The sequence below is a fragment of the Triticum aestivum genome, chromosome 6D, assembly GCF_018294505.1.
Source record: "Triticum aestivum cultivar Chinese Spring chromosome 6D, IWGSC CS RefSeq v2.1, whole genome shotgun sequence".
Lineage (NCBI taxonomy): Eukaryota > Viridiplantae > Streptophyta > Magnoliopsida > Poales > Poaceae > Triticum > Triticum aestivum.
Genome location: NC_057811.1, coordinates 145640740 through 145712828, shown reverse-complemented (window position 1 = coordinate 145712828; position 72089 = coordinate 145640740). Strand labels below are relative to the sequence as shown.

At 47.0% G+C, this 72089-nt stretch overlaps 2 protein-coding genes and 1 long non-coding RNA gene across 5 annotated transcripts; 1 reads left to right on the top strand and 2 right to left on the bottom strand.

The window, feature by feature from the left end:
- Positions 1-36986: 36986 nt before the first annotated feature.
- LOC123144178 (uncharacterized) lies at positions 36987-39511 on the bottom strand. The gene is made up of 2 exons (XR_006471323.1): positions 38481-39511; positions 36987-38372 (listed from the first exon to the last, which is right to left on the bottom strand). It is a non-coding gene; the product is annotated as an uncharacterized lncRNA (long non-coding RNA).
- A 621-nt stretch (positions 39512-40132) lies between these two features.
- Positions 40133-41896, top strand: LOC123144176 (uncharacterized). Its single transcript, XM_044563223.1, has 2 exons — positions 40133-40316; positions 40480-41896. The coding sequence occupies exon 2, from the start codon at positions 40638-40640 to the stop codon at positions 41577-41579; it is 942 nt and encodes a 313-aa protein (XP_044419158.1). The 5' UTR covers positions 40133-40316; positions 40480-40637; the 3' UTR covers positions 41580-41896.
- Positions 41897-41995: 99 nt separating this feature from the next.
- On the bottom strand, positions 41996-46653 carry LOC123144177 (50S ribosomal protein L7/L12). Of its 3 annotated transcripts, XM_044563224.1 has the most exons (3): positions 46594-46653; positions 46028-46183; positions 41996-42907 (listed from the first exon to the last, which is right to left on the bottom strand). In XM_044563224.1, the coding sequence occupies exons 1-3, from the start codon at positions 46651-46653 to the stop codon at positions 42260-42262; spliced, it is 864 nt and encodes a 287-aa protein (XP_044419159.1). In that variant the 3' UTR covers positions 41996-42259. The 3 variants fall into 3 exon arrangements, with proteins under 3 accessions (XP_044419159.1, XP_044419160.1, XP_044419161.1); XM_044563225.1 differs by lacking the exons at positions 46028-46183; positions 46594-46653 and adding an exon at positions 43864-44026; XM_044563226.1 differs by lacking the exons at positions 46028-46183; positions 46594-46653 and adding an exon at positions 43864-44026 and having other exon boundaries at positions 41996-42902.
- Between the last annotated feature and the right edge of the window lie 25436 nt (positions 46654-72089).

Sequence of the window (72089 nt, the reverse complement as noted above, 5' to 3'; positions counted from 1 at the left end):
AACGGATGCACGGTTTGCAAATGGCAAGCAAAACAAGAATGATACGAATCTGCGATTAACAGCACGATAGCACTTAAAATGCAACAAGTAACAATGCTACAGCACTCCAACATAGCAACAAAGCATATGGCAGTAATCTACAGGAGATGCTTGACAAAAGATGAACACTGAGCTACGGCTAGATCACAACATAACAGGCTCAAACAAGCATGGCAAAAGTGCAAAAGATAACAGGTTAACAGACAGTGAAATTACTAGACATGCCTGAAACAGCATCAGGTAGCCATGTTTAGAGCACGAAAACAATATGCTACAGGAACTTAACATGGCAAAACAAGGCATGGCAGTATTATACTAAATGCATATGACAAAAATTCCTTACTGACCATAAGCCAAAAAGGACCAGAAGATATGATGGCAACCATGTAAACGTAGCAAATTTCGTTAACAGGTTTCAGACTTGGCAAAAAAACAGAGCATGGCAGAAACAATAATATGAGGGCATCTTGGTGAGCTTGATGCACTCACCACAAAGCACTGCATTACAAAAAAAAAGCATACCTACAGCAATATGGCAAGTTTATGAAGCTATCCATGGCAAGAACAAAAGCATAGCATGTATGGATCAACTACAACAAGCTTGGCAAAATTGAATAACACGTAAACAATCTGCCAGAAATAATTTATAGCAAACGTAGAGCAAGATTGAGTCATGCTATGGCACTCCATAATTGCAAACAAGAGCAGGAATGGATCAATTACAACAATATCTACAAAACATCATTATTGAACATCTCCAAAATATGCATGGATCTCTCTGTAGCATCAAGTTTACATGGCAACATAATAACAGCAGACAAAGACTTGGAGAAATTACTACGTCTCTGAAATCAGAAACATTACGGGGCCTAGTTTGCATGCTTGTGCTAGTCACCACAGAGATCAAAAAAATACATGGCATACACCACCGGAAAGATGGCATGGCATACAACAAAACACATCTAGAGCTCATGCCCAGAAGATGCACAGATTAAATGATACAAAAATAACAAATCCTCAAGTTCTGCTAAGTACCAGCAGACAACAGCAACTAGCACTCTTGCACCAGAGATTTGGGCATCAAGATGGACTCTAATGAACATGGTGCAATTGAACAAAATGTAGAGCATCACGAGACGAACATTTTGATAAATTACACGCGTGAAACGGAGCTATATGCAGAGAGTTACGATGCAATGAACATGGCAATATACTGTAAAAAATCATATGACTTGGAAAGATTTCGGGGTCTCGGGGTCAACCTAGGTTTAACTGGATCGAGATCCCGCTCGGCTCGAGCTCGGGCTCGCCGTGAACGGCGCCGGAGACGGCAGCGGGGACGAGGAGGAGTCGGCGACGAGGGGAAGGAGCTCGCCGGGGAGGCGGGGGCGTCCGGCGAAGGGGCGACGGCGGCGAGCTGCGGCGAGGGCGGCGGGCACGAAGGGCGGCGGCGGCGCGGCGACGGCGAGGCGGCGGCGGCGCGGGAGAGGACAGGCGGCGGGCGTCGGCGCGGGATCTGGCCCGGGGCGGCCCAGGCGGGCTCCCCGTGGGCGTGCGGGCCGGCACGGTACGGGCGGCGGCGGGCGCCACGTGGCGGACGCGGGGTGGCTGCGGCTTCGTCCGGCGGCGGCTGGACGCGTCCAGCCGCGGAGAGGGAGCGGGGCTAGGGTTGGACTGCGAACGTAATTCGAGGGGGATGCAAATATATAGGTAGAGGGAGCTAGGAGGCTCCAAATTGAGCACGGTTTTCGCCCACACGATCGTGATCGAACGACCTACAGCATGGAAGTGACTTAGAGGAGTTTTGGGCTGGTTTTGAGGGGGTTTTTCTGCACACACAAATGGACTTTGCGGTTGCCCGGTTAACCGTTGGAGTACCAAACGACCTCCAAATGGAACGAAACTTGACCGGTGGTCTACCGGTGGTATACCAAGGCCACTTGACAAGCCTCGGTCCATTCTGAGAACGTTTGACACCCGCTCACGAAAGAAAACAAGAGGGGTGCGCCGGAGGAGGTGGGAGCGCCGGATTGCAAAACGGACAACGGGGAAAATGCTCGGATGCATGAGACGAACACGTATGCAAATGCGATGCACATGACGACATGATATGAATGCATGACATGGACAAAATGCAAAACGAAAGACAAAACCCGACCACGAAGGGAATATCATAACACATAGCCGAAAATGGCAAGAGTTGGAGTTACAAATATGGAAAGTTACATGCCGGGTGTTACACTTATCTACCGAAAAAGGCTACAAACAATCCCCTATACTTGTAGGTTATCACCGACCCCACCAGGCCCTGGGCGCATCTACACCTTCCTACTGACCCCGACTCCTCCTCCATCTTCCGAGCATCTACTTCTTGGGACGTTGGTGATGGCTAGACTTGCCGCTTCTGGTCGGATCCCTGGATCGATGGCCAGGCCATCTCCGATATCGCCCCTACTCTTCTTCCCCTGGTGCCCCATCGACGGCGCAAGCGCTCGGTGGTGGAAGGGCTTCAAGACCGTAGCTGGATTGTTGATCTGCATGGCGCCCTGACGCCAGGTGCGATGCTCGAGTACGTCCAGCTCTGGAGGCGTCTTCTTCACCTCACCCTTTCCAGCTCCCCCGACCGCCTGCTATGGCGTTGGACCGCAGACGCGATGTACTCCGCCAGATCATGCTACCGGGCCATATTTACTGGATCCATGACTGCCCCCTTCTGGCGCCTGACCTAGAGATGTTGGGCTCCTCTTCGGGTCAAGATGTTCACCTGGCTGGCCGACCTCGACCGTTGCTGGACTGCCGCCAGATTGGCCCGTCACGGTCTTCCACACAACGACTGTTGCGCTCTCTACAACCAGGCTGAAGAGACCACGCAGCATATTATCGTCGGCTGCCCCTTCTCTAGGTAGATCTGGCATGACGTGCTAGCCTAGGTGCGCGCCACCGTCCCCCCTCCTTCCGGCACCGAGGACTTCCTCTAGTGGTGCACCTCGATGATCACGAGCTCCCCGATGGGCCGTCGTAAGGGTCTGGGCACTTTGGCAACCCTGACGGCCTGGTCCATCTGGAAGCAGCGCAACGGATGCATTTTCGATGGTGATTCGCCCTCCATCTCACGGCTTTTAGCGTCTATCCAGGACAAAGCCCGCTCATGGGCCAGGGCAGGTGCGCACGGACCAAATTCGTTGCTAGCATAGGATCCTAACCTTGTACCCGGGCTTAGCAGCCCGTCACCACTGCTCTGCAGCTCTTTGTGTTGTCTTTTGTGCACAAGGCATTTAGTTGGCACCCCGCCCCCCTCATGTTCTCTTCCTACCTATCAATGAAAAGATACGCACTCTAGCATATTCGTGAAAAAAAAAGATACTTGTTTTGGGATGGATGGAGTAGTATACAATGACCTAATAGCAACATAAATGGCCCATCTTGATTAGTAGATTGCCAACTTCTTCATCTGATGATAGGAATGATGTGAATTGGGCTTTAATGAGTTCTAATATGCAGCGCCAACATAACTGGTTAAACAAGATTACATGAACATGAACATAGTGAACAAATTTTAATTTTATTCTACGGATTTTGATATACACTTATCTATTTTTCAATTCGGCAGCGCTCAAATCTTTTTGCAAACAATCACATCTTCCTACATCATATGTACGTTACTTGAGATAGCCTTTCGTCCCGCTTTATAAATAAAGTCACCATCATGTTCATACAACAAGTTCAAGTGCAGCAAAATAAAATAGTCTTTTTTTGTGCGGAGCAAATAAAATAGTCTGCTTGGCCATCAGCACAAAAACGCCCAAAGAAAACATAAAATAAAAAAGAAAAAAGACCACCAAGTGGCCTTAGTCTGAGGAGGCCTGCGACGAGGCAAGTCGGTGATTCGATCTCGGTGTCTAGACAGGGGGTGCCAGTGCTGCAAAAATACAAGAAATTTGAAGATGGAGTCAAAGGCCCATCTAAGAAAGACCTGCTCCAACACCATCTTATTGTGTGTCACCCACAAAATCCAAACTAGCACCACAAACACAAGCCAGAAGAGGCGTCTCCTTCACCCGGTCTGGTTGGTACGGCTTTGAAGGAATCCGACCAGGTCCAGGGCCTCCCAGTGAGGCCCCAGAGTCTCACGAACAAAACTCCAAAGAACACTAGGCACCGGGCAAGTGAAGAGGATGTGGGTTCCCGTCTTCAGGACACCACAAAGAGGGTCCAACCCATTCCTAGGGCCGTGTCTCTTGATCACCTCCATCCCAAATGGGAGGCGACCCCGCAACAATTTCGAAGCACATATTTTGATCTTCAAGGGCAAGGGTGCTTTTCAGAGTAGAGAGGTCCAGACAATAGACGGTCGTTGGTACAGGGAATGATATGCTGAGTCAACAAAAAAGACTCCTGAAGGGGCCAGACACCAGGATACGGTGTCCGGATAATCCGTGGTCACAATCGGGGGGCCATCTCACAAGTGGCCCACTCAACGGTCTCCACCGGCCTAAATGTCTGTCGGAATAGGATGTTCCAATGGCAATTGTGGGCAGCCGTGAAGACCAACACCATTAGATCCAAGCATATGTCAAAAAATAAATAATTGGAAACCTTGTATATAACGAGGCTCTGTCCACCCATGGACTAAGCTAGAGTAGGGCCCCCCACCGTTGCCATTGGAGACAGACAACCCTAGGCAGATCTCACGATTGATCTGTTGGATGGACCTCCAAAACTGGGACCCCTTCCTTACGTGCACGCGCAATGTATAGTGGCTGACCCTGCAAGTACTTTGCTTGAATAAGCTGCAACCATAAGCCTCCTTCCCCTCGAAGGATCCTCCATACCCAGTGCAACATAAGGGCCATGTTCATTTGACGTGACACTAGAATGCCTATTCCTCCCATGTCCTTTGGCATGCAGATATCAACCCACTTTACCATATGGTATTTTTGTTGGGCCATCTCATGCCAGAAGAATCTAGAGGGGTCATTATCAAACGAGCTATGCACCCTTCCAGTAGGATATACAATCCCATCAGATACATGGGGAGACTACAGAGGTTGAAATCGATAAGGATGGTCTTACTCCCTTTGGATGTAAAATGACTTATGCACTAGACGCAACCCGCCCCATAAGCGGGTTGAACTCCCCCAACGAAACCCTCGAGTCAGACAGCCGCATCCCTAAGCATGCAATGGGGAAGGGCAACAACCTACAATTCAGGTTGGTTGCTATCCACTGCCGCTCGGCCTCAGAGTGCCCTAAAACCACCACCTCGCTCTTGTCGAAGTTGATCTTAAGACCAGACATGGACACAAAGCAGTGAAGGGGGAATTTTATATGGATGATGTCAAGATCCAAGCCATCCACCATAGTGATAGTATCATCTGCATACTGAAGATGTGTGACACCACCCCGGGAATAAGATGCGCAACCACCCTGGAGATGTGATCGGCCAACCTAGCTTTGTCCAGAATGGCCGCAAGGGCGTCGATCGCGAGGTGGACGAGAAGAGGGGAAATATGATCCCCTTTCTCACCCCATGCAAAGAGCTAAAGAAGGGGCATATGACGCCCCCAAAATTAATCGTGCACTAAACAACATGCACGATCAAGATTAGTGACTCACGGTATAATATCACAACACAACTCTATGACTCAAATATAAACAATGAAACTATAAATTACAAGCCATGGTCGTAAGACCCGATATTATATCAAGAGTTAGGTCTGACTACAGACAATTACAAAGGTGCTTTAAGAAGGCAAAAACAAACAACGACTCTAGATTGAAAAGGTGCATGCCTCCCGCCTGGGACCTCCGAACTACTCCTCGATCTCGAACTCCATGCAGTAGTCAAGCTCGGAATCTGTCGTGGAATTGTCACGGCAGATGTCCTCGTGCAAGGACTTAGTCGTGGAGCCATCGCCGCTAGGAAGCTTAAAGGGGTTTAAACGGGACAAGGAACACGAGGGTTATACTGGTTCGGCCCCTTACGGTGAAGGTAAAAGCCTACGTCCAGTTGAGGTGGTATTACTTAGGGTTTCGATGACCAGGGAGCTTAATCGCTATGCCCGGCTCTCGATCTGTTGTCTCTCGTCCTGAACCGCCGCCGGATCGTCCCTTTATATAGAGAGGTTGACGCCCCGCGGCTCTCAGAGTCCCGGCCGGCTTATAATAGTATCCGGCTCGGACTCTTAACTACTCTTGCCTTACATTACAAGTCTTGCCATAACGGCAGGTTATCACTACGGGCCTTAAGCCGCCTCCGGGTCTTAAGCCCATTATTGATCCGCCATCCTCAAGCTTGGTATTGGGCTTCACGTGATGATCATTATGACGTAACCCGGCCCCTCCTGGGCGGGTGACTCTAATGGTTATATCCTCAACATTAGGCCCCAGATTGATTTGAACCGGTTCATGTCAATCTTCAATCCCCTTGAAAGAAAATCTTCCGGCTTCTGCTTGTGCGAAAGTTATAACCCGCCGTGACATCATCTTCTGGATTCTTGGTAACCCGCCGTGACGTCATCTTCCGTTAAATTCATTTTTTATTCTGTCATATCCCAACGAATCTTATCCTTAATGACCATCCTAAAAATCGAGGCGTTTCTGTGGTGAGATAATCACGTCTTGGCCTCCTCGTTTCTCGCACCCATTTATCAGTCACCCTTATAAATAGGCCCGGCCCGTAAGCCTTCATTCACTCCTCTCTTCCATCGTCTTCCTCCTCTGACGCCCGAGAGCTCGAGCTCCGCCGCCACCGCCGCGCCCCCTGGTCTTCCTCAACCTTGGCCGCTGCATCACCCTGAACTGGTCCAGAGAATCGGCGGCGACCTCCGCATCTCATCAGCGCCAGTAAGTCCTTGCACCTCCCTACAGCAGATCCGCATTAGGGTTCCGTCGTTCTTCCCCTGTTCTTCGCCGTTCATCTCAAGTTCTTCACAGTTCCGCCACCGAGGTTCCCTTTGATCTAAAAATGGTATAGACCCCCTGCGGTAGTAGTTTCTCACTCATTTTTATGCTGGTGGATCCCCTTTGTCCGCAAAAAGACCTCGTTCTGAGCTTACGAACTTCTCTGTATCAGCTTTCTAGGTGTAGAAATTTTTCCTTTCTAGACAATCGTTTGATCCAAACTAATTACCGCGATCTGTGAAACTTGTTTGTGCCACACTTAGTCAAAAATTGCATCTGTTAGCTATGGCGGCTCATATCTCCGGCTTAAAAGAGGCCATGCGTTGTGAAATTTTCGGCTTATGCATGATAGAGCTTTAATCCACTTGAATTACTTATGATATCCATAGCGGCTTAAATAACCCGACACACTTAGCCATATATCATTAGGCCCCTTCATAAGTCGCCATCTTGAATACTGAATCGAAATCTTCCTCCGGCTTATATTTGAACCGGACATTTTCTTTTGTCATAGGCTTTCGTCTTTCACCATGCCGCCCAAAGCTCCCAAGGCTCCCATTACGTGCAACTGGATGAAATCCAATGTTACTGACGATACTTTAGATGATTTCGTGAAGACGGGTTACCTGCCTAAGAAGGAGGTTATGTCTTATCGTGCCCCTGACCCGTTCGAAGAAAGACCTCAACCAAGAGATGGAGAGGTTGTGATATTTGCTGATCACATGAGCCGGGGTTTTGCACCTCCCGGCTCAAAATTCTTTAGAGACGTTCTGAACTTCTTCGATCTGCGACCTCAAGACATTGGACCCAATTCCGTGTCGAACATTTGTAACTTTCAAGTGTTCTGTGAAGTATATCTTGGAGAAGAGCCCAGCCTACTGCTCTTTAGGGAGCTATTTTATCTGAACCGCCAGAATGAGTGCGCCAACGGGCCTAGCTTGGAACTTGGTGGAATTTCAATCCAACGACGGAGAGATTGCCTCTTTCCTTATGCTGAACCGCCAAGCCACCCAAAGGACTGGAACCAGACATGGTTCTACTGCCAGGACACTTCTCCGGCTGATGAGAACCCTCTGCCCGGCTTTCGTGCCCTGCGTCTGGAGCCAAATCACCCCCTGCCAGACAAACTATCTCAAGCTGAGCGTCAACCAATAATCCCCACCATCAACAAGATTAAGGCTCTTCTGGGAAATGGCCTTAACGGCGTTGATCTGGTCCGGGTCTGGATTTCTTGGCGGGTGATTCCCTTGAGCCGCCGCCCCGGCTTAATGTGTGATTACACGGGCCGGAAGGATGACCCTCTGCGGCACAGCCCCAACGACCTACCTGAGGACGTTGTTGACGACATGACCAAGTCCCTCTTGAACGAGAGCTTAGCAGACTGCGGGAGGACCGGCTTAAGCCCCTTCTGCCAAGCTAACCCGGCTTCGGCGGTAAGCTACCGATCTGAACACTTTACTTTCCATTTTAACAATTTTCGTTTTAACTTCAAGGAAACCTTTGTTGCATTTTTCAGGCTAATGACAAGTTCTGGAAGGTCAAGTATGACCATGAGGCTGCTAAAAAAGCCAGGAAGGTTAAAAAGGCCGCCAGGAGAGCCGCTCCCTGCAAGAAGGGGAGTAAGCCTAGCGCCTCAGAGCTGCTCCAGTTGGATGATAGCTCTGAGTCAGAGGTAGCCCTTGATTCTTTAGGCTCCTCTTTTGTTCTTCGTCTGTTTTTAACCACCTTATTGACACTGATTAACAGCAGGATGATACCGGAGCGAGTAACCCGGTGATTGAAGAGGTAACTATACTTTCCTCCGACCCGGAGCCCTTGCCAAGGCTGAAAGTCCGAAGATTAACCCGGAAAGTAAGATTTTCACATCCTTTAGCTTATCAAGATCCTCAATTTCTTTTGAAGCAACAGATTCATGAGACCCGGAGGCAAACCCGGGCCAGCAAGGATGCAGACCGCTCCTCCGGCTTACCCGAACCATCAAGAAAGCGCCGGACCGAGGTTATCTCCAACTTATATCCTTTTCATCCTTTGGCGGGAATCACTCGCCAACCACTCAATTCTTCTGATTCAAACTATCAGGAAACTTCACCTTCCTCCGGTGACTCCATGCAATCTAACTTGCCGGCTTTCAAGACCGCACCCGGGTAATGATGATCATCTCATTTTGTGCTTATCTTATTTATGTTTTTTGTACTAACCTTTTGACTTTCAGTGCCCAAGCCAAGCTCAGCAAGAGGGCAAAGAAAAATAAACGAGTTGAAGAGCCGGACTTAACTGAACCCAACGCCTCTGCCTCTGAGCCGCCATCTGCACCAGCTCCGGAAACCGCCGCTTCAACGGAAGAACAAACCATGGCGGGTTCTGACAACCCGGAGATTCCCAGCTCAGCTCAACCGGCCGATGACCCGGATGTGGTGATTACCCGGACTGAATATGTTGAGCCGGGAAGACCCACTGTGCTGGCCAGATGCACTGCCAAAGAAGAACTACTGGAGCGCCGCAGGGCCAGACTGGAGATCACTGACTATGCTAACTTGAGCATTGGAGACATTGTTTCTGTTTACATTGGTCAAGTGCACAACAGCAGGGACCTGGAGATTGACATGGTAAAGCAGATACAGCAAAAATCTGAGGTAGAACTCTCTTGCTTACTCCATAGTCATCCTTACCATGCTAGCCCCCAAGTCTATTACTTATGATAGAATACGTTGTAGACTTAACTTCCAGCTTACCTTCATGAGCCGGCAATTATAAATAGAATCTTTCAGCATACATTAGCCCCCAAGTGCCAAGTGTCTTTGCTTGCAAAGTGCTTGGGACTTTAATGTTGCATGATAATCACTCACACTGTAACCCGGAAGGCTGCCTGCAAGAAACTTGAATCTGAAATCTCTGAGCTGAAGAACCGCCTGAAGACTCAGGAAACTGAGACCCGGAAGGCCAATGCCAAATTTGAGTTCAGTGTTGCTGCACAAGAAAAACTGAAGAAGAAATTTGAAACAGAAAGAAAGACTTGGGCCGAGGAGAAAACTGCCTTGCTCAGCTGGGCCGAACAAGCGGAAGCTGCTCTGACTGAGAGAACCGCCGAACTCTCCGGCTTAAAACGCCATGTGTCACAGATGGTCTCCGCAATCTTCGGTAAGTCATTCTGCAAGCTTTTAACAAGTTTACATTCTTTATGTCTTATAAGTCCCACCATTGCCATCAGCTCACCTGACTTTGTTATATAGGACCCAGAAGCTCCAACCTTAATCAGAATGTTCTGACTAAGTTGAAGGCTGTTTACACCTTGGTGGAGCAACTCTACACTGGGTCACAGCGTGCTTTAGCCGTTGTGGCTCTGTCCAATGAGGTTCCGACTCACCTGGCGGACGTACTCAGGCGGCTTGCCGTTCTTCCTCAGCGCTTCCAAGAGCTAAGACGGGCCTCTGCAAGAGCCGAAGCTATAGCTTCTCTGAGCCGGGCCAAGGCTTTTCTCCCGGAGCTAGACCCGGCCGACATTGCTCTTGGATACCCCAGCCTAAAGGAAGACGGGACCCCCTTCGACCAGAAAGACTTCGCCGCCTGTGTGAAAAGCATGCGCCCGGTGGCTACCATGATTGGGAATGACATAGATCTTACCAAGTATCAGCCGGGCTATGACGCGGAGAATCAGAGGATCCCAACTCCACGCTATGAAGCCGTCAGCCTGATCCCGCCGACTCGTAAGCACACCTTCGCCCCAGAAGTTGACCCGGCCGGGTTAATTGATGATGAGGCTCAATTTGAAGCTTTGAGCAGCATTGACTGGAAATCATCAACCTTCCAGGTCATGGGAACAGCCGGAGGAGCGGAGAGGGATGAGCCGGAAGCTTCGACCCAACAAGCACCTTGATTTTTTAGGCGGCTCATGGTTACACCTTAAAAACAATGCCTCACCTTTTGGACTCGGGGAGTCTTGTAATAGAGTAGGACAAACACTTAATTTTGTCGTGCCATCGTGCACGTGTTGAATGCTTAACTCCATTGAAGCTGCTTCTTTATATTCCTCCGGGTTATGTTCGACCATCTACTTTCCTTAAGCTAAAGAGCTATCTTTAATCATCCTGCATAGAAAACAAATCACAAGTCTCTGGGCGGCTTACCGCACTGAGAGTCATATACTTTAGGTATAACCCGGAATATGAACCAAAGTCATCAAAGACTAGCCCTCAATTATATCCTCGATGTAACCATAATAGCATACTTACAGGCCTTCAAGTATACTTCCGGTTTATGTAACCCAAATAATGAGGTTGAGAACTCAACTCCGGTTCACCAGCATTGATAATGCTTATTGTGTGCTATCAACATTTTTAATCAAAGTTAAGCCGGCGGAGCAAGAACCGCCCTTGCACACTGTTGATATGAACAAAACAACTTGTTGCAAACCAAAAGATCAAAACTTAAGGGCTTCTGATTCAAATACGACCAGAGAACCGTCCCAAAGGGGTTAAGCTAAGATTCGAATGCGATCATATAGCCCCCAGTGGTGTTGGCGTTGCCGATCAAGAGGGTACCGACAGCTATGTTCTCTTTGGTTCGAATACGACCTATGTGTGAACAGGAAGCCCCCAAATGACCTTGAGAGTTGTTTAACGACGCTGATTCGAATACAATCCACGTCGGTTCCCAAAGGGGGTTGAGCTATGATTCAAATATGATCAAGAAAAAACTCCCCAATGAGCTCGGCAATTTGCCAATCAAGTGGGTATCGACAGCTATGTTCTCTTTGGTTCGAATACGACCTATGTTTGAACAGGAAGCCCCCAAATGATCATATTGTTAACGGCTAGATTCGAATACGCTCGTAAGACGGATCCACCTCCAAGTGACCATGTAATGTTGTAATGGAAATAACACGTTTACCTTTGGAGGAGAAAAGGACAGAGGTCCTGCTTTATTATTTATCATAATATATACATGGCTATAGAAATATGTACATTATGAGAGCCGGTGGCTCAAGTGTAATAAGGCCGGAGCTGAGCTATGTTCCACGGCCGACGGGTCTCTTCCTCCGACTTACGTGAATCTTTGTGCTCCCGAACATCGATAAGGTAGTATGACCCGTTGTGCAAGTTCTTGCTGACCACAAAGGGCCCTTCCCAAGGTGGGGATAACTTGTGTGCATCTGTTTGATCTTGGATGAGCCGGAGCACCAGATCACCTTCCTGGAAAACCCTGGACTTAACCCGGCGGCTGTGATAGCGGCGCAGGTCTTGTTGGTAAATCACCGAGCGAGCTGCTGCCACATCACGCTGTTCATCCAACAAATCAAGAGCATCTTGGCGCGCCCGCTCATTATCCGCCTCAATATAAGCCGCCACTCGAGGCGAGTCATGACGGATGTCGCTAGGGAGGACTGCTTCCGCTCCATAAACCATGAAGAAAGGCGTGTAACCCGTAGATCTGTTAGGAGTAGTATTTATGCTCCATAACACGGAGGGTAACTCGTCCACCCAACAGCCCGGCGTCCGTTGCAAAGGGACCAAAAGCCGGGGCTTGATGCCCTTCAAAATCTCCTGATTAGCTCTCTCAGCTTGACCATTGGATTGAGGGTGAGCCACTGATGAAACATCAAGTCGAATATGCTCTCGTTGACAAAACTCCTCCATGGCGCCCTTAGACAGATTGGTACCATTGTCAGTTATAATGTTGTGTGGGAAACCAAAGCAAAATATCACCCTTTTCATGAACTGAACCGCTGTGGCCGCGTCACACTTGCTAACTGGCTCTGCCTCAACCCACTTTGTGAACTTGTGAACTGCCACCAAGAGGTGGGTCTTCTTATCCTTGGACCTTTTAAAAGGCCCAACCATATCAAGCCCCCAGACCGCAAATGGCCAAGTAATTGGAATCATCCTCAGCTCCTGAGCCGGCACATGAGCCCGTCGCGAGAACCTCTGACAACCGTCACATTTACTGACCAAGTCCTCCGCATTAGCATGAGCCGTCAGCCAATAAAAACCATGACGAAAAGCCTTGGCCACAAGGGATTTTGAGCCGGCATGATGGCCACAATCCCCCTCGTGAATCTCACGCAAAATTTCTTGACCTTCCTCAGGGGAAACACAACGCTGGAAAGTTCCAGTGACACTGCGACGATGCAGCTCGCCATTGATAATTATCATTGACTTAGACTGCCGGGTTATTTGTCTGGCCAAAGTTTCATCCTCACGCAATTCTCCCCGGGTCATGTAAGCCAAGTATGGTACTGTCCAGTCTGGGGTAATGTGGAGAGCCGCCACCAACTGTGCCTCCGGGTCAGGGACAGCCAAGTCTTCCTCTGTAGGCAACTTAACTGAAGGGTAATGCAAGATGTCCAAGAAAGTATTAGGTGGCACCGGCTTTCGCTGAGAGCCCAGCCGGCTTAACGCATCAGCCGTCTCGTTCTTCCTGTGATCGATGTGTTCTACTTGGTAACCCTGAAAGTGTCCAGCAATGGCATCAACTTCGCGGCGATAAGCCGCCATGAGAGGGTCCTTGGAATCCCACTTGTCCGACACTTGTCGAGCCACTAAATCTGAGTCGCCAAAACATCTTACCCGGCTCAAGCTCATCTCCTTAGCCATCCGAATACCATGGAGCAAGGCCTCGTACTCAGCCGCATTGTTAGGACAGGGAAACATCAACCATAGCACATAACAAAACTTGTCACCTCGAGGGGAAGTTAATACAATTCCAGCCCCCGAGCCCTCCAATTGCCTAGACCCGTCGAAGTGAATAGTCCAGTATGTATTATCCGGTTTCTCTTCAGGCACCTGCAGCTCTGTCCAATCGTTGATGAAATCCACCAATGCTTGAGATTTGACAGCAGTGTGTGGCACATATTTCAGACCATGAGGCCCAAGCTCTATAGCCCACTTAGCCACTCTTCCTGTGGCTTCTCTGTTTTGGATGATATCGCCTAGAGGAGCAGAACTAACCACAGTGATAGGGTGACCCTGGAAATAATGCTTAAGCTTCTGGCTTGCCATGAACACCCCGTAAACAAGCTTCTGCCAATGTGGATACCGTTGTTAGGACTCAATGAGCACTTCACTGACGTAATAAACCGGCCGCTGAACCGGATACTCCTTACCCTCCTCCTTGCGCTCCACCACCACAGCCACACTGACGGCTCGTGTGTTAGCGGCTACATACAGTAATAAGGGCTCCTTGTCAACCGGAGCAGCAAGAACTGGGGGCTCAGCCAACTGTCTCTTCAAATCCTCAAAAGCAGCATTAGCAGCATCATTCCAGACAAAGTCATCTGTTTTCTTCATCAGCTGGTACAGTGGCATGGCCTTTTCACCCAAACGACTTATAAACCGGCTCAAAGCAGCGATGCGGCCCGCCAGACGCTGGACGTCGTTTATGCACGCCGGCTTAGCCAGAGAGGTGATTGCCTTGATCTTTTCCGGGTTAGCTTCAATGCCCCTGTGAGAAACCAGAAAACCCAAGAGTTTGCCTGCGGGAACACCAAAAACACACTTGGCCGGGTTAAGCATCATCTTGTAAACCCGGAGATTATCAAAGGTTTCTCTAAGATTATCTACCAGGGTCTCCTTCTCCCTGGATTTAACTACGATATCATCCACATAGGCATGAACATTGCGCCCAATCTGATTGTGAAGACAGTTCTGCACACAACGCTGATAAGTCGCCTGTGCACTCTTGAGTCCAAAAGGCATAGACAGATAACAGAAGGCTCCAAAGGGAGTGATGAACGCCGTCTTCTCCTGGTCCTTAACTGCCATTTTAATCTGATGGTATCCAGAATAAGCATCCAAAAAACTTAAGCGCTCACAACCCGCCGTAGCATCAATGATTTGATCAATACGGGGGAGAGCAAAAGGATCAGCCGGACACGCCTTGTTTAAGTCAGTGTAGTCCACACACATCCGCCAGGTACCGTTCTTCTTGAGCACGAGTACCAGGTTAGCTAACCATTCTGGATGAAAAACTTCAACAATAAACCCGGCCGCCAAGAGCCGGGCCACCTCCTCACCAATGGCTTTCCGCCTCTCCTCATTAAACCGCCAAAGGAATTGCCTGGCCGGCTTAAATTTCGGATCAATATTGAGAGTGTGCTCAGCGAGTTCTCTAGGTACACCTGGCATGTCAGAAGGTTTCCATGCAAAAATGTCCCTGTTCTCATGGATGAACTCGATGAGCGCGCCTTCCTATTTCGGATCCAGATTGGCACTGATGCTAAACTGCTGAGATGGGTCACCTGGAATGAAGTCAACAAGTTTAGTCTCATCAGCTGACTTAAATTTCATTGCCGGCTCATGCTCCGTGGTCGGCTTTTTCAAAGACGTCATATCTGTCGGGTCAACATTGTCCTTGTAAAACTTTAACTCCTCCGCTGCACAAACAGATTCCGCATAAGCCGCGTCACCTTCCTCACACTCCAAGGCTATCTTTCGGCTGCCATGAACCGTAATGGTCCCATTGTGACCCGGCATCTTGAGTTGCAAATACACGTAACACGGCCGTGCCAGGAACTTGGCGTAAGCCGGCCGCCCAAATAAAGCATGATACGGACTTCTTATCTTAACCACCTCAAAGGTTAATTTTTCCGCCCTGTAGTTGTACTCATCTCCAAAAGCCACTTCCAGCTCGATCTTACCAACTGGATATGCCGACTTACCAGGCACCACACCATGGAAAACAGTATTGGACTGGCTGAGGTTCTTATCAATCAACCCCATACGATGGAAGGTCTCATAATAGAGGATGTTGATGTTGCTGCCTCCGTCCATGAGCACTTTAGTGAATTTATATCCCCCCATCTGTGGAGCCACCACCAGGGCTAGGTGACCCGGATTATCAACCCGGGGAGGGTGATCTTCCCTACTCCACACAATAGGTTGCTCAGACCATCTTAAATAGCGTGGAACCACCGGCTCAACAGCATTCACAGCCCTCTTATGAAGCTTCTGATCTCGCTTGCACAGACTGGTGGTAAACACATGATACTGTCCACCATTGAGCTGCTTTGGATTGGTCTGGTATCCCCCCTGCGGCTGCTGCTGATGACCCTGGCCGGACTGCTGATTAAAGCCCCCTTGAACATTCTAAGAATTGGAATTTGAACCGCCGCCCGGGCCATGAAAGCCGCCAGCGCCTGAGCCGCCGCCCGGGCCACCGTTTCCATTGAAAGCATTGGAATTTTTAAAGGCCTTCATCATCGCGCAGTCCTTCCACAGATGAGTGGCCGGCTTTTCCCTAGAGCCATGCCTTGGACAAGGCTCATTCAACAACTGCTCAAGCGTCGGGCCTGACCCGCCGGCGCGGGGAGGTGGTCTCCCCTTGCGCCGGTGGTTGTTACCCTGTGAACTGGCATTGGCCACAAACTCCATACTGCCATCAGCCTTACGCTTGTTACCTCCCTGGTTCGCCGGGTTATGCTGGGGGCCCTTGCCATTGCCATTCCGTTTTCCCTTCCCTGTCCTTTCATCATCCGACGCGGGATCCTTGGTACTATCAGAGTCGGCGTACTTAACCAGAGCCGCCATCAGCGTACCCATATCATTGCAATCGCGCTTGAGCCGCCCGAGCTTCATCTTCAGGGGCGCGAAGCAACAATTCTGCTCTAACATTAAGACTGCAGAGCCGGCATCCATCTTATCAGATGAATGTATTATCTCTTTGACCCGGCGAACCCAATGGGTTGTAGATTCACCCTCCTGCTGCTTACAGTTAGTCAAATCCACAATTGACATAGACTGCCTACAGGTGTCTTTGAAGTTTTGGATGAACCGGGCTTTTAGTTCAACCCAAGACCCAATAGAGTTTGGTGGCAGTCCCTTCAACCAAGTGCGGGCAGTTCCATCCAACATCATGGTGAAGTACTTGGCCATTGCTGCTTCACTGACCTCCAGCAACTCCATGGCCATCTCGTAACTCTCGATCCAGGCTCCGGGTTGTAAATCAGCCGTGTAATTAGGCACCTTCATAGGCCCTTTGAAATCCTTAGGCAGACGTTCATTGCAGAGAGCCGGCACCAGACAAGGGACACCTCCGGTCCTTGTAGGTATACCCGCATCAATAGAAGCCGTCGGATAAGCCGGGGGTGGCTGGTAAGCCGTCAACTGAGGCGCCTGCTCTGCCTCTTGACGTGCTCTGTCTTGGTCTACCGCGTGAAAGGCTCCGTTATTAGCCGGGCTGTGGCCAGGAGGCAAGTCATGGCATCGGACGTTGCTTGAGCCGGTCGCTGAGACCATGTGTCTGCTATAACTCGGGCTCCGGCCTGCACGAGGGGTTGAATGAATCCTGTCCCGGCTATAAGAATATGCCTCCTGCTACGCCAGAGCCGTCTGAAGGAGTTCTCTAACCCGGCAGGTTTCAACCGCCGTTGGAGAGTCGCCATCGATTGGGAGAGCCGCCAGTCGCGCCGCCGCGGCGACCATGTTTTCCAACGGGTTGGCATAATGACCCGGTGGTATTGGCACGTACTGAGGCGGGGTAGCGTTCACCCGAGGAGGCCCCATTACTTGGGGCTGAATTGGCATTCCAGCCCCGAGCGCCGTGATCTCTGGCGGGTTACTGGGCCCTGCCCTAGGCGTGTTGAAGAGGTTTCGAGGGTCGTAAACCAGAGGGAGTCGAGATCGGGCCTTTTGATGCCTCCTTCTCATGACCTCATTGGATGCGTTCTGATCCATCGTGAGCCGGAAAGACTGCGCCTGAATCAGCTGAGTCTGGGCGTCGAGAGCCGCCCTCTCCGCAGCCATCCTGATCCCTTCCGCCGCCAAAACCTCCTTGGCTTTCGCTAGATCCAACTTTAACTGAGCCACCTCCGCGTCATGCTGAGCTTGATCCGCTGGGGCGACCGTAGCGGTTAACAGGGTCGTTATCTTGTCTGTGAGATCCATCAGCACCTGAGCCGGCGAGGGCACAGGGCTTCCTGCCCCGGCGGTGGGGTTTTGAACAGGCTGTGCGCCAGCCATGAAGATTCCAACCCGGCTCGGCGGCTCAAAGGGGTCCGGAATGCTGTCGCCATCGGAACAACCCCTGAGCCTGCCATCTTGAAGTTGGTATAACGAATCGGTCTCCTCTGTGGATGACTCGCCATCAGAGCGAGCGGTCATCTCATCACCAGATCCAGATCCTTCAGAGAGCCCTCCATGGACGCATCCCACGAAGACACGCTTCAAGGCAGGCAAAGTCCGGGCGGGTCGTGCACGTTGAGCCATCTCGATGAGATCGGCGCAGAGGTCCGGCTTAGGGCCCGGCTCACCAATCTTGCCAATAAAGACGTGAATTCCGCCGAAGGGGACCCGGTACCCGTACTCAATTGAGCCGACGTCGGGGCCCCAGTTTGCGTCGTCGATGTAGAGCTTGCCGCGACGACTCTTGGTCATCCGGCCCACAGCGTATCCCTTGAGCCCTTCGAAGCTGCCCTTCAAGAACTCAAATCCACCGTGCGCTGGCCCCATGGTGGGCGCCAACTGTCGTGGAATTGTCACGGCAGATGTCCTCGCGCAAGGACTTAGTCGTGGAGCCATCGCCGCTAGGAAGCTTAAAGGGGTTTAAACGGGACAAGGAACACGAGGGTTATACTGGTTCGGCCCCTTACGGTGAAGGTAAAAGCCTACGTCTAGTTGAGGTGGTATTACTTAGGGTTTCGATGACCAAGGAGCTTAATCGCTATGCCCGGCTCTCAATCTGTTGTCTCTCGTCCTGAACCGCCGCCGGGTCGTCCCTTTATATAGAGAGGTTGACGCCCCGCGGCTCTCAGAGTCCCGACCGGCTTATAATAGTATCCGGCTCGGACTCTTAACTACTCTTGCCTTACATTACAAGTCTTGCCATAACGGCGGGTTATCACTACGGGCCTTAAGCCGCCTCCGGGTCTTAAGCCCATTATTGATCCGCCATCCTCAAGCTTGGTATTGGGCTTCACGTGATGATCATTATGATGTAACCTGGCCCCTCCTGGGCGGGTGACTCTAATGGTTATATCCTCAACAGAATCCTTTGGCCCCTGGGCTCCATCACCTAATCACAACAACCAGGTAGAATAAAAGGGGGCAAAGCAACGGTGAGTACTCATCTGAAGTACTCACAAGACTTACATCAAAACTATGCTAAGTATGCATCGGTATCAAAGAAGGGGGTTATCTCGATGGACTATACTGCAGAAATGCCAACTAGAGGGAGAAGTTCTATGCAACACAAGGGCCGCTATCTTGCAGCAATATATGAGAGGAGAGAAGATCATCTTGCAGCAAGGGGAGAAGTATAAGTGCATACGATATCAACTTGCAATTAACACATCAATACAATACCATGAGATCCTTCCTCGACTCCCTACAAGAAAAGATCTATGTGCATTCCATATTTATTGAACAATGTATTTCATCAAGTGTCTGGTTCAAGTTGTATAAGATCGGGATACTCTCATATATCCAAGCGTCCTATTACCATGGACACGGCTATTTGAATAGTTTAAGTTCCCTGTAGGGTGCACCACATTACCCGATACGCTGAATTACCTCTGGTCGAACACAATTTTTTGAGTAATGCCCGACCTCGGGCAATCGACACGTTGTAGTCCTACCTAGACTCCGCATAGAGGTATCCGCTGGTCTACATCCTAAGCGAGAAGGGGTTATTCGTCCGCTTACCCCTAAGCACTCTGGGTCGTTGCGAGGGTGACCGGGACCAAACAGAACTCTTCCAGGATCAGCTTGCTCGACCACGCTGCAATGCTGGACTGGACGTCAGACAGAGCATTCGGAAGAAATCATACGACACCAAGGGTCCCATATACCATTATCCCGTGCGGCGGTTAGTGCGTTTAGGCCAGCGGCCAACTCAGATCAAATACCTAATCTCGTTAATCGTGTTATTATGAAATATCCGCAAACACGGATCAGGGACCAGGCCTACCTTTCTCCTAGGTGGTCTTAACATGCCCTGTCGTTCTGCCACAGTAATCTCTCGCGGGTACCCTTGGAGCTGACCCGTCTTTATCATTTTAATAGTCACGTTTTAGGTCCATACTATCAAGGTGAAACATGGGGGAATCACCCTTGATAGGTTTACCTTGATATACTGCACAACAGAGTCATCACCTAGAGTGAAATATGAGGAATCACCCTCAGTAGATCACACTAGATGTGCTACACTACATAGTCGTCATCGAGAATGAAATACAAGGAATCACCCTCGGTAGATCACACTGGATACGGCTCGATAGAGTTGTACAATTGACAGGGCCTTTAGGGGTGTTCTGGTCTCGGTACAATGATCCATCATCTCGGATAACCCGGATAGTACAACATGGATACACGAACAAGGATGTAGAGGGCCATTGATGGGATGATAGCAAACTATACTAAGCATATAGGATATCAGGATGGTATCAACAACAGGTTATCAAAAACAGGCTATGCATCAGAATAGGAGCTATTGGAACAACAATAGTAGCAAAACCTAATGCAAGAATAAGAGAGAAAGAATGGACGATATCTGGATGATCAAGGGAGTTTTGCTTGCCTGGAAGCTCTGCCGAGAGGGACGGGTCGTCGTCGACGTAGTCGTACTCGGGGATAGCGGCAGTCTTGGGGTCTACCAAAGAATAGAGGAGAGGGGAAACAGATAAATAGCAGGCATACAAATGCAACACAATGCATGACATGACAAAATGTGGTGTTTGATGCGACCTAATGCAATACTAAGCATTTTAAAAGAAGAGGGGTGTCGATCCAGGGGCAAAATGGCGATGTTCATTATGTTAGAGGGGTGTGGCACGTATGTGGATGGCGTAGTCAGATTCGTTATATTTTTCTGATTATTTTTCATATATAAATTATTTTCATCTGACTTACGGTTTATTTTCTATTAATTTTCAAAGTGTCAATGATTTTCGGAAATTGCTGAATTTAATTTAATTCAAAATTACATTAAATATAATTGCTATGGGTACACAGAAAGTGTACCAAGATGTGTGTATATGTAGCTGCCAGTGGGGTTGGGTTGACCACAGTAAACAGTACAGTCAGCAGCCAATAGAGTTGACGTTGACTAGTCAAAACTACCAAGTGGGGCCCCATGTCATGGACCTAGCTATTTTTAATACAATTTAGCATTTTAATTTAACAGTGGGCCCCACGTGTCATTTGCACATTAGACAAACTAAACGATTAATCTAACCTAAACTAATCCTATTGTTAACTAAACAGGCCGGGCCCATTGGTCATAGGCACAAGCCGGGCCTTGGTTGTTCACCCAGCGCCGTGGGAGGCTCGAACAGGGGCAGCGAGCGCGCGGGGGTGGCGCACTGGAGCAGCGATGGGCCCGGCCAGTGCGGGCGACGGCGGGCGAGCAGCAGCAGGTGGCGACGAGACCACGCGCGGACGGGTGCGGGCGGCTGCGGTGCGACGCCGCGGGCCTGTGCGGCACAGCAGGTGACACACGCATGTCCTACCTCTACTAGTAGAACGCCCGTGCGTTGCTATGGGCTATAGTGCATGTAAATAAATAAAATAAATGATTAAGGTCGTCTTTAAGGTCGAAATTCATTTCTTCATTATATGTGCGGTCATGTTTGGACATCATTCGGGCGGCCCACGGGCTCCTAAAATCCAACCGTCTGGACAGTCCAGACTCCTCAAAATCCAGCCCATATGTGTGTGTGTGTGGTGGTGGTGGTGGTGGTGATGTGGTTGTTTGTACTATCCACCATGTTATCTTCAACCCACGGTCCCAACAAAAAAACCTCACCCCACAACACACCCTTCCTTTTTCTCCACGACACACCCTTCTCTTTTTGTCGGACCTTTCGCTTTCTGCCCAGTTTCCGCCATAGCAGGACATTTCTCACTGGATTCCTCTCCTTTTGTAACGCCCACGATGCGGCTATATCTCCCACGTGTTGAGGCACGACTTAGAGGCATAATCGCATTGTGGTATTGTCGCAAGAAGGGTTATCTTCACACAATCCCATGTAATGAACAAGAATGGGATAACGAGAGTTGGCTTACAATCGCCACTTCACACAATACATAAATATAATTCATACATCATCCAAAATCCACACATAGACCGACTACGATCAAGTCCAAATGAAAATAAGATAACCCCAAATGCTAGATCCCCGATCGTCCCAACTGGGCTCCACTACTGATCATCAGGAAAAGAAACATAGTAACGACCACGTTCCTCATCGAACTCCCACTTGAGCTCGGTTGCGTCATCTGCACTGGCATCGTCGGCACCTGCAACTGTTTTGCTAGAATCTGTGAGTCACGAGGACTCAGCAATCTCACACCCGCGAGATCAAGACTATTTAAGCTTATAGGAAAGGATGGTGTAATGAGGTGGAACTGCAGCAGGCACTAAGCATATATGGTGGCTAACATATGCAAATGAGAGCGAGAAGAGAAGCAGCGGAACGGTCGTCAACTAGTAATGACCAAGAAGTGATCCTGAACTCCTACTTACGTCAAACATAACCCAGAAACCGTGTTCACTTCCCGGACTCCGCCGAAAAGAGACCATCACGGCTACACACGTGGTTGATGTATTTTAATTAAATCAAGTGACAAGTTCTCTACAACCGGACATTAACAAATCCCATCTGCCTCATAACCGCGGGCACGGCTTTCGAAAGATAATACCCTGCAGGGGTGTCCCAACTTAGCCCATTATAAGCTCTCACGGTCAACGAAGGATAAACCTTCTCCCGGAAAGACCCGATCAGTCTCGGAATCCCGGTTTACAAGACATTTCGTCAATGGTAAAACAAGACCAGCAAAGCCACCCGAATGTGCCGACAAATCCCGATAGGAGCTGCACATATCTCGTTCTCAGGGCACACTGGATAAGCAAAGCGTACAGGTACCAACATAACCCAAGTTGCCAAGGGACCGTCCCGCACGATGCTCTAGTTTGGACCAGCACTCAGAAGAACACTGGCCCGGGGGTTTAAATAAAGATGACCCTCGGGCTCGCGAAAACCCAAGGGAAAAAGGCTTAGGTGGCAAATGGTAAAACCAAGGTTGGGCCTTGCTGGAGGAGTTTTATTCAAGGCGAACTGTCAAGGAGGTCCCATAAATCACCCAACCGCGTAAGGAACGCAAACTCAAGGAACATAATACCGGTATGACGGAAACTAGGGCGGCAAGAGTGGAACAAAACACCAGGCATAAGGCCGAGCCTTCCACCCTTTACCAAATATATATAGATGCATTAATTAAATAAGAGATATTGTGATATCCAAAATATCCATGTTCCAACATGGAACCAACTTCAACTTCACCTGCAACTAGCAACGCTATAAGAAGGGTTGAGCAAAAGCGATAACTTAGCCAAACAACGGTTTGCTAGGAAAGGATGGTTAGAGGCTTGACATGGCAAATATGGGAGGCATGATATAGCAAGTGGTAGGTAGCGCAGCATGGCAAAAGAACGAACAACTAGTAAAGCAAAGATAGAAATGATTTCGAGGGTATGGTCATCTTGCCTGCAAGGTTCTCAGAGTTGTCGAAAGCTTGATCCTAGTAAGCGTACTCAACAGGTTCCTTGTTCACGAACTCGTCTCCCGGCTCTACCCAAAACAAGAACATAAGCAACGGAACCACAATCAATCACGGGAAATGCACAAGCAACATGATGCAAAACATGTATGATATGCGAGATGTGGTATGCGATGCATATGCGTGCTCCGGAAGAAAAATGATGAACAAGGTAGTAACTTGGGAAACCAAGTATTCCACTGGAAAGATGAGATGATTTCGGTCGAAATCGATATAAAGATCACCGGAAACGGATGCACGGTTTGCAAATGGCAAGCAAAACAAGAATGACACGATTCTGCGATTAACAGCATGATAGCACTTAGAATGCAACAAGTAACTATGCTACAGCACTCCAACATAGCAACAAAGCATATGGCAGTAATCTACAGAAGATGCTTGAAAAAAGATGAACACTGAGCTATGGATAGATCACAACATAACAGGTTCAAACAAGCATGGCAAAAATGCAAAAGATATCAGGTTCACAGACTTCGTGAAATTACTGGATATGGCAGAAACAGCATCAGGTAGCAAAGTTCAGAGCAAGCAAAACACACGCTACAGGAACTTAACATAGCAAAACAAGGCATGGCATGAATCTACTAAAAGCAAATAACAAAAGTCCCTTACTGACCATGAGCCAAAAAGGATCAGAAGATAAGATGGCAACCATGTAAACATAGCAAGTTTCGTTAACAGGTTCCAGACTTGGCAGAAAACAGAGCATGGCAGAAACAGTATTATGAAGGCATCTTTGTGAGCTTTATTCACTCAACACAAAATAATGCATGACAAAAAAATCATACCTACAGAAAGATGGAATGTTTATGAAGCTAACCATGGCAAGAGAAAGTTCATAGCATGTATGAATCAACTATAACAACCTTGGCAAAATTGAATATCATGTTAACAATCTGCCAGAAATATTTTATAGCAAACGTAGAGCAAGTTTAAGACATGCTATGGTACTCCATAATTGCAAACAGAGGCATGGATGGATAGATCACAACTATATGTACAAAACATCCTTACTGAACATAACCAAAAGGAGCACGGATCTCTCTATAACCACATGGATACATAGCAACAAAATAACAGCAGTCACAGACTTGGCAAAATTAATGTCCCTGAAATCAGAAACATCACGAAGCCTAGTTTGCATGCTTGTGCTAGTCACCACAGAGATCACAAAACTACATGGCATACATATATGTAAAGATGGCATGGCATACATCAAAACACATGTAGAGCTCATGCCCATAAGATGCACACATCAATAGCAACAAAAATAACAAATCCTCAAGTTCTGATAAGTAACAGCAGTTAACAGCATATAGCACTCTTGCACCAGAGATTTGGGCATCAAGATGGACTCAAATGAACATGGCACAATGTAACAAATTGAAGAGCATCTCGAGACGAACATTTTGATATATTACACGCACGAAACGGAACTATATGCAGAGAGTTATGATGCGATGAACAGGAGCATATGTAGTAAAAATCTCGGGACTTGGAAGATTTCGGGGGAGAGGGGAAAGTCAACCTTCGGGAGATCTGGATCGGGCTCGCCGGAGCTTGCGGGGCAGGGGGGCGGAGCTCGGGCGGAGGGAGAGGGAGGAGGCCAGCCGGAGGTCGGAGGAGGCGGCGGAGACAGGCGGCGGCGCGGGGCCCGGCGCCGACGCCGGCGGACGCGGGCGGCCGCGGGGTTGCCGAGGTCGGCGGCGACCGGCAAACGGCGGCGGGGTCGGCGGCCTTGGCGCGGGGCATGGAGGAGGAAGGAGGAGGCGGTGGCGCGGGGCCCGGGGCGGGCCGGATCTGGGCCCCGGGCGGCGGCGGCGATGTGGGCACGGATCGGGTGACGTGGCAGCTTCCTATTGGTCGGGGCGGCGGCCGGACATGTCCGTCGGCGAGGAAGAAGCGTCCGGCGGCGCGGAGGGGAAATGAACTAGGGTTTGATCCGAAAATTCGGAGGGGGAGGTGTTTATATAGGCATAGGGAGTTAGGAGAGTCCAAATGAAGCACGGTTTTCGCCCACACGATCGTGATCGGACGACCGAGAGCATGTAGGAGACTTAGAGGGGTTTTGGGCTGTTTGGAGGGGGGTTTTGCTGCAACACACAAAAGGACTTTGCGGTTACCCGGTTAACCGTTGGAGCACCAAACGACCTCCAAATGGAACGAAACTTAACAGGTGGTCTACTGGTGTTATACCAAGGCCACTTGGCAAGACTCGGTCCATTCCGAGAACGTTCAACACCCGCTCACGAAAAGAAAACAAGAGGGGTGCGCCGGAGAAGTAATAACCCGGCGAACCAGGGAAGTAATAAACGTAAGGCTGATGGCAGTATGGAATTTGTGGCCAACACCAATGCGCAAGGTAACAACCACCGACGTAAGGGGAGACCACCTCCCCGATCCGCCGGATCAGGCCCGACGCTTGAGCAATTGTTGAATGAGCCCTGTCCAAGGCACGGTTCTAGGGAGAAGCCAGCCACTCATCTATGGAAAGACTGTGCAATCATGAAAGCTTTCAAAAATCCCAACACTTTCAATGGCAACAATGGGCAGGGCGGCGGCTCAGGCGGCGGCGGCTTTCATGGCCCGGGCAGCGGTTCAAATTCCAATTTTCAGAATTTTCAAGGTAATCAAGGGGGGTTCAACCAGCAATCTGGCCAGGGTAATCAGCAGCAGCAGGGGGGTATCAGACCAATCCAAAGCAGCTCAACAGTGGACATTATCATGTGTTTACTACCAGTTTGTGCAAGCGAGACCAGAAGCTTCATAAAAGGGTTGTGAACGCTATTGAGCCGGCGGTTCCACGTTACTTGCGATGGTCTGAGCAACCTATTGTATGGAGTAGGGAGGATCACCCTCCCCGGGTTGATAATCCGGGTCACCTGGCTTTGGTGGTGGCTCCTCAGGTTGGTGGGTATAAATTCACTAAGGTGCTCATGGATGGGGGCAGCAGCATCAACATCCTCTATTATGAGACCTTCCGTCGTATGGGATTAACCGATAAAAACCTCAGCCAGTCCAATACTGTTTTCCACGGCGTGGTGCCTGGTAAGTCGGCGTATCCAGTTGGTAAGATCGAGCTGGAAGTAGCCTTTGGAGATGAGTACAACTCCAGGGCGGAAAAACTGACTTTTGAGGTGGTCAAGATCAGAAGCCCGTACCATGCTCTATTTGGGCGGCCGGCTTACGCCAAGTTCATGGCACGGCCGTGTTATGTATATTTGCAGCTCAAGATGCCGAGTCACAACGGGACCATTGCGGTTCATGACAGCCGAAAAGTAGCTTTCGAGTGCGAGGAAGGTGACGCTGCTTACGCTGAATCTGTTTGTGCGACAGAGGAGTTGAAGTTTTATAAGGATAATGTTGACCCGGCAGATATGACGTCTCTGAAAAAGCCAACCACGGAGCATGAGCCGGTAATGAAGTTTAAGTCGGCCGATGAGACTAAGCTTGTTGACTTTGTTCCAGGTGACTCATCTAAGCAGTTCAGCATCAGCGCCAATCTAGATCCTAAATAGGAAGGCGCGCTCATCGAGTTCATCCGTGAGAACCGGGACATCTTTGCATGGAAACCTTCTGACATGCCGGGTGTACCAAGAGAGCTCGCTGAGCACACTCTTAATATTGATTCAAAATTTAAGCCAGTCAGGCAATTCCTCCGGCGGTTTAATGAGGAGAGGCGGAAGGCCATTGGTGAGGAAGTAGCTCGGCTCTTGGCGGCCGGGTTCATTGTGGAAGTCTTTCATCCAGAATGGTTAGCTAACCCGGTGCTCGTACTCAAAAAGAACGGCACCTGGCGTATGTGTGTGGATTATACGGATTTAAACAAGGCTTGTCTGGCTGATCCTTTTGCTCTCCCTCGTATTGATCAAATTATTGATGCTACGGCGGGTTATGAGCGTTTGAGTTTTTTGGATGCGTACTCTGGTTACCATCAGATCAAAATGGCTGTTAAGGACCAAGAGAAGACGGCGTTCATTACTCCCTTTGGAGCTTTCTGTTATGTGTCTATGCCTTTTGGGCTCAAGAGTGCATAGGCGACTTACCAGCGTTGCGTGCAGAATTGTCTTCATAATCAGATTGGGCGCAACGTTCATGCTTATGTGGATGATATTGTGGTCAAATCCAGAGAGAAGGAGACCTTGATAGATGATCTGAGAGAGACCTTTGATAATCTCTGGGTCTACAAGATGATGCTTAACCCGGTCAAGTGTGTTTTTGGTGTTCCTGCAGGCAAGCTCTTGGGTTTTCTGGTTTCTCACAGAGGCATTGAAGCTAACCCGGAGAAGATCAAGGCAATTACCTCTCTGGCTAAGCCGGCGTGCATAAATGACGTCCAGCGTCTGGCAGGTCGCATCGCTGCTTTGAGTCGATTTATAAGCCGGTTGGGCAAAAAGGCCATACCACTGTATCAGATGATGAAGAAAACAGATGACTTTGTCTGGAGTGATGCTGCTAATGCTGCTTTTGAGGATTTGAAAAGACAGTTAGCTGAGCCGCCAGTCCTTGCTGCTCCTGTCGATAAGGAGCCCTTATTGTTGTATGTAGCCGCTAACACACGAGCCGTCAGTGTGGCCGTCGTGGTGGAGCGCAAGGAGGCGGGTAAGGAACATCCGGTTCAGCAGCTGGTTTACTATGTTAGCGAAGTACTCATTGAGTCCAAGAAACGGTATCCACATTGGCAGAAGCTTGTTTATGGGGTGTTCATGGCAAGCCGGAAGCTTAAGCATTATTTCCAGGGCCACCCCATCATTGTGGTTAGTAATGCTCCTTTAGGAGATATCATCCAAAACAGAGAAGCCACCGGAAGAGTTGCTAAGTGGGCCATTGAACTTGGGCCTCATGATTTAAAGTATGTGCCACGCACTGCTATCAAATCTCAAGCATTGGTAGACTTCATCAACGACTGGACAGAACTGCAGATGCCTGAGGAGAGGCCAGATAACACATACTGGACTATTCACTTCAACGGGTCCAGGCAGTTGGAGGGCTCGGGGGCTGGAGTCGTTTTAGCTTCCCCTCGAGGTGACAAATTTTGTTATGTGCTACGGTTGATGTTTCCCTGTACTAACAATGCAGCTGAGTATGAGGCCATGCTCCATGGTCTTCGGATGGCTAAGGAGATGAGTTTAAGCCGGGTGAGATGCTTTGGCGACTCCGATTTGGTGGCTCAACAGGTATCAGGCAAGTGGGATTCCAAGGACCCCCTCATGGCGGCTTATCGCCGTGAAGTTGATGCCATCGCCGGGCATTTTCAGGGTTATCAAGTGAAGCACATTGACCGCAGAAAGAACGAGGCGGCTGATGCCTTAAGCCGGCTCGGCTCTCAGCGTAAGCCGGTGCCGCCTAATAGTTTCTTGGATATTCTGCATAACCCTTCTGTCAAGTTGCCCACGGAGGAAGACTTGGCTATTCCTGACCCAGAAGCACGGTTGGTGGCGGCTCTTCATGTCATCCCAGATTGGACAGTGACATACTTGTCTTACATGACCCGGGGAGAATTGCCTGAGGATGAAACTTTGGCCAGACAAATAACCCGGCATTCTAAGTCAATGATAATCATCAATGGCGAGCTGCATCATCGCAGTGTTACTGGGGCTTTTCAGCGTTGTGTTTCCCCTGAGGAGGGTCAAGAGATTTTACGAGAGGTTCACGAGGGGGATTGTGGCCATCATGCCGGCTCAAAATCCCTTGTGGCGAAAGCTTTTCGTCATGGTTTTTATTGGCTGCCGGCTCACGCTGGCACAGAGGACTTAGTCAGTAAATGTGACGGTTGTCAGAAGTTCTCAAGACGTGCTCACGTGCCGGCTCAAGAGTTGAGGATGATTCCAATCACTTGGCCGTTTACAGTCTGGGGGCTTGATATTGTTGGGCCTTTCAAAAGGTCGAAGGATAAGAAGACCCACCTCTTGGTGGCGGTTGACAAGTTCACAAGGTGGGTTGAGGCAGAGCCGGTTAGTAAGTGTGATGCAGCCACGGTGGTTCAGTTCATGAAGAAGGTGATATTTCGCTTTGGTTTTCCACACAGCATTATAACTGACAATGGTACCAATCTGTCTAACGGCGCCATGGAGGAATTTTGTCAACGAGAACATATACGGCTTGATGTTTCATCAGTAGCTCACCCCCAATCTAATGGTCAAGCTGAGAGAGCCAATCAGGAAATCTTGAAAGGCATCAAGCCCCGACTTTTGGTCCCTTTGCAACGGACGCCGGGTTGTTGGGTGGAGGAATTACCCTCTGTGTTATGGAGCATCAATACTACTCCTAACAGGTCTACGGGTTACACGCCTTTCTTCATGGTTTACGGAGCCGAGGCGGTTCTCCCTAGCGATATCCGTCATGACTCGCCTCAAGTGGCGGCTTATGTCGAGGCGGACAATGAGCAAGCGCGTCAAGATGCTCTTGACTTGTTGGACGAACAACGTGACGTAGCAGCAGCTCGCTCGGCGATTTACCAACAAGACCTGCGCCGCTATCACAGCCGCCGGGTTAAGTCCAGGACCTTTCAGGAAGGTGATTTGGTGCTCCGGCTCATCCAGGATCAAACAGATGCACACAAGCTATCCCCACCTTGGGAAGGGCCCTTTGTAGTCAGCAAGAACTTGCACAACGGGTCATACTACCTCATCGATATTCGAGAGCACAAAGATTCACGTAAGTCGGAGGAGGAGACCCGTCGGCCGTGGAATATAGCTCAGCTTTGGCCTTATTACACCTGAGCCACCGGCTCTCATAATGTACATATTTCTATAGCCATGTATATATTATGATGAATAATAAAGCAGGACCTCTGTCCTTTTTTCCCCTTCAAAGGTAAATGTGTCATTGTTATTTTCATTATGTTATCACATGATCACTTGGAGGCTGATCCGGCTTATGATCGTATTCGAATCTAGCCGTTAAATATATGATCACTTGGGGGCTTCCTGTTCAAACATAGGTCGTATTCGAACCAAAGAGAACATAGCTGTCGATACCCATTTGATTGGCATATTGCTGAGCTCACAGGGGAGTTTCTTGATCATATTTGAATCATAGCTCAACCCCCTTTGGGAACCGACGTGGATCGTATTCGAATCAGTGTCGTTAAACAACTTTGAAGGTCATTTGGGGGCTTCCTGTTCAAACATAGGTCGTATTCGAACCAAAGAGAACATAGCTGTCGGTACCCTCTTGATCGGCAACGCCAAAGCCACTGGGGGCTATATGATCGTATTCGAATCTTAGCTTAACCCCTTTGGGACGGTTCTCTGGTCGTATTCGAATCAGAAGCCTCCAAAATTTTGAAGTCTCTTTGTTGCAAACAAGTTCTTTTGATTATATCTAAAGTGTTCAAGAGTGGTTTCTACTCCGCCGGCTTAACTTTGGTCAATAAAGTTGATCACACATGATAAGCATCATGTTACATAGTGGGGTTTTTACTCATTATTCGGATCACATAAACCGGAGGTGTATTTGAAGGATCACAGGTATGCTGTTATGGTTGTCTCAAGGATATAATGGAGAACCGGTTTGTTATGATTCCGGGTTATATGTAAAGTGTATGACTCTCCATGCGGTAAGCCGCCAAGGGACTTGTGATTTGTTTTTCTATGCAGGACAATTAAAGACAGCTCTTTAAACATAAGGAAAACAGAGGATCAAGCATAACCCGGAAGAATATAAAAGGGCAGCTTAAACAATGTTGAGCGCTACACACGTGCGCGATGGCACGACAAAATTAAGTGTTTGTCCTACTCTATTACATGACTCCCCGAGTCCAAAAGGTGAGGCATCGTCTTTTAAGACATAACCATGAGCCGCCTGCAAGATCAAGGGCGTTGTTGGCCTGAGGTTTTTGGGTCATCCCTCTCCGCTCCTCCGGCTGTTTCCATGACCTGAAAGGTTGATGATTTCCAGTCAATGCCACTCAAGGCTTCAAATTGAGCCTCATCATCAATTAACCCGGCCGGGTCAACTTCAGGGGCGAAGGTATGCTTACAAGTTGGAGGGATCAGGCTGACTACTTCATAGCGTGGTGTTGGGATTCTCTGATTCCCCGCGTCATAGCCCGGTTGATATTTGGTAAGATCTGTGTCATTGCCAATCAAAGTGGCCACAGGGCGTACGCTCTTCACACAAGCGGCGAAGTCCTTCTGGTCAAAAGGGGTGCCGTCTTCCTTCAAGCTGGGATACCTAAGGGCGATGTCGGCCAGGTCTAGCTCCGGTAGAAACGTCTTGGCCCGACTCAGAGCGGCTATAGCTCCTGCTCTTGCAGAAGCCCGTCTCAACTCTTGGAAGCGTTGAGGAAGTATGGCAAGCCGCCTGAGTACATCCGCCAGGTGAGTGGGAACTTCATTTGACAGAGCCACAACGGCTAAGGCACGTTGTGACCCGGTGTAAAGTTGCTCTACCAAGGTATAAACCGCCTTCAATTTTGTCAGCACATTTTTATTAAGATTGGGGCTCCTGGGGCCTGCATTGCAAAGACAGGTAAGCTGATGACAATTGAGATGCTCTTTGAAAAAGATGTAAACTAGCTAAACACTTATAGAGTAACTTACCAAAGATTGCGGAGACCATCTGAGAAACATGGTGTTTTAAGCCGGATAGCTCGGCGGCTGTTTCAGCAAGAGTGGCCTTCGCTTGTTCGGCCCGGCTGAGCAAAGCTGTCTTTTCATCCGCCCAGGCTTTTCTCTCTGCTTCAAATTTCTTCTTCAGTTTCTCTTGAGCAGATACACTAAATTCAAACTTGGAGTTGGCCTTTTGGGTTTCATTTTCTTGAGTCTTCAGGCGGTTCTTTAAATCAGAGATCTTCGATTCAAATTGCTTGACGGCGGCCTGTATAAATTCCAGGTCACAGTTAGGGTGATTATAATGCAACATTAAGTCCCAAGCACTTTGCAAGCAAAGACACTTGGCACTTGGGGGCTAATGTATGATGAAGAGCTCTATTTACAGTGACGGTTCATGCAAATAAGTTCCAAGCACTTTGCAAGCAAAGGTACTTGGCACTTGGGGGCTAATGCATATTGCTGTTCAACTACTTGATTAAAACAAGGTAAGGACCGATTCAGATATGCTGATTAAACCGGACCTTGAGTGCTACCAGGTAAGCCGGTTTTCTTGCAGTGATTACTAAGCCGGTATTAAGTCTACAACATATTTTATCATAAGTAATAGACTTGGGGGCTGGCATGGTAAGTATAACTATGGAGTAAGAAAGAGAGTTATACCTCAGATTTTTGCTGTATTTGTTTCACCATGTCAATCTCCAGATCCCGGCTGTTGTGCACTTGATTTACATAGCCAGAGACAATATCTTCAATGCTCAGATGAGCATAATCAGTGATGTTCAACTTGGCCCGGCGACGCTCCAGAAGTTCTTCCTTGGCAGAGCACTTGACCAGCACGGTAGATCGTCCCGGTTCGACAAACTCAATCCGGGTGATCTCAACGTCCGGATCATCTGGATGAGCCGGGCCGGGGATCTCCGGGTTCTCAGAACCTTCCATAGCTTGTTCAACAGTTGGAGCAGCGGTGGCATCCGGAGATGGTACAGTCGGCGACTCATCAGCAGAGGCATTAGTAGCAGTCGTTCTGAGTTCCGGCTCAGCCAGGACCGGCTCTTCGGCCGGCTTATTTTTTCTTCGCCCTCTTGCTGGGCTTCACTTGTACACTGCAAGTCAAAGGGTTAGTGCAAAAACATGAGTAAGATAAGCACAAAATCAACTGATCATCATTACCCGGGAGCGGTTTTGAAAGCCGGCAAGCTGGACTGCATTGAGTCGCCGGAGAAAGGCGAAGTTCCCTGATAGTTTGAGTCAGAAGAATTAAGGGGTTGACGAGTGGCGCCCGCCAAAGGATACAAAGAATATAAGTCGGAGATAACCACAGTCCGGCGCTTCCTTGATGCTTCGGGTAAGCCGGAGGAGAGGTCTGCATCTTTGCTGGTCCGGGTTTGCCTTCAACTCTCATAAATCTGTCGCTTCAAAAGAAATTGAGGATCTTGATAAGCTAAAGGATGTGAAAATCTTACTTTACGGGTTACTCTTCGGACTTTCCGTCTCGGCAAAAGCTCGGAGTCGGAGGAAATTATAGTTACCTCTTCATTCACTTCATGACTCGCTCCGGTGTCCTCCTGCTGATAATCCATGTCAATAAGATGGTTAAAAAAGGAGCCTAAAGAGTCAAGAGCTACCTCTGACTCGGAGGTGTCTTCCAGATGAAGCAGGTCCGAGCGCTAGGTTTATTCCCCTTCTTACGGGTAGCGGCTTTCCTGGCGGCTTTCTTAACTTTTCTGGCTTTCTTGGCAGCTTCGTGGTCATACTTGACCTTCCAGAATTTATCATTAGCCTGTAAAATACAACAAAGGTTAGTGAGTTAAGACAAAATCATTAAAATGGAAGGTGAAGTATTCAGGTCAATGGGTTACCGCTGGAGCCGGGTTAGCCTTGCAGAAAGGGCTTAAGCCCATTCTCCCGCAATCTGCCAGGCTCTCGTTCAGAAGAGACTTGGTTGTATCATCAATGACGTCCTCAGGTAAGTCGTCTGGACTGTGCCGAAGAGGATCATCCTTCTGGCCCGTGTAATCACACATCAAGCCGGGCGGCGGCTTAAAGGAATCACCCGCCAGGCAATCCAGACCCGGACCAGATCAATGTCATTTAGGCCGTTCCCCAGGAGAGTTTTGATTTTGTTGATGGTGGGAGTAAGTGGTTGACGTTCAGCTTGAGATAATTTGTCTGGCAATGGGTGATTTGACTCCAGACGCAGGGCGCGAAAGCCGGGCAGAGGGTTTTCATCAGCCGGAGAAGTGTCTTGGCAATAGAACCATGTCTGGTTCCAACCTTTCGGGTGGCTTGGCGGCTCAGCATAAGGGAAGAGACAATCTCTCCGTCGTTGGATTGAGATTCCACCGAGCTCCAAGCTGGGCCCGTTGGCACATTCGTTTTGGCGGTTCAGATAGAATAACTCTCTAAAGAGTAGCAAGCTGGGTTCTTCTCCGAGGTACACCTCACAGAACACTTGAAAGTTGCAGATGTTTGACACGGAATTGGGTCCGATGTCTTGAGGTCGCAGATCAAAAAAGTGCAGGACATCTCTGAAGAATTTTGAGCCGGGAGGAGCAAAGCCCCGGTTCATGTGATCAGTAAATATGACAACTTCCCCATCCTTGGGTTGAGGCCTCTCTTCTGACGGGTCAGGAGCATGATAGGACATGACCTCTTTCCTTGGCAGATAACCCGTCTTTACAAAATCAGCTAAGATGTTGTCGGTGACGTTGGATCTAACCGAGTTGCATGTGATGGGTGCTTTGAGAGCTTTAGGCGGCATTGTGAAAGATGAAAGCCTATGACAAAATAAAATTTCCGGTTCAAATTTAAGCCGGAGGAAAGTTTCAGTTCAGTATTCAAGATGGCGGCTTATGAAAGGGCCTAATGATATATGGCTAATTGTGTCAGGTTATTTAAGCCGCCGTGGATATCATGAGCAATTAAGTTATTTAACTCTATTATGAATGATCCGAAAATTTCACAAAGCATGGCCTCTTTTAAGCCGGCGATATGACCCACCATGGCTAACAGATGCAGTTTTTGCCTAAGTGTTGCACAAACAAGTTTCACAGATTACAGGGATTATTTTGGATCAAACGATCGTCCAGAAAAGAAAAATTTCTAGACCTAAAAACTGATACGGAGAAGTTCATAAGCTCTAAATGAGGTCTTTTGCAAGCAAAAGGGATCTGCTAGTATTGAAAATGGGTGTGAAACGACTACCCCCGAAGTTATGCACTACTCCTGGATCAAAGGAGGTCGTTGTGGAAGAACTGTGAAGGAATCGTGAGGAACCACGAAGAACACAGAAGAACTCGCGAACCCTAATGCGGATCTAGTATACGGGACGGCGAGGACTTACTGGTGCTGATGAGCAGCGGAGGTGCGCCGCGGTTCTCTGGTCAAGACAGGTCGATGCAGCGGCCTTGGTTGGTGCAAACGGGATGCGCGGCGGCGGCGGCGGAGCTCGGGCTCTAAGGCGTCGAGAGGAGAAAGACGATGGAAAGGGAAGAATGACGAAGACCTAAAGGCCGGGCCTACTTATAAGGGACGGCTGATGAATGGGCGCGAGAAACGATGAGGTTGTAGACATGGTTATCCAGCTGCAGAGACCGCCTCGATTTTCAGGACAGTTATTAAGATAAGGATCCGTTGAGATACGGTTGAGCAAAACATGCATTAATGGCGGATGACATCACGGCGGGTTATCAAGAATCCAGAAGATGATGTCACGGCGGGTTATAGCCTTTGCGCAGACAGAAGCCAGAAGATATTTTATTAAGGTATTGAAGATTGACATGAACCGGTTCAAATCAATCTGGGGCCTAATGTTGGGGATATAACTACTAGGGCCTAATGTTGGGGATATAACTACTGGTGTCACCCGCCCAGCAGGGGCCGGGTTACGTCACAACGATCATCACATGAAGCCCAATAGCAAGCTTGAGGACGGCGGTTTAGTAATGGGCTTAAGGCCTAGAGGCGGCTTAAGGCCCGTAGTGATAAACCGCCGTTAAGGCATGACTTGTAATGTAAGGCGAGAATAGTTAAGAGTCCGAGCCGGACACTGTTTATGAGCCGGCCGGGACTCTGAGAGCCGCTGGGCGTTAACCTCTCTATATAAAGGGACGACCCAGCGGCGGTTCAAGACAAGTAAGATCAGATCGATAACCAGGCATAGCGGTTTAGCTCCCTGGTCATCAAAACCCTAAGTAATTCCACCTCAACTGGAGTAGGCTTTTACCTTCACCGTAAGGGGCCGAACCAATATAATCCTCGTATCCTTTGTCCCGTTTAACCCCTTTAAGCTTCCTAGTTGCGATGGCTCCACGACTAAGTCCTTGCACGAGGACATCTGCCATGACAATTCCACGACTAACCCCTTTAAGCTTACATGTATGCAACACAGCCTAGCTAGTCAAACAAATATACTGTAGCTTACTCAACAGATAATTCCTTCAAGACAGGAAGAGGATAGAAGCTTAACTGCAGTTGTTTACGAGAAATATAATATGCTCTTAGATATGAAACTTTAGAATATTTAGAAGGCCTGTAGTTTATTAATTATCACTACATCACAACCATTGCAAATGGTGGCATGCCACTTGAAGTTCTCTGAAAATTAGCATTATTACTTGGCAAGATTACAAAGCTTTGTGTGAAAATTTCAGGACATCATTGAATGAGAGAGGGCATGTCTTACAAATTAGTAACTTCAGTGTTGAAATTGTGAAAATTGTGAGTTATCATGCAAGTACCTGAACAATGGAAAACATCATGACATTTAAACCTCTCGACCTCCCGTTTTCATGTCTGCATAGGCACTAAGGACCAAGTCATACTTCTTTCAATTGAAGGGACAACTTCAAAACATTTCTTCTCTGCCTTGGTGAACATCATGACATCTTTAAACCAAAGAAAATGCATGATAATGTAGAGAACTGAACATGGACAGTTGGAAAAAAGAACCTCACTAATTCAGATTGACTAATCAGTCCAAAAGTCCAAAAATCAGGAGAAGTGTGACTACCGTATTAGGGAATTAACCACATACAACACTATACATCAATGAATAAGGGTCATCACGGCATGTAATAACAAAAACTAATGGCATGGCCTCCCTTATAAATCACACCAAGATGAAAAATAGTTACAAGCAGGGTCTAATAGTTTGCCAGTGAGAGGAAAGGTAACAGTTCCATTTATCCTTAGAAGACAATCAGTTAGAATTGACAGATTCATACATGGCCATCCGTTATTGCAGCTACGAATATGGGGGCTCGGTGTTGGCTCCAGCTTCATCCAGGGTGGCCAAGGTTTCACAATATTAGTGTTATCCTGCCAAATGGCTTTTGCTCACCATTCCGTAGGATTGCACATAAAAGTCAGCTGTTGATACAAATAAACTACCGATTTTGGTGGAACTGGTTCTACTTTTTTATAGCAGCCAAACCAATCCAGAAGACCGGCAACCACCTAGGAAGGAAAGTTCTTGTGCACATCCCTTCCTCCTAGTGTAACCCAATTGACAGATTGCATTACCTGAAGCGCACATAGTTGTGGTTCTGGCCAGAGAGTTGCTTCGACATGCCGCTGAACACCTGATTGATGCCCCAATGGTGCACCTGTACGTGCGCTACACAAACAGAGAAGCACACCTGCAGCTGGAGGGTGAAGGAGCCACGAGGAGCCCAACCGAGGTCATAGAAGCCGCAGGGCAGTGGCACTAAACGGTGGTCAAGGATGACGACCGCGTAGACATCGGCGGAGCCGGCGGGGTCTCTTGCCAAAGCGGAAGATGAATTCTTTAACACTTCTCTTTACCTTTCAGAATCATCAACAATGACAGTAATGTTGAAAGAATTAGCATAAATAATATAGTGATACTAAAAACTTGACGGCATGATTAGGTAAATAAATCATTGCTGCTCATTCTCACTTTACTGACTCATAATGATCAAGCCTATAAACCATGATCTGACCATGGACAACAAAGACAAAATGGCCAAATAAACTATAAATAGAACTGTAGCAGCTTGATTGCGTACCAACAAAATTTACATGGCAGTGTGATCGTAATGTGCACTCAACCCTGTGTTACAGGCCACTTGCAATTGGACAAGGATTCAAATCAGCACCTGACAATTTGTTGAACACTTACCAATGAGTCGGCAATAATGCGACCGATGCGGGACGAGCTTGGACACATTGAGGATGACCACAAAACGGCCGCCGGCCCCCTCGATCATCTTCTCGTAGAAAAGAAAGCTGTTGCTGCCCTCTCAGGCCGCCGATGTGCTGCACGCGATGCTCGGACTCCACAGCAGGTCTTCCTTGCCGAATCCTGCATCAGTTCACATTTGCCTAGCACGTCAGTAAATCCTTCCAAAGGAAAGGAGCTACAGAGTCCGTCAGTTAAACTTCTTGGTATCTGTCTGAAGTAATCAATCACCTGAGGGTAGAGCCTCTCTCGAACCGGTAGTAGTAGGACTCTTTGTTGCTGGACACTATTCTATAACATTCTTCATCTTCTCAGTAAAAGCCTTCAGGCCATCGATCTAGTTGTAGCCGACGCCGTCACTGAACTGCATTCCTTCTGCCTGTACAAGATACGCTATGGAGGGGAACATTGCAGTTGCAGAAAGCATTAGTTCAGAATGCGGCCCATGTGCAGGCGACCGATGGCCCCTGTTCGATGGTGTCGACCACCGCTCCTTGGCCACGAAGATACGCTATGGCGTCGACCATTCCTCTTGCACCGCGTCAGACCGCTCCGGCTGGGCTCCGCTTCATGTTCAACATCGTCCTCTAGCAGTGCGCCCACACAGAAAGGCCACGAAGGATGCGACGGCGACGGCGACGGGCTTGAGCAGGAGGACGGAGACAGCGCGAGGAGGAAGAGGCCGTCGCGGCCTCGCCGGGGAGGCACCGCGTCGGCCTGAGGTGGTGAGCCAGAATGCGTGGCTCGCGAGGGAGGGTCGTCCATGACCTACGCGTGTTGGCCATCGGCGACCCATGCGACGGCAATCTCAAATTTCACGGATCAGACGATGGTGAACCTTGATCTACACGGATCCGGCTACTGCTACCTCGATCTGGCACAACGCTGCCCTCCAGTCTCGGACCACCACGACTCATCCTTCTCCTCCGCCCAGCGCGGTGGCGCCACTGCCCCAGCCGCTCCACCCACTAAGCGACATGGCCGGCCCGCTCCCATCCTCACTGCCCGGAACACAAGTCGCGGCGGGGCATCGAGGGTAAGAAACTCTAGAGGCGGCCGGACGTGGAGGTGGGGGTTTGGAGTGCTGTTGCATGAGGGAGTAGGGAGGTGGAGCTGCTCCTGTGGTCGCTCCCGAAGAAGAGGTCGGGCCGGTGGAGCGGTAGGGGCGGCGGCGGAGCGGGAGATGGGGGCGGAGCGGGAGATGGGGGCGGCGGCGGAGAGAGGGAAAGAGAGAGGTCGCATCTGGATCGAGAGGAGGGGCGTCGTACGGGTTTTTCTTCGCGGGAGGGGTGGTGGGAAAAAATCTACGAAAAAAAACTGGACGAAAATGGTGGGACGAAAATTAACCGACGGAGACTACCAACTGCTTCATTATGAGTAGAGATGAGCACATTCAAGATACTGGGCCGGCATCACATCTTAAAATTGGCAAGTCACCATAGGCGACTCTATAGTTGACGGGAACGTCTTCTTTCACATAACGAAAAATCAAAAAAATAAGAGCACCAATGCAAACCCTGGTGGAGGGCTAGTTCCGTCACAAAGAACCTAACCCATGAAGATACGATTTTAGCATGATTTATCACGATGCCAAACAATCACATACACTACTCTATGTTTTCTGTTTTTTGCAGGGAACACTATGTTTTGTTGTTGGCGTCATGGTGCAGAAGAAGATTGTTCCCGTTTCGAAAAAAGAAGAAGATTGTTCAACTTCATACCACTTCCCAAATGACACTCACAGAAGAAGGGGCTCTCACTCCCTCTGCATGGCTACATGGGCACCGACCATTTCTTAGCTCGTGTTCTCTCCCTGTTCTATTTTCATGGCGCATCCAGTGCATACCACCACCACCACATAAATAGTGCCCAGCTGACAACGACGCGCGATCGTTGGCCGTCAAAATCTTTTTGGGCAAAACCGTCCAATTATTCTTCGTTCCCGTCAACCCCCTTTCTCCATAGCCTCCGCCCAAGCCGGAGTTTCCATTTTCCTCCCACGATCGATCAAATTCGTGTTCTCGAGACCAGATAGGCGCAGGCATCCGGCTGCGAACGCCAAGCCACGTACGTACATTTTTGTTTTGTTTTGTTCGATTTACGATGCCCTTGTCGCTCTTGCATGCTGCCCATAAAAATCAATCGCCGAATTTTTGGTACTATTTCGTTGTCCCCTTGATTGTTATGTTTTCTATATTTGTTTAATTTGGCATCCCACACGTACATGCAGCCCATGACGATCGAGCATGGCGGAGCCTCCTTCTTCTTGATCGATCGCCATTGCTGTTGACGCGACAAGCGGCGGGTTCCACGCCGATGTGTTTGCTCTCGTTGTAGCTAGCATACATAGGGAGAGGGGGCCGATCTGATCTGATCTGTTTCGGCGAGATGCACAAGCGTTCCAAATCCTGCGAGCCGTCCAGGAACGAGCAGCGCGGCGGCGTCCATGGGGCCACGGCCTCCGACGACTCCATCACGGGCAAGGTGGCGTCGTCGTCCTCGGCGACGGCGCAGTGCTCCACGATGACGGTGTACCTCGTCAGGATCAACGGCACCGAGCACCTCGTCACCGCCGTCTGGAACAAGAACATCATCAACCAGTCCTTCACCATCACCATCGATCGCCACGGCGACGGCACCGGCAGCGGTGGCGGCGACGACGGGGCGCTCAGCCTCAAGGTGGAGCTGAAGCCGTGGCCGTTCTGGAGCAAGAAGGGCCTCAAGAGCTTCTTCCTCGACGGCCACCGCCTGGACGTCTTCTGGGACCTCCGGTCGGCCAAGTTCCCGGCGAGCAGCCCGGAGCCGGCCAGCGGCTACTTCGTCGCGCTGGTGAGCCAGGAGCAGGTCGTGCTCACGCTCGGCGACCTCAAGAAGGACGCGTACAAGCGGAGCAAGTGCCGGCCGTCGCTGGAGGACGCCGTGCCGTTGTGCCGCCGGGAGACCGTCTTCGGCAGGCGCAGCTTCGTGGCGCGGGGGTGGCTCGACACCAGCAGGAAAGATCACGACATTGTCATCGAGGCCTCGCTAGCCGGGCCAAGGGAACCGGAAATGGCGATCACGGTGGACGGCCGCGCCCTGGTGCAGGTCAAGAACCTCCAGTGGAAGTTCCGGGGCAACGAGACGGTGCTCGTCGACCAGTCGCCGGTGCAGGTGCTCTGGGACGTGCACGACTGGATCTTCGCCGGCCCGGGTTCGCAGGCGGTCTTCGCCTTCAAGCCGGGTGCTCCGCCGGAGGTCAACAGCGACGAGGCCGGGTTGGAGAGCGGGAGTGGCATTCCCGGCGACCCGGGGGATTACAGCTTCTTTCTTCATGCATGGAAGACGGACTGAGGCTGGGACATTCATCTTCTTTTACTTTCATGTACGGGCGAAACGGATTCGTTTATATGAAACTGATAGCTTATTCGAAAGGAACTTCAAATCACTAGGCTGAATGAGGATATGCTATAAGAAACTTCCTGGTAGTTTTCAAGCAAAGCAAAACAGGACGTGACCTATATGGATCATTTACTTCTAGTTACAGGTTCGCTATAAAAATTGCAAGGCATTTCAAATCAAACACCAAAAGGACGTGATTTAGAATGATCAGGAATGTTTGGTAAAGAAAATTGGCATCCTCACAGCATAATTTGCCATCTTGGTTGTTCGATTTGCCATGCTCAAAAATCTGGCCTTCGATCTGTAGTAAAATCCTAAATGATTCACAATACATACATCCATGACAAACAAAAGGCATCAGCATCACATTCATAAAACGGCGTCTGACATTTCTTCACCCAGTTCCAGTATCAACAGTGTTCCATCAGGAAAGATATGCGATACTGAAAGAAAGTCTTATTCTAGAACGCCAACGTAGCAACTAAATATCTAGTTCGCATCTCGCTTTCGTTACCTGTCACAAGTAAACCATTTCCTCCAAAAGTATAGAGATCCTCAGACCTGGAATGCTCCATCATGCTAACAAAATCAGAAGAAAGAAATAAGGATTGCAGTGTTCAGAATTTGATCCTTCACTCCATCACAGCAACACCACCAGCTGCCTTGATCTTTGCGATGATTGCTTCCGCTTCCTCCTTCGTGAGTGACTGCTTCAGAATAACAGGGGCCTTCTCCACCAACTCCTTCGCATCCTTCAGCCCCAGATCGGTAAATGTTCTGATCTCCTTGATAATCTTGATCTTTGCAGCAGCCTCAAATTTCTCCAACTTGACATCGAATACTAGCTTCTCAGCCTTTTTCTCTTCAGACTTTGCGGCGCCAGCCCCTGCACCACCTTGAGAACCCATACTAAAACCCTGGCCAGAAATTGCCTGTGGTGCTGGCTGGTTCAGTCTGAGAAGGAGAGCTGGAGCTATCTGCTTGATCTCCTCAGGAGGAAGAGCGGCAATGCGGTCCGCTAGACCCACAACTTTCTCTGATGCTGGTGGCATAGGCCCATATGGGTCATAGACTTCAGGATATTTGTACCTCTTAGCACCAGTGTCTTTTGCAGCCTCGGTGCTGTGCAGACGAGCCAAAACTACTGAAAGTCGACTTGTGGATGACTGTCTTGAACAACATAGTCGTCTTGCTATGGAAGACAAACTCATCCTACCGTCAACTAGGTATTGGCACAAAAATATAGCAAAGGAAGGAGAAGAAACTAAAGATTGGCTGCCCTGCACAAGAACAAAAACGAAATTAACACTAAATATGATCCATGGAAATCTCCTGCGTAACTAAATGCATTTTTAATTAACAAATAACCTCTAGCATGAGAAGCATATGCGTCGTATTTCAAATAAGAGCAGCTAAACAGAAGTGGACAAGTCATGGTAACTATTTAAGCTTAGACGGCAACGTAACTGACGATTTAGAGAATGGAGTATTTGACTTGGAACTAAATGCGCAGCATAACTCAGCTGCCAGAAAAGAAGGCAATTTTCCACCAAACCCTTTCACATTGCCTACAGAAATACTCCTACATACTTTAGCTTCCCCCAGTTCCGAAATTCCGCACAGCAATAGGCAAGGGCGAGCAACATAAGTTCCTCTATTCCATGAGAAGAGAGCTCAGTCCTCCGACATGATTGATAGGAGAAGTACATGAACTGGGGGATTCAATCTCTGGTTAGGAGGTCACCAAATGAGCCGGAAAATTACAGCTCACCCAGTGAATGGCCGCAATCAATCTCACAGGCCAAGACTATGAACCAGACCAACAGGCCAATTTATCTGATAAAGCAAATGCTTTGAAATGACAGCGGGGTGTGAGAGCAGCAGATGCCCACCCTAAACCCTAAAACCCTCAGCCATGGCAAGGCACATGAAGCCCTCTTAGACGACCTCAACTACAAGTCTACAGCTTCATCAGGTGTCAATCAGCGCATCGATCTCACACTCCCAAGTCTTCACTAGTTAACCCAGGGGCGGACCTAACGAAATTCCCGGAAAATAAACTGCTCTTGTAATATAAACTACTCTACCGCGCAGCAAACAAACCCGCGACAAGCCGAATGGATTGATGCCCCACCACGAGGATGTTGGCGGGGGATCTCCGGCGGGAGCTGGCCTTCCGCGCGGCGAAGGGTGATACGCGGAGGGCGGTAACGGAGGAAGGGGAGAAAGAGCTCACCGCGCCGGCCGCCGGAGAAGGGGCGCGAGATCTGGCGCGCCGCGGAAACGAAGAGGAGAAAGGGTCTCTGGCGGCTGGCCCTGGCGCTCGCTGAGCTCGGGCGAAACGGGGAGCGAGAGGAGAGGAGAGAAGATCCGGGTGGGGTGTTGCGCTTGTTGGGCTGTTCGAGTGTGGGCTTGGGATGTGCTCTTGGGCCTGCCATTATAAAATGGAGAAATAAACCGGACTGGCCAGAAAATCATTTTCCCCTAAAAAAGAAAATGTCAGAAAAATGGTAATCACTATTTATGAGGCACCCCTTTTTTATCTGAATGGAACACCGATTCTAAAATCACATTGGCACAACAGACATGTTGAAGCGGAGGCCTATGCGGTGGCGCGGAAGTCTGCGTCGGAGTGGGGCATGGTTAATACCCAGATCGAGTCACTGCCAACAAGTGCTCAAGGCCATGCAGAGTACAGAACTCGACATGTTGAGGGAGGGTGTCATTTATAGAGAGCTTCGTCAGTTCATGGGGCTAAATTTCAGCTATGTTCCTTTCCCCTATAGTCCCCGTGGGTGTAACAAAGTTGCTCATGCCTTGCGGCGATTGGTGCTAGTGGCCAGAACCCTGTGTACCCTGCGTAGAGTCTATGTCAAATGATGTAAACATTGTAGTGGCTGGTAATTTTTTTTAGCCAATGGTTTAATGGAATGATGAATTCCATCTAAAAAACACGTTGAAGCAACACACATGTTGATTGTCCGAACCATTACATCATTTGGAAGTTCACAAGATCACATCATCTGATCTCCTCTCGAAGCGAGTCAAACCATACTAGCGTGTGACTAAATTATTACAAGCTCTCGAAGAATATGTAAAGGAAACACAAATAAAATTCAACCGACCAAAGAGCTGGAGCTTTCTATATATGATTCCTTAAGGGTAGGTCAGGATCATTGCTCTCCACACCACATACTAAATTCTGTCACCCCTTCAATATGTTACCCTCAAATGTCTCAAGTAGCAACAGGTGCCACAATTTTGGGAGATTTTCAAAGGGACGGGAGGTAGTTGGATCTTTTTTTTTCACGAGATCCCATTTTGTAACTGAAATAACTCCTTAATAGAGCATCCAAATTAAAAAGGTGTTTTTCTTCGCGTTAATATCTTATAAAGTAGATCCCATGTTGAGAGGTTTTGATGACTTTTTGTGTAACTTGCACTTCGCACCGTAGTAAAATTGTTCTTCATATGTTATACCTATAATTGACATTCGGGTGTATTTGTACTATTCATATTTTTACTATAGAATGTACTCTTCACATAGTGCAAATGGTAATTTTGCTAAAAGTAGGTTGACAAAGCTAAATTATCATAACGTGCCACAATATCAAAGCAGCCTTAAGTGCACACTTTGTAATTATTAGTTGTTTTTCAAAATTTATTCTATATTCTACTGCAAAGTAATGTTTGCAAGTACAAAATATTGGGTAGCCAAACAAAAAGTAGGAAAAGGTTTGTTGAAGTCATTGGATTATCGGTATTCGCTACATTGCCAACTCAATCTCATGATATATATGATCACCCTCGTAACAGAAAAAGATATAATCATTACATTTAAATTGACCAACATACTATGGTTCAGAATAGAGTGAGAAAAGAAATATGAGCATAACAAATTAGACTTGTCCCGCTCGTTCACCCGGCCATTAATTGCATAAAGTGTGCCCGATCAGAAGTTTGTTTCCACATGGCCACATGGGACCGGCATGTGGGTGCATCCTATCAAACCAGGCTAATACACTAATTGTGTTTCGAGGCATTAAAAGTGACTGGACATGGTCATTTTATTTTTGCGGGGGAAAATGTCATTTTGGTTATGCCTTATTCATAATGAAATCGCGTATAGAGTAAATAGGCTAGTTTTTTGTGGTATAGCTGCTAGTTGCCATGTTTATTTTGCCATTTGTCTCACAATTTATAATATATTTTAAACACAGTTTCTCCTATTGTCCAATTATATTGGCACACTCATTATATCAAGACACAATTAAGCTAACTTTTGTTTTGGCACAGTCAATCGAGCAGACCCAGGTTTGACTCTATGTTTTGGAGGGCCATAGGGTGTATAATTGTATATATAATGATGTCCTTTTTGCGGCCGATGTTTCATACGCTACCATTTCACGAGGGAAATAGGCTTTAGTGGTGGTTTGCCGCACTTCGTGTGTTGGTGAACCATCTTTTAGCCTTTTTCTTTTGCAACGAGGGTTAAGGTTAGGGTTTGGCCAATGCCCTTGCCATCGACCGGTGTTGTCGGCCGGTTTGGGTATCTCCTACAAATAAAAAAAGTAATTTTTGTAAATTTATGAAATTAAATGAAATGAAGTTCACATTTGAGAAGTTTTTCCTACTTCAGAACGGTTTTTTATTTCTACTATTCTAATTTATTATGCACTATCATATTTCATAAATCATATGTGGTTCAAGTTTTTATTCGTAACATAATTAGCAGTGACGATCTCAAATATATGGCTATCTTTGGTTAGCAGTGGCGGCCAAATATGAAGTCACTCGTCATGGGGAATCACTTAGAATTGGCGAGCTACCACTAACGAGCAACCTGCTCATCGGTGAAGTGTGAAATCCGACCACCACTGGTGGGCTATCCTGAAGTGATAGAGGCACAACATGAGGAGGTTGCCATTAGCAGATCCATTTGAGGAGTCAGACCGGATAGCATCACCGGAGGGGTCATCAAGCTAAATTTCGATGCAATGATAGTGAAGAATCTCAACAAAGGCATTGTCGTAGATATCAGGAACGCGTTGGTCATTTCATGGAGTCTTAATAGTGGTGTTTGAGGGGTGAACTGATCATGAGATCTAGGAATCAATGGCTTGCAATAAAGCCATGTGCATGCCAGGTGATATTCTTGCAAAGGAGTTCTGGTGGAAAGTGTTTGCGCGGTTGGTTAAGAATGTACATGAATACACTATGGGCGTCTAGGCTCATATTTTACGTGAAGGTAGTAGAGATCATGCATAGCTTTGAGAGTGTGGAAGTCAAACTCGAGCGCCGGAGCTCTCATATATACGTTAGCCCAGAGTGCTCTGTATGATTCATCGAGGGTATTTTGTTCATCCATCCACATGATGGTCTGAACATTCCTAAAACTCTTTTTGATGTGTATACATGAGTAGTTGTAAGAAATCGTCAGAAGTACATGTTTGTACCACCTGGTTGCGACGTGTGGGAAGTATATGTAGTGTTGCACGGAAGTGCATGTTTGCACACCTCTCCCCTGTTGCAAACATGTGCTTCGTGTGTACTGGAACATGTACTCCTCGTGCGATGCAACCTATACTTCCCACCAATGCAATATACTCTGGTTGCATAATGTACTTCCGAGTAGTGCCGCATACATCCCCGCATGGCACCACTTGTATCTCCCATGAAATGAAACATGTGCTTCCAATTTAGTTAACTTTTACTCCTTGGAGTAAATTGATAAAGACCGAAAAAACAAACAAAACGAAGAGAACATAGAAAACCAAAAGAAAAACAGAAAAAAATGGGAAACCACCGACCACACGGTGGACTGGCCTGTGTTCGCGCTCTGTGAGGGAGTCCTGGGTTAAGGGGTCCTCGGGCGTCCGGACTATGATACGTTGGCCGGACTGATGGGCTGTGAAGATACAAGACCGAAGACTCTCTCCCGTGTCCGGATGGGACTCTCCTTGGCGTGAAAGGCAAGCTTGGCACCCTGATATAAAGATTCCTTTCTTTGTAACCGACTTTGTACAACCCTAGTCCCCTCCGGTGTCTATATAAACCGGAGGGCTTAGTCCGTAGAGGTAATCATAATCATAGTCATACAGGCTAGACTTTTAGGGTTTTAGCCATTACGATCTCGAGGTAGATCAACTCTTGTAATACTCATATTCACCAAGATCAATCAAGCAGGAAGTAGGGTATTACCTCCATAGAGAGGGCCCGAACTTGGGTAAACATTGTGTCCCCCGCCTCCTATTACCATCAACCTTAGACGCACAATTCGGGACCCCCTACCCGAGATCCGCCGGTTTTGACACCGGCATTGGTGCTTTCATTGAGAATTCCGCTGTGTCGTCTTCAAGAGGTTCGATGGCCCCTTCAATCATCTACAACAATGCTGTCCAGGGGGAAGTCTTCCTCCCCGGACAAATCTTCGTATTCGGCGGCTTCGCACTGCGGGCCAACTCGCTTGGCCATCTAGAGCAGATCGATAGCTATGCCCCTGGCCATCAGGTCAGATTTGGAAGCTTGAATTACGTCGCTGATATCCGCGGATACTTGATCTTCGATGGATTCGAGCCCACGGCAGCCGCTCCCTGCCATCGCGATGAACATGACTTAAATCTCTCATCGGACCACACCCAGGAGATAGCGCCTGTAACTGCTTTGGCCCTAGACCCGGAGCAGGTCGCGCCATCCGAGGACGGGAAGCTCAACCCCGCCACGGAAGCCGCAGACTCAGTGGCGTTGGAGCCGCACACAGACCCAACCCCGGGTGGAATCTGCGCCACCGGAGCCTCGGACTTGTTTTCGGCTACAGGTTCCGAACCACGTGCATCCGCGTACGTCGAGCTTGATCGGGCATCGATCGTCGAATTCAGCTCCGCGGACATCTTCCGGCACTCACCTTTAGGCGATGTGCTAAATTCATTCAAAAAACACTCTCCTTAGCGGGGGACTCGCAGCCGAACTATATCCGGTCCGAACTGGAGGCTGATGACGGAGAATTTCGCTTCCCACCCACCGCCCACTTCATAGCCACTGTCGAAGACTTAACCGACACGCTCCATTACGGCTCCGAAGACTTCGACGGTATGGACGACGATGCCGAAGAGGAGCAGGGCCAAAATCCGCCGTTTACTGGGCGCTGGACGGCCACTTCTTCGTACGACGTGTACATGGTGGATACACCTAAAGAGAGCAATGGCGATAATTAGAAGGATCCAGTCGAGGATAAACCTCCGGAGATACAACCAAAACTCCAACGTCAGCGGCGCCGCTCTAAGTCACGCCGTGGAAAAGACAGCGATACCGGCACAAGAGAAAACAATACTCCGGACGATGCCGAAGACAAGGAATACCCCATTGAGCCAACCTCCGAATAGGACGAACGGGAGGACGGGCGAGTCAGCCCTGAGGAACAGGCCGTAAATGAAGACTCGGAGGACAGTAATTATCTTCTAGTCTCCGAGGATGAGGTGAGCGTCGGCAACGAGGATTTCATCGTGCCTGAGGAACCTCTCGAGCAGGAGCACTTTAAGCGCCGACTAATAGCCACTGCGAGGAGCCTAAAAAAGAAGCAACAGCAGCTTCAAGCTGATCAAGACCTGCTCAACGACAGATGGACTAATGTCCTGGCAGCCGAGGAGTACGGCCTCGATCGCCCAACTAAAAGTTACCCGAAGCGCAAATTGTTACCCCAATTCGATGACGAGGCGTTGGAGCCCGTACCATCAGCGCGTAATGCGGCTGACCGACCACCACGTGGCCGGGATAAAGCGGCACCTCAAGCCGAACACCAGCCCGTCCTACCTCACCGTAAAGGCAGAGATAAAACAGCTCGGGGTTATACATACGACCTAGCTAGGCATGACAATTTCAATGATGCTCACATAAAAGATAAGAATTGAAACATAAAGAGAGCATCATGAAGAATATGACTAGCACATTTAAGTCTAACCCACTTCCTATGCATAGGGATTTTGTGAGCAACTAGCATAGGAAAGCAAAACAAGCATAACTTCAAGATTTTAAGCACATAGAGAGGAAACTTGATATTATTGCAATTCCTACAACCATATATTCCTCCCTCATAATAATTTTCAGTAGCATCATGAATGAATTCAACAATATAACCATCACATAAAGCATTATTCTCATGATGCACAAGCATAGAAATTTTATTTCTCTCCACATAAGCAAATTTATTCTCATGAATAGTGGTGGGAGCAAACTCAACAAAATAACTATCATGTGATTGAAAATTAAAGTCAAGATGACAAGTTCCATGGTTATCATTATTCTTTATAGCATACATGTCATCACAATAATCATCATAAATAGGAGGCATGCTTTCATCATAGTTAATTTGCTCATCAAAACTTGGGGGACAAAAAATATCATCTTCATCAAACATAGCATCCCCAAGCTTGTGGCTTTGCATATTATTAGCATCATGGTATTAATAGAATTCATACTAACAACATTGCAATCATGCTCATCATTCAAATATTTAGTGCCAAACATTTTAATGCATTCTTCTTCTAACACTTGAGCACAATTTTCCTTTCCATCATTTTCACAAAAGATATTAAAAAGATGAAGCATATGAGGCACCCTCAATTCCATTTTTTTTGTAGTTTTCTTTTATAAACGAAACTAGTGATAAAACAAGAAACTAGAAGATTCGGTTGCAAGATCTAAATATATACCTTCAAGTACTCACCTCCCCGATAACGGCGCGAGAAAAGAGCTTGATGTCTACTACACAACCTTCTTCTTCTAGACGTTGTTGGGCCTCCAAGTGCAGAGGTTTGTAGGACAGTAGCAAATTTCCCTCAAGTGGATGACCTAAGGTTTATCAATCCGTGGGAGGCGTAGGATGAAGATGGTCTCTCTCAAACAACCCTGCAACCAAATAACAAAGAGTCTCTTGTGTCCCCAACACACCCAATACAATGGTAAATTGTATAGGTGCACTAGTTCGGCGAAGAGATGGTGATACAAGTGCAATATGGATGGTAGATATAGATTTTTATAATCTGAAATTATAAAAAACAGCAAGGTAACTAATGATAAAAGTGAGCGAAAACAGTATTGCAATGCGTTGAAACAAGGCCTAGGGTTCATAATTTCACTAATGCAAGTTCTCTCAACAAGGATAACATAATTAGATCATATAACTATCCCTCAACATGCAACAAAGAGTCACTCCAACGTCACTAATAGCGGAGAACAAACGAAGAGATTATTGTAGGGTACTAAACCACCTCAAAGTTATTCTTTCCGATCAATCCATTGGGATATTCCTATAAGTGTCAAAAACAGCCCTAGAGTTCGTAGTAAAATAACACCTTAAGACACAAATCAACCAAGACCCTAATGTCACCTAGATACTCCAATGTCACCTCAAGTATCCGTGGGTATGATTATACGATATGCATCACACAATCTCAGATTCATCTATTCAACCAACACAAAGAACTTCAAAGAGTGCCCCAAAGTTTCTACCGGAGAGTCAAGACGAAAACGTGTGCCAACCCCTATGCATAAGGTCACAAGGTCACTGAACCCGCAAGTTGATCACCAAAACATACATCAAGTAGATCACGTGAATATCCCATTGTCACCATAGATAAGCACATGCAAGACATACATCAAGTGTTCTCAAATCCTTAAAGACTCAATCTGATAAGATAACTTCAAAGGGAAAACTAAATCGATTACAAGAGAGTGGAGGGGGAGAAACATCATAAGATCCAACTATAATAGCAAAGCTCGCGGTACATCAAGATCGTGCCAAATCAAGAACACGAGAGAGAGAGAGAGAGAGAGAGATCAAACACATAGCTACTGGTACATACCCTCAGCCCCGAGGGTGAACTACTCCCTCCTCATCATGGAGAGCGCCGGGATGATGAAGATGGCCACCGGTGAGGGATCCCCCCTCCGGCAGGGTGCCAGAACAGGGTCCCGATTGGTTTTTGGTGGCTACAGAGGCTTGCGGCAGCAGAACTCCAGATCTAGGTTTCTTTTCGGGGGTTTCTGTATTTATAGGAATTTTTGACGTCGGTCTCTCGTCAGGGGGGGGTCTCCGAGTCATCCACGAGGCAGGGGGCGCGCCCTCCACCCTCATGGATGGCTCGGGACTCTTCAGGCCCAACTATTTTACTCCGGGGGCTTCTTTTGGTCCATAAAAAATCATCAAAAATTGGCAAGTCAATTGGACTCAGTTTGGTATTCCTTTCTGTAAAACTCAAAAACAAGGAAAAAAACAGAAACTAGCATTGGGCTCCAGGTTAATAGGTTAGTCCCGAAAATAATATAAAAGAGCATATTAAAGCCCATTAAACATCCAAAACAGATAATATAATAGCATGGAACAATCAAAAATTATAGATACGTTGGAGACGTATCATACTCTGGTTGACCTACGAGATTCGGTGGTAACTTGATCTGAAGTTTCATGATCATCATCATTAACTTCCTCACTAATTGGTGTAGGCATCACTGGAACTGATTTCTGTGATGAACCATTTTCCAATTCGGGAGAAGGTACAACTACCTCATCAAGTTCTACTTTCCTCCCACTCACTTCTTTCGAGAGAAACTCCTTCTCTAGAAAGTTTCCGTTCTTAGCAACAGATATCTTGCCTTCGGATCTGTGATAGAAGGTGTACCCAACAGTCTCCTTTGGGTATCCTATGAAGACACATTTCTCCTCTTTGGGTTCGAGCTTATCAGATTGAAGCTTTTTTACATAAGCATCGCAGCCCCAAACTTTAAGAAATGGCAACTTGGGTTTCTTGCCAAACCACAATTCATATGGTGTCGTCTCAACGGATTTAGATGGTTCCCTATTTAACATGAATGCAGCCGTCTCTAAAGCATAACCCCAAAACGATAGCGGTAAATCAGTAAGAGACATCATAGATCGCACCATATCTAATAAAGTACGGTTACGATGTTCGGACACACCATTACGCTGTGGTGTCCCAGGTGGCGTGAGTTGCAAAACTATTCCACATTGTTTCAAATGAAGACCAAACTCATAACTCAAATATTCACCTCCACGATCAGATCGCAGAAACTTTATTTTCTTGTTACGATGATTCTCAACTTTCACTCTGAAATTCTTTGAACTTTTCAAATGTTTCAGACTTATGTATCATTAAGTAGATGTACCCATATCTTCTCAAATCATCTGTGAAGGTCAGAAAATAACGATACCCGTCGCGAGCCTCAACACTCATCGGACCGCATACATCGGTGTGTATTATTTCCAATAAGTCAGTGGCTCGCTCCATTGTTCTGAAGAACAGAGTCTTAGTCATCTTTCCCATGAGGCATGGTTCGCACGTATCAAATGATTCATAATCAAGTGATTCCAAAAGACCATACGCATGGAGTTTCTTCATGCGCTTTACACCAATATGACCTAAACGGCAGTGCCACAAACATGTTGCACTATCATTATTAACTTTGCATCTTTTTGGCATCAATATTATGAATATGTGTATCACTGCGATCAAGATTCAGTAAACCATTTACATTGGATGTAAGACCATAGAAGGTTTTATTCATGTAAACAGAACAACAATTATTCTTTGACTTAAATGAATAACCGTATCGCAATAAACATGATCCAATCATATTTATGCTCAACAAAAACACCAAATAACATTTATTTAGTTCCAATACTAATCCTGTAGGCAGAGGGAGTATGCGATGATGATCTTATCAACCTTGGAATCATTTCCAACACACATCATCACCGCGCCCTCAACTAGTCTTTGTTCATTTTGTAACTCCTGTTTCGAGTTACTAATCATAGCAACTGAACCTGTATCAAATACCCAGGGGCTACTATGAACACTAGTAAAGTACACATCAATAACATGTATGTCATATATACTTTTGTTCACTTTGCCATCCTTCTTATCCGCCAAGTATTTGGGGCAGTTCCGCTTCCAGTGACCATTTCCTTTGTAGTAGAAGCACTCAGTTTTAGGCTTAGGTCTAGCTTTGGGTTTCTTCATGGGAGTGGCAACTTGCTTGTCATTCTTCTTGAAGTTCCCTTTCTTTTTCCTTTGCCCTTTTACTTGAAACTAGTGGTCTTGTTAACCATCAACACTTGGTGCTATTTCTTGATTTCTACCTTCGCTGATTTCTGCATCGTGAAGAGCTCGGGAATCGTTTTCGCTATTCCTTGCATATTATAGTTCATCACTAAGTTCTAGTAACTTGGTGATAGTGACTAGAGAACTTTGTCAATCACTATATTATCTGGAAGATTAACTCCCACTTGATTCAAGTGATTGTAGTACCCAGACATTCTGAGCACATGCTCACTAGCTGAGCTATTCTCCTCCATCTTGTAGGCAAAGTACTTGTTAGAGGTCTCATACCTCTTAACACGGGCATGAGTCTGAAATATCATTTTCAGCTCTTGGAACATCTTATATGCTCCTTGGCGTTCAAAACGTTTTTGAAGTCCCAGTTCTAAGCCGTAAAGCATGCTGCACTAAACTATCAAGTAGTCATCATACCGAGCTTTGTCAAATGTTCATAACATCTACATTTGCTCCTGCATTGGGTCTGTCACCTAGCGGTGCATGCATCAAGGACATAATTCTTCTATGCAGCAATGAGGATAATCCTCAGATCACGGACCAAGTCCACATCATTGCTACTATCATCTTTCAACTTATTTTTTCTCTAGGAACATATCAAAAATAAACGGGGAACTATATCACGAGCTATTGATCTACAACATAATTTGCAAATACTATCAGGACTAAGTTCATGATAAATGAAAGTTCAATTAATCATATTACTTAAGAATTCCCATTTAGATAGACATCCCTCTAGTCATCTAAATGATCACGTGATCCATATCAACTAAACCATGTCCGATCATCACGTGAGATGGAATAGTTTTCAATGGTGAACATCACTATGTTGATCATATCTACTATATGATTCATGTTCGACCTTTCGGTCTCAGTGTTCCGAGGACATATCTGCATGTTCTAGGCTCGCCAAGTTTAACCCGAGTATTCTGCGTGTGCAAAACTGGCTTGCACCCGTTGTATGTGAACGTAGAGCTTATCACACCCGATCAGCACGTGGTGTCTCGGCACGACAAACTGTAGCAACGGTGCATACTCAAGGAGAACACTTGTACCTTGAAATTTAGTGAGGGATCATCTTATAATGCTACCGCCGTACTAAGCAAAATAAGATGCATAAAGGATAAACATCACATGCAATCATAATAAGTGATATGATATGGCCATCATCATCTTGTGCCTTTGATCTCCATCTCCAAAGCACTGTCATGATCACCGTCGTCACCAGTTACCTTGCTGTTTTTTATAACTTCTGATTATAAAAACCTATATCTACCATCCATATTGCACTTGTATCACCGTCTCTTCGCCGAACTAGTGCACCTATACAATTTACCATTGTATTGGGTGTGTTGGGGACACAAGAGACTCTTTGTTATTTGGTTGCAGGGTTGTTTGAGAGAGACCATCTTCATCCTACGCCTCCCACGGATTGATAAACCTTAGGTCATCCACTTGAGGGAAATTTGCTACTGTCCTACAAACCTCTGCACTTGGAGGCCCAACAACGTCTACAAGAAGAAGGTTGTGTAGTAGACATCAAGCTCTTTTCTCGCGCCGTTATCGGGGAGGTGAGTACTTGAAGGTATATATTTAGATCTTGCAACCGAATCTTCTAGTTTCTTGTTTTATCACTAGTTTCGTTTATAAAAGAAAACTACAAAAAAATGGAATTGAGGGTGCCTCATATGCTTCATCTTTTTAATATCTTTTGTGAAAATGATGGAAAGGAAAATTGTGCTCAAGTGTTAGAAGAAGAATGCATTAAAATGTTTGGCACTAAATATTTGAATGATGAGCATGATTGCAATGTTGTTAGTATGAATTCTATTAATACCATGATGCTAATAATATGCAAAGCCACAAGCTTGGGGATGCTATGTTTGATGAAGATGATATTTTTTGTCCCCCAAGTTTTGATGAGCAAATTAACTATGATGAAAGCATGCCTCCTATTTATGATGATTATTGTGATGACATGTATGCTATAAAGAATAATGATAACCATGGAACTTGTCATCTTGACTTTAATTTTCAATCACATGATAGTTATTTTGTTGAGTTTGCTCCCACCACTATTCATGAGAATAAATTTGCTTATGTGGAGAGAAATAAAATTTCTATGCTTGTGCATCATGAGAATAATGCTTTATGTGATGGTTATATTGTTGAATTCATTCATGATGCTACTGAAAATTATTATGAGGGAGGAATATATGGTTGTAGGAATTGCAATAATATCAAGTTTCCTCTCTATGTGCTTAAAATCTTGAAGTTATGCTTGTTTTGCTTTCCTATGCTAGTTGATTCTTGTTCCCATAAATTGTTTGCTCACAAAATCCCTATGCATAGGAAGTGGGTTAGACTTAAATGTGCTAGTCATATTCTTCATGATGCTCTCTTTATGTTTCAATTCTTATCTTTTATGTGAGCATCATGAAGTCATCATGCCTAGCTAGGGGCGTTAAACGTTAGCGCTTGTCAGGAGTCAACCCAATTTTTTTTTGTCCTTTGCTTTTCGCTCCTGTCTAGTAATAAAATTTCTAAGGTTTTAATCCGAAAGGTGCTAACAAAGTGTGTAAGCTCCAGTGATCCATTTATGGACTGGTGCAAGCATCTCGGAGTTGGAATGTACGCTTTTGTAGCGATCCAACATCAGACGGTCAAATGTCTGTGTATAAGTGTCATCCCTGGATCGGTAATGCTGACACAGACAGTACTCGAGGATTTATAACAGAGTTCAATCACACACTTATTACATCGAATGTCTCAAAAGAGAAATTATTACAATAATATGGCTGAAGGCCATCTACATAAGATAACTGCGGAAGCTTCGAAGGTAAATGAGTCCATCAACTCCAACGGCATAGCTGAGTGCACGACAACGACCTAAGGCACCTTACTCTTCGTCTGAAAACTCTGCAACATAATACGTTGCAGCCTGTGTAGGTCAGCACATGGAATATGCTAGCAAAATAACACTATAGAGCAATGAACAGGTAACAGCTATAACTATATGCATATTTGGCCGGTGGAGGCTCTATGGTTAATTTTTGCAGAAAGCTAGTTTTTCCCTACAACAAAGGAATATATTTTATTTAACTACAAAGTTTGTTGAAAACATTGAGAAGGTTCCTCCAACTCAATCCCAAATTAATGATCATCAACCCAACAAATTAATTAAGTAGAGTGACGAGATCAAATCAATAATTCAAATACCCGATACTCAAGATGTACATAACCGGGGAGACGGCTAACCATGATTAGTTTATACACTCTGCAGAGGTTTGCGCACTTTTCCCCACAAGACTCGATCTCCTCCGTTGGATTTCTCGCACTACATGAAGTTTGAGAAACGGATGACCGAGACACAGTCTTTCAGAAGCATTAACTCTTTACTCTGGGTAGACAGTACCACCTACATCCCCTACATCTGCTAGCCTACCACTGAAAGAGGTCACACAACATACTCAACTATGCCAGAGCCCATAATGGCTTGTGGCTGCACACGGAAGTTTCCAGCATGAATATTCTTATGATCCCTTTGAGTCTGGGTGGCAAACCGGATGATCACACAGGTACTCCGGGATATCCCAGGACAACATTGGATTGCTCCAGGTGCCCAGACAACCACTAGGTGCTCCAGGGTGCCTCAACCAATCCACCCAGATGTGTATTAAAGTAGCCACCTTAAGTTTAACCATTAATTCAAACTCTCACATCTGTCATGGATCACTCAAACCCAAACCACGTCTACGAGCATAGCATAGCAGTATAAGCATAACGTAGAAGTAACTCCCAGGGTTTGAATTAAAGGCAATAGGTTCTACCTCATCAACTACTTCCCAATACCCACAAGTATTCAAGTCCTAACCATGCAGTGTTTGAGGATTGAAAACTAATGCATAAAACTGGGTAATAAAGGGTATTATCAAAGTGTTACTTGCCTTGCTGACAATCTGAAAACCCTAGTGACTCGTAGTAGCATGCTTCGCACTCCGGAAACTCTATCGTAAACAAACAATAACATTCATAAGCACTCAAGTGTAAGATGCAAGGGTAAAACTCAAATGAAAAGATCCAAACTGAAAGTTCAACTGAAAAGCTTCGATTAGCAAAAGAAACAACTGAATCGGAGTTACGAAACTCAAACTACCACTACTGCAGGATGCTTCTAACATGACACTATGATTAGAGACCCTTCGAAGAAACTGTGTGCGATGCAATAATCGCAAACGGTGGTGTAAAAGAACCGTAAAAAGGGTGCAAAACGTTTGCGATGGCGGAGCCATCAAACACAGTTCAGATTTTAGTTGCGTGTGCGATCCAGGGCGTACGGTTTAGTCCAATGAACTATTTGCGATGAGGCGGAACAAAAGAAACGGGCAGCCTGATGAAGGTGTGTGCGATATAGAGCATATTGTTCACTCGGATGAACTATTTGTGATTAGGCAACACAGAAGAAATGGTCAGCCAGATCAAGGTGTGTGTGACTGAGGGCATACGCTTCAGAAGGATTAACCGTTTGCGATTAGGCAACAGAACAGAAACCGGTCAGCCAGATCAAAGTGTCTGCGATTGATGGCATACACTTTACATGGATGAACTATTTGCGATTAGCCACAACAACTGAAATAGTTAGATAGATCAACTTGTGTGCGCTAGACGGGCACACACATCTATTATATATAAAAAGTATTTGACGGGTTAACCAATAAAAAGAGAAATAAGCTAGAAATTACCACAATAATTAGAATGGCTCCGGTTTGTAAGAAGATTGTACCAAAACTTGACCCAATTTGGACTAGTTTTTTACCACAACATGTTGGTGCTATGACATAACACCATGCCAAGTTTCATGATTTTGAGGCGAGTTTTGGATTTACAGTAATTTTAAAACCAGGTTTCTCAATGTTTACTGACGAGTCGGCACCGCCCTGGATAGGATTTTTCCTCATGGGTCCCAAATGATAAATCCAAATATGTGACTACCATGCAGCTTTTCTTATTAAGAATTACAACCCTTGGTGTGCAAGCTGAAAATAAGTTTGTGGGTGCTGGTGGGCACTAAAAACTTGTGGTTCTGTAATGAACAAATATCTCAAGGATCCCGCGAGAGTGATGTTCTTTGCCTATGTTGTGAATGCTTATAATATTTATGTCTTAATTAAAGAAATGGCAAGCCATTGGCCCAGTATGAAAGAAAATATGGGTCAAGCCGAGTTGAAAAGGGAAAAAATATCTAACTCCAGCTGACAAACAATACAAAAGCACGAGGATTAATTGCTCATTAGGTTTAGACAAAATCCAGATTGAACAGGACAATGACATCTAACTCAACCAAAGTTTTCGGCAGTCACAATCAAATGGATCGGTCTGATCCATAAAATCAAGATCAACGACCAGAAATTCTACTGGTCCATGATGACAAGTTGTTGTAAATAGAAGCCGAGCACGATCAGAAGCCCTTAGGTCCACATGAAACTTCTTTTTATGTTGTTCAACACCTGCAGTCGTATGAAATTTCTTATTGAAAAACTTAATCCTCACGGACAATAGTGCCCTCGCATTCAACATGAAGAATGTGACAAAGCTAGTGTTTGCATTGTTGGATGCATATCCTTCCAGTGTTACTGTCTTCAAAGAATGTTGTGAGATCTGAGAAAATCCCGGTGCTTCTTGAACCATTGATTGGTTATACCTTTTTTCCATGTGTTAGTGCCTAAATAGAGATGAAGATTGAAAACAGTTAATGTCTAAAAAAGATTATGTTGAAAGAGTGATAGTTGAATGATTAATTATCGTACATTATATATGGGCTTTCAATGTGCGTGAAATCATCACCTTCATATACAAATTCTCCAAACATGGAAAGCATTGCAGCAAGGCAATAATGATGTTGAGATCAAAACACCACATAGTGATATATAAGGTCTTGACAGAATCCACCACCACTGATAGGATGGACAAGCGCTTCATTGAGCATAGAACATAATATTAGCGCTGAAAGTGTACTCCAAGATGATACTTAACTTATGCGCACAAATTGTCGTGGTTTTGTCATGGCAGATGTCCTCATGAAAGGACTTAGTCGTGGAGCCATCGCTACGGGTTAGCTTAAAGGGGTTAAACCGGACAAGGGACATGAGAGTTTTATACTAGTTCGGCCCCTTACGATGAAGGTAAAAGCCTACGTCTAGTTGTGGTGGAATTGTTGGGGTTTCGATGACCAGGGAGCGAATACGCTTTGCCTGAGTCTCGAGTTGTTGTCTGTTCTCCTTGAACCGCCGCCGGGTCGTCCCCTTATATACATGGGTTGACGCCCGTCGGTTTACAGAATCCCGAGGCCGGCTCATAAACGTGTCCGGCTCGGCCTCTGCTCTTTCTATCTTACAACACAAGTTTACATATCGGTGCCGATTTATGTCTACAGGCCTTAAACCGGCCTTGGGCCCTGGGCCTTCATAAAGCGTCACTGTCAGTCTTCACGGGCCTCAAATAGTGAACTACCATGGGGTTAACCCGGCCTCTCCTGGCCGGTTTACGCCCAGTGGTAATATCCCCAACATTAGGCCCCAGATTGATTTGAACTGGTTCATGTCAATCCTCAATACTTGAAAATTTCTTCTTCCACATCTTCACGTAATCTTGTAAACCGCTGTGACATCATCTTCCAGGACCATGATAAACCGCCGTGACGTCATCTGTTTATTTTAAAATTGTGTATAACCCACCTTCATTAATGAGCCTCAGACAATCGAGGCGACAGCTCCGCCTCATATCCAAATTTTGGGCTCCTCGATTTTCGCGCCTAACGCTTATCTTTTTTCCTTTATAAATAGGGCCAGGGGGTCTTTCCATTCCCCCCGTATCTCTTCACCTCATGTTCTTCCTTGTGTTGCCCGACCTTTGGAGCTCCGCCGCCGCCGTCGACCTTCGTTTCTGCCGCCGCAACGGCCGCTGCATCAACCTGACCGGACCAGAAAAGTGCGGCGCTCCTCCGCTGTTCCCTCATCATTAGTGAGTTCTTCTTTCCTGTGCTCTAGATCCACCATTAGGGTTTCAATGTTCATCAGAGTCTATCGAATCTCCGCCATTGTTCTTTCCTGTTCTTTCCATTAGCATAAACAACTAGCTGGATCAGATATTTCTTACACGGCCGTAACCATAATCCCCTTTTTGTTAGATCTGCTCCTTTACACGAAACTCGTCTGAACCTTGCTGAACTGTTCAAACTCTTGAAATTAGGTCTGCATTTATTTTGATTTTCCAACGCACGGTAGATCTGAAATTACCATGTCAAGCTGTGAAACTTGTTTTTCCTTCACTTACGCATCTTTAAACTTATATCTTCAATACCAGATTAGGCGGTTTAACTTCATAGAGAAAATGATGACCCAGTAGATACCATTAGTCCCCTGTTGAACCGCCGCTGCATTCACCATTGTACTGTCTCCATTGTCAGACTTCGGTTTACATATAACCAGCTCCGGTTTAACAATATGCTTAGATCCTTATACCGCTGTACAGTTGTCCACTGTAAATCCTAAACCGTCAATAATCATGTTGCAAATTTTCATTGCCATGGCCAAGCAAGTCTATGAATGTAATTGGGCGCCTTCTCGAGTAACCGAAGAGCAGTTAAACAACTATGTTAGAACGGGCGCTTTAGCCAAGAAAGACATCATCCACTGGAGGGTCCCTGGCCCGGAAAATCCTCCTACACCTAAGGACGGAGAGGTAGTCGTGTTTGCTGATCATCTCGGACGAGGTTTTAGTCCGCCCGGTTCAAAAAAATTCCGGGATGTACTGGCCAGTTTTCAACTGCGCCCTCAAGACATCGGTCCAAACTCTGTGACCAACATCTGCCACTTCCAAGTCTTCTGTGAGGCTTATCTACAAGAGGAACCTATAGTCGAACTGTTTAGGGATTTCTTTCACTTAAACCGTCGCACAGAATTCACGGATGGACCCAATACTGAGTTGGGCGGAATGGCGGTTCAGAAAAGGAAGGAAGTCACTTTCCCTCATCCCAAGCTCCACAGTCACCCCAAAGAGTGGAATCAGACCTGGTTTTATTGCAAGGATACATCCCCACCTGAAGAGAACCCCCTGCCGGGTTACCGCCCTGAACACCTTAGCAATACACATCCTTTTCCTCAGAGGTTGACTGCAAAAGAAAGGGCCAACTATGCTCCTCAACTATCAAAGCTTAGAACCTTCATGGCGAACGGTTTGACAAGAATCGATCTTGCTCGTTGCTGGATAAGCTGGAGTATTCTGCCCTTAAGCCGGCGCTCCGGTTTGATGTGCGAGTACACAAGGAGTTTGAAGGATCCTCAACGACACATTGATATTCAGCTTACAGATGCGGAAGTCACTGAAGCTGTAAAGAAGATGCTGAATGAACCAGAGGCTGTCTGTGGCCAGACTGGACTACTCCCTTTCTGCACCTTCAACAAACCGCCAGCTGTAAGAATCATATAATATTTTTATCTTAAGTTGCTTCTGTCCAAATGTTTTCTGAAAGCGTGACTACTTTTTGACAGGGTAATGATCCATTCTGGAACAAGAAACCTCAAGAAAAACCGGCAAATCCGCAAGATAAAATGGCCAAGCCACTTCACCCAAAGACCAAGGTTATTAAGAAACCTGCCAAGAAAAGGACCACTGCATCCTCCGATCTACCAGCTGATGATGATGTGGGTAACCCGGAATCAGAGGTAGAACTTGACTCTCTTGGTTCATTTTTCGTACACCTCATTGACAATGATTATTATCAGGACGACGCTGAAGGCAGTCATGCTGATGATGTAGAGGTAACCATTCTTTCCTCCGATTCAGATCCTCTGCCAACATCAAAAATCCGTCGAGCAAACCGGAAAGTAAAATTTTCTCACCCCCTTGCTTACTTGGACCCAAACTTTCTTTTGAAGACGCAGCAGCACGAGGCTCGCCGCACAACCCGGCACATCGGCCAGGTAGTTACCTCCGCCGGTTTACCGAACAGTCCGGTTCGGAAACGCCGATCAGAGGTCTCTTATCCCCTTGACACTTCATGCCCCAAAGCAGGTTGTTTCCGCCAGCCTCTTAACCCGTCTGATTCAAATTATCAGGGTACTTCTCACTCATCTTCTGGCTAGTCGTCAGCCACGAAACTTCCACCCCTCAAAATGGTTCTTGGGTGAGCTGTACACTTGTTTTTATCCTTGATGTTTGCTATTTTGATATACTGTACTGATCGTCATATTTATTTTTCTCAGCGCCAAGCCCAGACCCAGCAAGAAGGCTCGGTTGAATAAACCGACTGATGAAAACGTGGCTATTGAACCGGAGAAGACTCTAGATCCTGAAGAGACCAACATTGATGCCATACTGAATGACCCTCCGCCTCAAGATCATGACTTTGTTCCTGAGCAGATAGAAGTTGACACCACCAGCCATGCTGACTAGCCAACCAGCCCTGTCCGAACTGATGACAAACTGGCAAGTCCAGTTACAAATACTAACAAACCGCCAACCCCAGTAACGGCCGCTGATGACAAAGATGATGATGTTATGGTTACTGGCATTGGCCATACCACTCCTGGCAATCCTGTCGCTTTGTCAAAGCATACTGCCAAAGACGAGCTTTCTGCAATTGGCAAAGGCAAATGGAACGCCGATTTGTCAACTTATGCCCATCTGAATGCTCAAGACCTTCACTCCGGCTTCTTGAACCGTCTGTACACCAGCCGTGACTATGAAGCCGGTTTGGTAATTTTGATGAAGGAGCGATATGAAGTAACTACACAAGTATTTCTCTCTTACATTCAATTGCAGCTTATCAACTCCAGTGGCCCCCAAGTGACGGTTTAGGATACCAATCTAAACCGGGACTTAGTAACAATTTCATGTTTGCAACAATGCATCTTCACTTCACTGATGTAGCCCCCAAGGGCCGGTTTAACTTTATAAAGATGAACCGGGACTTTGTAGAAGAATTCCCATATTAGCAATTATGAGCAAACACACATTAGCCCCCAAGTGCCAAGTTTAATACTTGTATTGTGCTTGGGACTTTTGTAGAAATTTCTGATAAGGAGCAAATATGCATTAGCCCCCAAGTACCAAGGGCATAACTTGTTATGTGCTTGGTACTTCAAATATGTACTGTCAACTCATTATATATATATGTCTTTTTATAGGCTGAACTGAGCAAGAAGGAAAGCCAAACCGCTGATCTGCAAGAGAACCTCAAATCCCAGCAAGCCGAAACCTCCAGGCAAAAAATGAGCTGACAAGCGCCTTAACTGCTATGGAAAAGCTAAAGGAGAGCTTCAACAAAGAGCGGGCGGATTGGAACACAGAGAAATCCGCTTTGCAGAAAAGAGCGGAAGACGCAGAAGCAGCTCTCAAACCGGTGGTAGATGAGCTGACTGGTGTAAAGCGGCAAGTACATGCTATGACCGCTGCTGTGTTTGGTAAGCATCCTTGCTTTATACTTTCAACATATCTTCCCATGTGTTGCTGGTTTACTGACGTTTATAATGATGCAGGAACTCATATTAGCCATCTAGGTTCTGACGTACAGAAGAAATTAAAAGCGGCCTACACTCTGATAGAGCAGCCGTATACCGGTGCGCAGTGGATCATCTGCACCGCTTCACACAATAAACCTCCTCCAACATTGATCAGGGACACCTTAGAAAGGCTATCCATGCTGCCAGCCCGGGTTGAAGATTTAAAGAAAGCCGCGGCAAGGGCCGGAGCTCTAACCGCTCTAACCCGGGCAAAGGCGTGGGTGCCTGATCTTGATCCGGTGGACGTGGATAAAGGCTTCCCAAGCTTAAAAGAAGACGGATCAGAATTTGGCCAAGAGGATCTCCGCGCCATAACAGGGAAGTACATCCATTGGCTTGTCAATTGACTGAAGAAGCTGATCTCTCATACTATCAAGCAAGTTATGATGACAAGAACAAACGGGTTGCTGCACCAATTCCGGAAGCGCAAGATCTGATCCCTCCAATCCGTAAGCACAGTTATGCCCCTGATATTGAACCGTCCACCCTTATAAGCGACGAAGCTATGTTCCAAGCCTTAACTGGAATCGACTAGACAATTATTGACTTCCAGCCGCTGGGTAGAGATGAAGAGGATGAACCGACGCAAGTTGATCCGCAGCCGTCAGGTCAAGCTGGTGACCAATCATAATCCGGAGGCCGGTTTAGCATTCTACATGCTGCAACACATTTTTGAGAAAACAATTATCCTTTTGGGCACTGAAACGCCTTGTAATAGGCTAGTTAAAACACTTGGTCTGTTATGCCTTTGTGCATATTTATCTGCGACTGATGCTTGCTTAATCCGACATGCTTAATATATGATGTTCATAATCCATAGCCATTTATTCAAGCTGTTCCTGCAGATAAGAAGCTAAAAGCGCCCTGGCGGTTTACCATCGGGTGGGTCATGATACCCAGATACATATATACGACCAAGGTTTATAACCAAGGTTGTAAAGATAACCAAATATGGAAATATATAATACCTGTGACCTTTAGGCATTATGTTGGCTGACCAACTTTGTAGTGAGGGTCATACCCCTAATCTGGAGTATAAGTCACTCCTGTTATATGACATTGGTTGACAATAAAACCATTCCGGGTTATGATAAACACCGGTTTATTCTATGCTGGTGACTTTGAGTCAAAACTAGACTGGGCTGATAGTCTCCGGATTATAACTTGATCATGTACTGACAACTTGTAGTTGACAGCCTAACCGGGTTGATAAACACCGGTTTGAAAACATCACAAATCTTATCAAAAGAAAGAAAAACTTAGCAGAAGGCAAATAAAACCGTTGTAGTCGAGGCTTTTCACGGGCTGCCAGGCCCCAAATTCGAGGCTTTTCATGGGCTGCCAGGCCACTGAGTTAAACCATTTTTGCAAAGCCTTTTAAGATGGTCCTCAATCCTTAACCAATCATCGTTTTAACTTGGCAAGTTCAGGGTCTTCATTTTAGAATAACTTGTCAAAGTTCGAAGGGTCATACCAGGTTTACCTGGGCGGAGTGACTTACTTAAACAGGCAAGTTAACCCGGGGTTTTAGGTGTATACACCAGGCTTCCAAGCCATGTCTTGATAGCCTATTACAAGTGTAGATTCTTTGTTCATTTCGACAGCAAAGAATCCCCAAGTAACATTTTGAGCTGTGCTCAGTGGGTGCCTATGTTTGAGTTGTTGTTTTTCAACACTCTCTTTGGCCCCGGATTGATTTGGCTTTGAGCCGATCAAGAGGTGTGACTATGGTTCGGATACGACCACGTCCCCAAGTGATGCTGTGGCATTACGCCGATCAAGAGGTGTAGATATGGTTCGGATACGACCAAGCCCCCAAGTGAAGTAACCTAAAGCTTTTAGAAGCTGAATGAAGGGGTAAACCTGACGCCGCTTTATAAACAGAAGCTCCATGTAACCACACATGATGTAAGAAAAAACAACAGATACCCCGCTTTAGCTGAGGTTCCGGTTTATTATATTGATCATAATATATACATTGTCATAATATGTACATAAGCAGAGCCTATGGCTCAAGTACAGTAAGGCCGAAGATGAGCAATATTCCACGGCCGGTTGGTCACTTCCTCCGATTTAAGTGAGTCTTGCGCTCTCGAACATCGATTAGGTAGTACGACCCATTGTGTAGATTCTTGCTGACCACAAAGGGTCCTTCCCAAGGGGGGGATAGCTTGTGCATATCTGTCTGATCCTGGATGAGTCGAAGCACCAAATCGCCTTCTTGAAAGGTTCTGGTTCTAACCCGGCGGCTATGATAACGACACAGATCTTGCTGATAAATCGCCGAACGGGCCGCCGCTATGTCACGCTCCTCATCAAACAGGTCAAGAGCTGCCTGTCGTGCCGTCTCGTTGTCAGCTTCAACATATGCCGCTACACGAGGTGAGTCATGACGGATGTCACTAGGAAGAACCGCTTCCGGTCCATAAACCATGAAGAACAGTGTGTATCCTGTTGATCTGTTGGGTGTGGTATTGATGCTCCATAACACAGAAGGTAACTCCTCAACCCAACAACCTGGTGTCCGTTGTAAAGGAACCATAAGCCGGGGTTTGATGCCTCTCAAGATCTCTTGATTGGCCCTCTCCACTTGACCATTGGACTGGGGGTGAGTCACTGATGACACGTCAAGCCGAATGTGCTCACGTTGACAGAACTCCTTCATGGCACCCTTTGACAGATTGGTACCATTTTCTGTTATAATGTTGTGTGGAAAGCCAAACCGGAAGATCACCTTTTTGATGAACTGAACCGCCGTAGCTGCATCACACTTACTAACTGGCTCTGCCTCCACCCACTTTGTGAACTTATCAACCACCACCAAAGGGTGGGTCTTCTTGTCGTTGGATCTCTTGAAAGGCCCAACCATATCCAGCCCCCAAGTTGCAAAAGGCCAGGTGATTGGAATCATCCTCAATTCTTGAGCCGGCACATGAGCGCGCCTTGAAAATTTCTGGCAGCCATCACATCTTTTGACCAAGTCCTCGGCATCAGCATGAGCTGTCAACCAATAGAAACCATGACGAAACGCCTTGGCTGTTGGGGATCGTAGCAGAAATTTAAAATTTTCTACGCATCACCAAGATCAATCTATGGAGTCATCTAGCAACGAGAGAGAGGAGTGCATCTACATACCCTTGTAGACCGCGAGCAGAAGCGTTCAAGAGAACGGGGTTGATGGAGTCATACTCGTCGTGATCCAAATCACCGATGATCCTAGCGCCGAACGGACGGCACCTCCACGTTCAACACACGTACGGTTGGGAGAGACGTCTCCTCCTTCTTGATCCAGCAAGGGGAAAGGAGAGGTTGATGGAGATCCAGCAGCACGACGGCGTGGTGGTGGAAGCAGCGGGGATCTCGGCAGGGCTTCGCCAAGCTCAGCGAGAGGGAGAGGTGTTACGGGGGGAGAGGGAGGCGCCAGGGGCTTGGGTGCGCAACCCTCCCTCCCCCTCTTTATATAGGGGCCTTGGGGGGCACCGGCCCCTAGAGATCCAATCTTAAGGGGGGGGGGCGGCCAAGGGGGAACTTGCCCCCCAAGTCAGGTGGGGCGCCCCCCACCCCCAGGGTTTCCAACCCTAGGCGCAGGGGGAGGCCCATGGGGGGCGCACCAGCCCACCAGGGGCTGGTTCCCTTCCCACTTCAGCCCATGGGGCCCTCCGGGATAGGTGGCCCCACCCGGTGGACCCCCGGGACCCTTCCGGTGGTCCCGGTACAATACCGGTGACCCCCGAAACTTTCCCGGTGGCCGAAACTGGACTTCCTATATACAAATCTTTACCTCCGGACCATTCCAGAACTCCTCGTGATGTCCGGGATCTCATTCGGGACTCCGAACAACTTTCGGGTTACCGCATACTAATATCTCTACAACCCTAGCGTCACCGAACCTTAAGTGTGTAGACCCTACGGGTTCGGGAGACACGCAGACATGACCGAGAAGACTCTCCGGTCAATAACCAACAGCGGGATCTGGATACCCATGTTGGCTCCCACATGCTCCTCGATGATCTCATCGGATGAACCACGATGTCGAGGATTCAAGTAATCCCGTATACAATTCCCTTTGTCAATCGGTATGTTACTTGCCCGAGATTCGATCGTCGGTATCCCAATACCTTGTTCAATCTCGTTACCGGCAAGTCACTTTACTCGTTCAGTAATGCATGATCCCGTGACTAACTACTTAGTCACATTGAGCTCATTATGATGATGCAATACCGAGTGGGCCCAGAGATACCTCTCCGTCATACGGAGTGACAAATCACAGTCTCGATCCGAGCCAACCCAACAGACACTTTTGGAGATACCTGTAGTGCACCTTTATAGCCACCCAGTTACGTTGTGACGTTTGGTACACCCAAAGCATTCCTATGGTATCCGGGAGTTGCACGATCTCATGGTCTAAGGAAATGATACTTGACATTAGAAAAGCTTCAGCAAACGAACTACACGATCTAGTGCTATGCTTAGGATTGGGTCTTGTCCATCACATCATTCTCCTAATGATGTGATCCCATTATCAATGACATCCAATGTCCATGGTCAGGAAACCGTAACCATCTATTGATCAACGAGCTAATCAACTAGAGGCTCACTAGGGACATGTTATGGTCTATGTGTTCACACATGTATTACGATTTCTGGATAACACAATTATACCATGAACAATAGACAATTATCATGAACAAGGAAATATAATAATAACCATTTTATTATTGCCTCTAGGGCATATTTCCAACAGTCTCCCACTTGCACTAGAGTCAATAATCTAGTTACATTGTGATGAATCGTACACCCATAGAGTTCTGGTGTTGATCATGTTTTGCCCGTGGAAGAGGTTTAGTCAACGGATCTGCGACATTCAAATCCGTATGTACTTTACAAATATCTATGTCTCCATTTTTAACATTTTCAAGAATGGAGTTGAAGCGACGCTTGATGTGCCTGGTCTTCTTGTGAAAACTGGGCTCCTTGGCAAGGGCAATAGCTCCAGTGTTGTCACAGAAGAGAGTCATCGGCCCCGATGCATTGGGAATAACTCCTAGGTCGGCAATGAACTCCTTCATCCAGATTGCTTCATGTGCTGCCTCCGAGGCTGCCATGTACTCCGCTTCACATGTAGATCCTGCCACGACGCTTTGCTTGCAACTGCACCAGCTGACTGCCCCACCATTCAAAATGTACACGTATCCGGTTTGTGACTTAGAGTCATCCAGATCTGTGTCAAAGCTAGCATCGACGTAACCCTTTACGATGAGCTCTTCGTCACCTCCATAAACGAGAAACATATCCTTAGTCCTTTTCAGGTACTTCAGGATGTTCATGACCGCTGTCCAGTATTCCATGCCGGGATTAATTTGGTACCTTCCTACCAAACTTACGGCAAGGTTTACATCAGGTCTGGTACACAGCATGGCATACATAATAGACCCTATGGCCGAGGCATAGGGGACGGCATTCATCTTTTCTCTATCTTCTGCCGTGGTCGGGCATTGAGCCGTGCTCAATCTCACACCTTGCAATACAGGCAAGAACCCCTTCTTGGACTGATCCATATTGAATTTCTTCAATATCTTGTCAAGGTATGTGCTTTGTGAAAGACCTATGAGGCGTCTCGATCTATCTCTATAGATCTTGATGCCTAATATGTAAGCAGCTTCTCCAAGGTCCTTCATTGAAAAACACTTATTCAAGTAGGCCTTTATACTTTCCAAGAATTCTATATCATTTCCCATCAATAGTATGTCATCCACATATAATATGAGAAATGCTACAGAGCTCCCACTCACTTTCTTGTAAACACAGGCTTCTCCATAAGTCTGGGTAAACCCAAACGCTTTGATTATCTCATCAAAGCGAATGTTCCAACTCCGAGATGCCTGCACCAGCCCATAGATTGAGCGCTGGAGCTTGCATACTTTGTTAGCATTCTTAGGATCGACAAAACCTTTCGGCTGCATCATATACAATTCTTCCTTAAGAAAGCCGTTAAGGAATGCCGTTTTGACGTCCATTTGCCATATCTCATAATCGTAGAATGCGGCAATTGCTAACATGATTCGGACGGACTTCAGCTTCGCTACGGGTGAGAAAGTCTCATCGTAGTCAACACCTTGAACTCTTCGATAACCCTTAGCGACAAGTCGAGCTTTATAGATGGTAACATTTCCATCCGCGTCCGTCTTCTTCTTAAAGATCCATTTATTTTCTATCGCTCGCCGATCATCGGGCAAGTCTGTCAAAGTCCGTACTTTGTTTTCAAACATGGATCCTATCTCGGACTGCATGGCTTCAAGCCATTTGTTGGAATCTGGACCCGCCATTGCTTCTTCATAGTTCGAAGGTTCACCGTTGTCCAACAACATGATTTCCAGAACAGGGTTGCCGTACCACTCTGGTGCGGAACGTGTCCTTGTGGACCTACGAAGTTTAGTGGTAACTTGATCATGATCGTCATCATTAACTTCCTCTCTAGTCGGTGTAGGCACCATAGAAACATTTTCTTGTGCTGTGCTACATTCTGGTTCGAGAGGGGTCATCTCATCAAGTTCCACTTTCCTCCCACTTACTTCTTTCGAGAGAAACTCTTTCTCCAGAAAGGACCCGTTCTTGGCAACGAAGATCTTGCCTTCGGATCTGAGGTAGAAGGTATACCCAATGGTTTCCTTAGGGTATCCTATGAAGACACATTTTTCCGACTTGGGTTCGAGCTTTTCAGGTTGAAGTTTCTTGACATAAGCATCGCATCCCCAAACTTTAAGAAACGACAGCTTAGGTTTCTTTCCAAACCATAATTCATACGGTGTCGTCTCAACGGATTTCGACGGAGCCCTATTTAAAGTGAATGCGGCAGTCTCTAAAGCATAACCCCAGAATGATAGCGATAGATCGGTAGGAGACATCATAGATCGCACCATATCCAATAGAGTGCGATTACGACGTTCGGACACACCATTACGCTGAGGTGTTCCAGGCGGCGTGAGTTGTGAAACAATTCCACACTTCCTTAAGTGTGTGCCAAATTCGTGACTCAAATATTCCCCTCCACGATCTGATCGTAAGAACTTTATTTTCCTGTCACGTTGATTCTCAACCTCACTCTGAAATTCCTTGAACTTTTCAAAGGTCTCAGACTTGTGTTTCATTAAGTAGACATACCCATATCTACTCAAGTCATCAATGAGGGTGAGAACATAACGATAGCCACCGCGAGCCTCAACGCTCATTGGACCGCACACATCAGTATGTATGATTTCCAATAAGTTGGTTGCTCGCTCCATTGTTCGGGAGAACGGAGTCTTGGTCATTTTGCCCATGAGGCATGGTTCGCACGTGACAAATGATTCATAATCAAGAGACTCCAAAAGTCCATCTGCATGGAGTTTCTTCATGCGTTTGACACCAATGTGACCAAGGCGGCAGTGCCATAAGTATGTGGGACTATCATTATCAACCTTACATTTCTTGGCATTCACACTATGAATATGTGTAACATCACGTTCGAGATTCATTAAGAATAAACCATTGACCAGCGGGGCATGACCATAAAACATATCTCTCATATAAATAGAACAACCATTATTCTCGGATTTAAATGAGTAGCCATCTCGTATTAAACGAGATCCAGATACAATGTTCATGCTCAAAGCTGGCACTAAATAACAATTATTGAGGTTTAAAACTAATCCCGTAGGTAAATGTAGAGGTAGCGTGCCAACGGCGATCACATCGACCTTGGAACCATTCCCGTCGCGCATCGTCAGCTCGTC

Excerpts from the sequence above, each read along its gene's own strand:
- LOC123144176 (XM_044563223.1), top strand. The coding sequence starts at position 40,638 with ATGCACAAGCGTTCCAAATCCTGCGAGCCGTCCAGGAACGAGCAGCGC.
- LOC123144177 (XM_044563224.1), bottom strand. The coding sequence starts at position 46,653 with ATGCCTTTGTTGAGATTCTTCACTATCATTGCATCGAAATTTAGCTTG. Across the intron at positions 46,184-46,593 it reads TTAGCTTGATGACCCCTCCG|GAGATACCCAAACCGGCCGA; the intron begins GTGATGCTATCC and ends TTTTATTTGTAG. Across the intron at positions 42,908-46,027 it reads CCTATTTCCCTCGTGAAATG|GGCAGCCAATCTTTAGTTTC; the intron begins GTAGCGTATGAA and ends GTTCTTGTGCAG.